Raw genomic sequence first — 60,948 nt, forward strand, 5'->3', positions numbered from 1 at the left:
ACATGTCACAGTGGTCTATTAATATCAGAAATCATCCAGTTTCTCTTGAACTTTTTGTCAATTGTACACTCCCTACACCATCCCCAACTCCTCCTAGGTCATTGTTGATATCAGTATATAGTTTTAGCCGGGTACATAGTAATCAGCATCATGTATCTGTCATACATAGTGCATTGCTAGTTCAGTTGGACACCTCAGTAAAGCTGACAGTCAGCTGTTCATAAAGCGTACCGGTCCAGTTCTGAAATGTCACAGCGGTCTATTACAATCATAAATCGTTCAGTCTCTCTTAAACGTTGCCTACTCGCCAACTCTACACTCAATCCCCAACTCCTCCTAGATCATTGTTGATATCAGTATATAGTTTTAGCTGGGTACATAGTAATCAGCTTCATGTCTGTCGGTTCTATAAATTCATAATCAATCGAAAATCTTTATGAACGCTTATGCGTTTTGTTCTGCAACTCCTATGGGGGAGGGGGGAACTGGGAAAGGGGTGGGGAGTGGCGGTTGATTGACTTTCTGCTGCTCTTCCCACTTTGTCCATCCAAGCCTGCATAGATGGGCGCATGTTGAGTTTCTGTCTTGAGATTTTTCTCTCAACTTGTTTGTTGTCATGGCAGAACAGACTGAAGTTATTAAAACTGTCAAGAGCTTCCTAAACAAATTTGTCTTAATGCCACCTAGCTTACATTTAAAAGATTCTTACTACTGTCACATTTGAGCAAGAACGCACAATAAATATGTACAACTGTGCCAGAAATGCACCGGCTAAGCATGAGATAAACTGATGAGAGATTTTAGTAGATGTAACAGAAACAAAATAGCTCTATTAGCTGCAATCTGACTTTGATTATGCCTTTTTGTAACCAACAGGCCGAAGGAGAGGACAGTCTGAAGAAGATGCAGCTGATGGAGCTGGCCATTCTCAACGGCACCTACAGAGACGCCAATATCAAATCACGTAAGCCGTTCCAAAGATGTTTTCAGCCCTTTCAAAGCACAGCTCTCAATAATCCTCCCTCAAGTAACCCTGATTCCTTGACAAATGCTCTGACGAGTGTCTCAGTATTGTGATCCAGAATTAGCGCATACATTCAGCAGCTAATGAACTGAAAGAATAGAGAACACGCTCTGCTATCTGTAAAAACAATGTTTCCTTAATTTAACAGATGTTGTGACACCCTCATCCTTAGCTTGCTGCTTCAGTAAATAGCACTGAAGAACTGCAGGAGTGTGATATTGTCACTAAGGCATACGGTTGAATGCATTGGCTCCTCCCCCTGCTCTCTTTACTAATTAATAAATAGTCTCTGGGAAAAACTTTGTACATTATCTACTCATAAATGCAGCATTTTAGTACATCGGTAGCATAAAAAAACAAATTTACACTACCTGACAAAAGTCTTGTCATAGATCCCAGTTGTAAGAGCAACAAATAATAGTTGATCATTTGGAAAAGTGGCAGAAGATTGAATTTTCCCATGAATCATCTGTTGATCTGCATCCCAATCATCACAAATACTGCAGAAGACCTACTGGAACCAGCATGGACCCAAGATTCTAAGAGAAATCTGTCAAGTTTGGTATAGGAAAAATCATGGTTTGGGGTTACATTCAGTGCCAGAGATCTGCAGAGTGGATGACAACATCAACAGCCGGAGTCAGAATTCATTTTAGAGCAGTGAGCCCAATACCGTAAAACCGTGACTGGTTATCACACCGTCAGAATCTTATACCGGCCCATGCCTACTGCAAACTCTCAGTCATGCAGCCTATATACTTATTAATAATGTTAAATTATACTTGATATATATACTTGATAAAAAATATACTTGAATTATTTTATGTGTAATTGTTTTATGTGTAATATTATTAGTTTTGGTTAATATTATTTTCATTACTTGATATATGACTTAATAGTATTAGTTACCACTGATTCTTTTAAGTGTAATATCTTATATAATAGTTTGTATACTTATGTATTGTGGCTGTTTCCTTTTATAGATTGGTTGGATTTATGTGACTTATTTCACTTACTTAATTTATTTATTTTGTCTTGTGGTTTTGTGTTTCTGTGTTTTGTGTGTTATGGCAGTCATTAAGTCTAAGTCTAAGTCTAAATAGGTTAATTATGTATTAATTAATTATAACCTTTTCCATTTTTTCAGAAGTGCAATGGCATGTATTTAAATGTTTTCAAAAATAAAATGTATTTAAGATATTTAAATAAAAATCAATAAATATGTTTTATTAAATTAATAAATAATAAATTAAATAAATGTGTTTAAAATATTTAAAATAATGCCATATATTTAAAATAACCTTTTCCATTTTGTCAGGAGTGCAATGGCATGTATTTCAATGTTTCTGTAATGTTGCATCTCGTTTTGTGCAGGCAGCTAAATTGTTTGTTGCTAGAATCTTGTTGAGTGCATCTAAACAGCACTACTCTGTGTTCACTGTTTGACAGTGCATGAAACTAACCGTTTTTGTCTTTTTTGTCCTGACCCACCTGTCTTCATCCACCCCTTCTCCCTCACATTACTCCGCTCACCGCAGCTGCCCTTGCATTCTCTCTTGCAGCGAGTGCCCAGGCGCCTCGGATCATCACCGGCCCTGCACCTGTCCTGCCACCCACAGCTCTGCGCACGCCTACGCCTGCGGGACCCACCATCATGCCTCTCATCCGCCAGATCCAGACCGTCATGCCCAACGGCACGGCCCACCCTGCCACCGCCACCCTAGTGCCGCCCGGTCCAGAGTCGGGCTTGATTTACGCCACGCCCTACGAGTACCCCTACACGCTGGCACCCGCCACCTCCATCCTGGAGTATCCCATCGACTCCAGCGGGGTGTTAGGTAAGCAGAGCTACACCTGCACAACTCTCCAATCAACCCCCTCAGCATGGCCCTGCGGAAAGACTGGGCGGTATGACGATCAACACATTTTGCTATAGACAGTATTCTGCAATGCCGAAGTGCGCTCGTTTTTTGAAATCTGCAACTACAGTGTGCAAAATTTCATCTTAGTAATAGTTTCTATTTCAGCGTCGTTGAGGCACAACATCCTAAATCAATACGCCAATGATCACCCTAGGTACTGATTATGTGCTTTATTCAGTGTTAAGTCCAACCAATTTGATTTTGAACCCCATTTTGCATGACATTTATTGCCTTTACTTTAAATACTTTAAATTTATTTGAGTAGTTGACTTTTAAAAACGAGTAACGCCATTGCATTTAAGGCGATAAGTTGACTTTACTTTTAAAAAGTGGGTAAATCCACTGCTTTTAAAGCGATTAGTTGACTTTTACAAAAATGAGTAAATCCATTGCTTTTGAAGAGATTAGTTAACTTTACGCTAAGAAGTGAGTAAATTCACTCCTTTTAAAAGCAATTAGTTGACTTTACTTCTACAACAATTAGTAAATCCATTGCATTTGAAGCGATTAGTTGACTTTACTCTAAAACTGTGGGTAAACCTGTTGCTTTTAAAAGCGATTAGTTGACTTTACTCTCAAAGGTGAGAGAAGTCATTGCTTTTAAAATGATTAGCTGAATTTACCTAAAAAGGTGAGGAAATCTATTGCTTTAAAAATGATTAATTGACTTTACTTTCAAAAGGGAGTAAAGCCATTGCATTTAAAGCAATTAGTTGACTTTACAAAGTGAGTAAATCTGATGCTTTTTAAAGCGATTAGTTGACTTTACCTAAAAAGTGAGTAAATCTGTTGCTTTTAAAGCGATTAGTTGACTTTCCTTAAAAATTTGAGTAATTCCATTACTTTTATAGTGATTAGTTTACTCTAAAAATCCGATAAATCCATTATTTTTAAGCGATTAGTTGACTTTACTTTAAAAAGTGAGTAAATCCATTGCTTTTAAAGTGATTAGTTGATTTCACTCTAAATATTGAGTAAATCCATTATTTTTAAGTGATTAGTTGACTTTACTCTAGAAAGTAAGTAAATCCACTGCTTTTAAAGGAGATAAGTTGACTTTACTTTATAAAAAGGAATACACTCTTCATAAATGCTTTACAAATTATTCTTTATAAATGCTTTACAATTTTCAAGAAAACAACATTTTTGCATAAATACAAAGATTAGGATAAGTCAACTTTTGACTATAACCCATTATAACTTATATTGTCAGTATAGTATATTACAAGTGACAATTGGGTTTACTCACTTGATTAAAATAAAGTCAGCTTGTTGCTATTAAGGCAATGTGTTTACTGACCTTTTAAAAGTAAAGTAACTATTTGCTTTTAACAGTGTAGGTAGAGATTAAGAGAAATGTTAAGTGTTTGTTTTTTTGTTTGTTTGTTTGTTTGTTTGTTTGTTTGTTTGTTTGTTTGTTTGTTTGTTTGTTTGTTTGTTTGTTTTAAAATATTTGCTTTACCTTATGAAGTAGGAATAAAAATGTAAAAATGCAGAACTTTCAAATGTTGTTGCAATAATTGATTTAAGGTTTATTATTTATTTATTTATTTATTTATACATTTTAGATAAAAGGTAACACATTTAAAGTTGATTTAATGGCAAGCATCAAAATTAAAATACTATAATAAATAGCATGGCGGTTCATTCCGACCCCAGATTATTAAAGGGACTAAGCCGAAAAGAAAATTAATAAATGAATGAATAAATAGCATCTGATATAATGAATATGTATATAAATATGTAATATGCCTCACCTGTAAAGTGCTGGAAAAAAATGGAGTGCACCTAGAAAGATATGACTTTGAAAAAGGTATAAGATTGCGATGAAAGATGTTAGTCATACCGCCCAGCCTTACCCAATGCCATGCCTTTGAAATCCCCCATCACATACACTAACCCAAATCTACCCTCCTACAACTCCCAAATCCCCCATTAAGGCCACGGCACCACCAGCCATAAGCAAAAATGTAAAAGAGCAAACAACAATACATCAAGGCTTCTCCAGTTAATCCATTTAGCGTCATAAAAAGTCCCCCTTTTAAGAAACGTTTGCATAAATGATTCGGCTTTTAAGTGCTCTAGTGGCTTTATATGACTAACGAGAGCGCTCTCTCTCGAAAAGCCCTGTCCTCGCCACTCCACACAAGCTGTATGGCTTCATTAAAGCACTTGAGAAAAGCCGATTATGAATATCATGTTAACAACAGTATTTCTGCCAGTTTAACACTGGCTTCTCCCAACGGCACGGTGTTAAGTTGAGCAGCGACAAATAGCCCGTCCCAGTGCCAAGAGCAGCGTGTCCAATTAGAGCGCACCAAGTAGGGTTTAGCTACTGTCCAAGACGTGTGTTTATTGAGCTGGTCTCTAGCGGGATCCTCATAGGTCTGAATCAGCTTTGCTCTGTCTGTGGGTGGAGGTTTGTGGGCACTGAAGGGCCGTTCACACATACAGAGGTTTACATCAGGTCAATCGCTTGCAGCGTGTTGGGAGATTTACAGTGACATGAGTGACAGCTGATGATGTGGGCGTGTCCAAGTGGATGAAAGCTCATTGTTATGCTAATGAGCAGTGCAGTGAGATTGATATGGTTTCAGTCGAGTATCGAATCTGTTAAATAACACAAATGGAATGACACGAGGATTGTGTGTCAGTTACTGTATATACTACTAGAGATTATTTTGTTTATTTAGATTTTATAAATCACACTTTACATTGTTATAGTAATTAAAATGACAAAAGTTTACGTTAATAAATGCATTAAGCACTGACCAAAAGAATAATATATGTGTTTCCCAGAGAGGGTTGTAAGTTGGCGGTTTATTCCGCTGTGGTGACCCCTGATAAATCAGAGTCTAAGCTGAAGTAAAATTAAATTTTAAAAAGAATATATATAAAACACACTCATTGGCCACTTTATTAGGTACACCTTACAATTACAGGGTTGGACCCCATTTTGCCTTCAGAACTGTCTTAATTTTTTCGTGGCATAGATTCAAGAGGGTACTAGAAATATTCCTCAGAGATTTTGCTCCATATTGACATGACAGCATCACGCAGTTGCTGCAGATTTGTCTGCTGCACATTTATGATGAGAATTTCCTGTTCCACCACGTCCTGAAGGTACTTTGAGTACAGTGAACTCATTTTCATGTTCAAGAAACCAGTCTGAGACAATTCACACTTTATGACATTGTGTGTTATCTTGCTGGAAGTAGCCATCAGAAGATGGGTCATCAGACCAGGCAACATTTTTCCAATCTTCCATTGTTCAATTTTGGTGAGCCTGTGTGAATTGTAGCCTCAGTTTCCTGTTCTTAGCTGACAGGAGCGGCACCCGGTGTGATCTTCTGCTGCTGTAGCTCATCTACCTCAAGGTTGGACATGTTGTGTTTTCAGAGATGCTCTTCTGCACACCTCGGTTGTATCGAGTTGTTATTCGAGTTACTGTTGCCTTTCCATCAGCTGAACCAGTCTGGCCATTCCCCTCTGACCTCTGGCATCCACAAGGCATTCGCACCCACAGAACTGCCGCTCACTGAATATTTTATCTTTTTCAGACTATTCTCTGTAAACCCTAGAGATGCTATGCCATGTTTAAAGTCACTTAAATCAGCTTTCTTCCCCATTCTGATGCTCGGTTTGATCTGCAGCAGATCATCTTGACCATGTCTGCATGCCTAAATGCACTGAGTTGCTGCCATGTGATTGGCTGATTAGAAATTTGCTTTAACAAGCAGTTGGACAGGTGTACCTAATAAAATGGCCAGTGAATATAAATAAATATAACCACACAATGACATTTTCAGTGTCAGGAAACAGAAATCTAGTCACTTTAGTATACCTAATAAAATGGCCGATGATTATATTTATACTTAATATAATATAATAATATTATATATATATAAACAGTACAGGAATTTTGTATGATACTTATATACTACAATAGGTTTTATTAATATTTTGCATAAGATTTAGAATTAATTAGATTTTACATTTTATAAATATATTTATATTTTTTATATATATATATATATTATATTTTTATATGCAATTTTTATATGCAATTTATATCTCTACAAAACTCTTTGCATTTCAGGATAAAGATTTAGATCGCTTCGTTAAAATATAAATTCTTACAAAGAATATATAATGTACATAAAAAGCTATATAGGGACAGTTCACCCAAAACGGAAAATCCTGTCTTCATTTACTCGACTTTACTAGCGTCTTCCTTCTGTTGAACACAACAGAAGATACTTTGAAGAAAAACCTGTAACCATTGACTTCCATAGTATTTGTTTTTCCTACTATGCAAGTCAGTGACTACAAGTTTTCAGCATTCTTCAAAATATCTTCTTTTGTGTTCAACAGAAGAAGGTAACTCATAAAAGTTTGGAGGGAGGATAAATAGTGAATAAATTCCCATTTTTGGGTGAACTATCCCATTAAATACTTAATACTGCCACACAACAGTCGTCCTCTCATATAATAACATCAGCTAACAGCATGACTAACACTAACAGGATGTTCTAAGAGGAGATTTTCACCCTTTCTTCTCTCTATACAGCGTCCTCAAAGGCCGAAGAGCTGCCCCTGTACCTGGGCTTTCAGACCTGTCACATTCCCATCACAGTCCAGCGCGGAGAGCCAACTGGTCGGCCTCCCTTTTAAAGTTTCTTTTCCCCACCCCCTTTCAACAAGCCCCTCCCCCTCACTGCAGACACGCCCCCTGCCCTGACTCCCACTTATCGGACTGGCTGGACTCCCCCGGCCTCCTTCATTCTGTCTGCTTTCATTCGGTTTTGTATTTTTGTTTTCTGTAATGTGATGGTTGTTTTTGTTTTATGTGTGTATAATGATGAGGGAGACAAAGCACTGAGCCCCAAACTGCTGCACAAGCCTTTCTGAATGAGCCCATGGAGGAGGGCAACATGAGGATGGTGAGGGGACGGTGGGGCTCCTTAAATTGGGATGACAGAAAACAGGAATCTGTTAAAAGCCAGAATGTTTACAGAGCAGTTTTAGGACAGTTTAATGTGTTATGGTGGGGGGGGGAAGATAGCATGGTCTCATTATATAATCGTTTAGAACAATAATCTCTTTCTGCAGGATTAATCAAGCTTAATAGTGAATGTCACAGTCATATAGTTTAACCCAAAATTGAAAGAAGATATTAAAAATATCCTAGCAGGCACAGCACGTCAACATGACATCAGATTCATGTTGTACCTCAACTTTGTGGGACTTCAGACGTCAGAACCCAACGTCAGTGTCCAATGTACAACCTAAAATCAACCAAATATCAATGTCTAATGATGTTATAGCTGGACGTTGTGTGGACGTTACTACTATGACGTCTATCAGATGTTGGATTTTGGTTGCTATACCTGACCAATGAATGTCAGTATTTGACATCAATATGTTGTTGGTTTAAGATGTTGGCTTGACGGTGGATTTGGTCACTTTCTAGCTCAACCTAAAATCAACCAAAAATCAACGTAATTTGACGTCATTATTGGACGTCAAAGTAACGTTTTCCTTAGAAGCTGACTAGACATTGAATTTTGGTCACCTGACGTCATGACTTTTTTCAAATATCAGCATCTTATGATGTTAGAGCTTGATGTTGTGTGGACGTTACCACTATGACCTCTATCAGATGTTGGATTTTGGTTGCCATACCTGACGAATGAATGTCAGTATTTGACATCAATATGTTGTTGGTTAAAGATGTTGGCTCGACATTGGATTTTGGCCACTTTCCAACACAACCTAAATTCAACCCAATATCAAAGTCATTTGACATCATTATTGGACGTCAAAGAAACGTTTTCCTTAGAAGCTGACTAGACATTGATATTTGGTCACCTGACGTCATGAGCTTAATCTAACCTGATATTAACATCTTATGATGTTACAGCTGGACGTTGTGTGTACGTTCCCACTGTGACGTCTATCAGATGTTGGATTTTGGTTGCCATGCCTGACCAATAAATGTCAGTATTTGACATCAATATGTTGTTGATTTAAGATGTTGGCTCGACGGTGGGTTTGGTCACTTTCTAACACAACCTAAAATCAACCAAAAATCAACGTGATTTGATGTCACTATTGAGCGTCAAAGTAACGTTTTCCTTAGAAGCTGACTAGACATTAAATTTTGGTCACCTGACATCACGACTTTATTCTAACCAAATTTCAACATCTTATGATGTTAGAGCTTGACGTTGTGTCAACGTTACCATTATGACATCTATCAGATGTTGGATTTTGGTTGCCATGCCTGACGAATAAATGTCAGTATTTGACATCAATATGATGTTGGTTCAAGATGTTGGCTCGACATTGGATTTTGGCCACTTTCCAACACAACCTAAATTCAACCAAATATCAACGTTATTTGACGTCATTATTGGGCATCAAAGTAACGATGCCCTTAGAAACTGACAAGACATTGAATTTTGGTCATCACAAGTCACGACCTTAATCTGACCTGATATTAACATCTTATGATGTTACAGCTTGCCGTTGTGTGGACGTTACCACTGTGACGTCTATCAATAAATGTCAGTATTTGACATCAATATGTTGTTGGTTTAAGATGTTGACTCGAGGTTGGATTTGGTCACTTTCTAACACAACCTAAAATCAACCAAAAATCAACATGATTTGACGTCATTATTGAGCGTCAAAGTAACGTTTTCCTTACAAGCTGACTAGACAATAAATGTTGGTCATCTGACATCACGACTTTATTCTAACCAAATTTCAACATCTTATGATGTTAGAGCTTGACGTTGTGTGGACGTTACCACTATGACGTCTATCAGATGTTGGATTTTGGTTTAAGATGTTGGCTCGACATTGGATTTTGGCCACTTTTCTACACAACCTAAATTCAACCAAATATCAACGTCATTTTACGTCATTATTGAGCGTCAAAGTAACATTGCCCTTAGACGCTGGTTAGACAATGAATTTTGGTCACCTGACATCACAACCTTAATCTAACCTGATATTAGTGATAATAACGTCCAAAAAAAAAACGCAACCTAAGTAAAGTGAACATACCAAATTGATACCATAGCCAAGCGCTTAGCAAGCGAGCATCATTAGCCAGAAATAAGTCAGGGGAGTTCATCAAGATTTACCTGATCTCAAACTTCCCTCTTGCCCTGCAAACGGGAGGGAGCCCAGGGCTCGAGGTTGTCATAAGCTCAGGGCTCTTTCCCGGGACAGCATACCAAACAAGCTTTATAATCAATCATCAGCTAAGTGTGAACTCTTGACATGGTTTTATGTTCAATCCACTTAAATTTGCAAAATCTGATAGTTAACTTAATTCCTTCACGTTTTCCCAACACAAATCAATTGTGTAGAACCCAGATTTTTGTACAGTACACACTCTTGAACAGAAGCAAATAGCTTGTTTTTACTTGCGTCTACTGAACTGTCCTAAAACCTGCTCTGTCTGACTGTCCTGTGTGTTTATTTCCACCTGAGGGCCACCAATCCTGCCACTAATTCCCCAATCGCCTTCTTTATTCCTCAGGTGTGGCTTTCCCCACGAAAGGCTAAATGCATTACCCAGGATCCTCACTGCGCCCCTCATCCTATCCGAGTGTTAACATTGACACGCTTTCCTTTCACAGCTGCCTTGTTGTTTTTTGAGCGATGTTTGTCCTGGCCTAGCAGTCAGTCACACTCGCTCCTGTTGGTTTACACTGGCTATTCCTCACACTCGCCTCGGTGCCACTGACTGCTACGCCCAAGGAGAAAAAGATCAAATTGTAATGCTTTACTAATCACTTAAAGGAACAGTTCACCCAAAAAACGGCAGGAAAGAGTTTTGTTCTTCTTTTAAACACAAAGGAATATATCTTGAAGAAAGCTGAAAGGTGGCACTTCACTTGAAGGGGTGTTCATGAAACCTTTCAAATCTTGACGCGTCACATGAATGTGATTTTATACATGCGTATAACAACTGTCATTAAGCATTAAATGCTCAGTGTTAAAGATGACATTGATTGTTGACATGAAAACTTCGATGATGATCTAAACAAATGCATCACAACCTGATCAAGACAACGTGACTAGTCATAAATCTGTCATAAACATGATTGCCATGAAATCATATTTGATTTATTTTTCACCTTAACTACAAGCTGAATTTGTCATTAAAATATAATTAAACATCAATGATGCTCTTATAAACTTATTTGACTCAGTAATGACGCTTTTCATGAGACACTTTAATGGCAAATGTAGTTTATTTCACTGAAAACTTGATCCGAAAAATATTTATGATACAATTATAATGGCTCATGACTATGGAGTCAGAATAGACTCAATAATAATTCACGCAAAAGACACGATGTACACATGCGTAGCCAAATTTAGACAGTAAATAAGAAGAGCGGAGCTGCGGCAAAATAATGGATAAAAAGAGTGACGATATGGTCAAATAAATAAATGTAAAAAAGTGTGACTGCTGCTTTCTCTGTTCGCCATGCTGGAGGGGAACAGTCTGCGCAAAAGAAGCGCATAGTTGGTTTCATTGAATACAGCTCTCATCTGATTGGCTAAAAGGTACGAGTAGCCCTGACTCTGCCAGGAAAGTCTCAAAAATACACACACACACGTATCCAGGGGGGAGTCGTACGTGAAAGAGGATTTGCACATTCTCATTCAGGATGAACTCGCAAGTTTTAAACATTCAAAACTTTTTGTACACTCTTATACATTGAAACGTATTTTAGGAAAATGTATTTTTATTTTGTGCACGTGAATTTTTTTTGTGAATATAAATAAATATTTTACGCACGCGAATTTGGTTTTATGCACGTGAATTTGGCTACGCATGTGTACATCGTGTCTTTTGCGTGAATTTTTTTTGAGACTTATCTGACTCCATACATGACAACCATGTTTATTTAAGTTATGTTGTTTTGGTCATGTCAAGTCGTCATGACAAAGATGAAGACCGGTTGTGAAGTATTTGTTTATGTCAAGTTGTCATAACAAACAATGTCATCTTTGCATTTAAATGCCATAACTATGACTATAAAGCATTTTATAGATGCACAAACTAGGGCCAAAGTTGGCCCATGGTAACCCTTGATTTGGCCCTCCGTCCCATCTGAGAAGAGGGGGAGAACCATGGAGATGGTTTAGGTATTATCATTTCAGATTTAATGTAACCTTTTATGCATTTGTTTTAATGATAAACAAAAAACAAAAGTGACTAAAAATTAAATGTTTCCATGTAAATGCTGTAGTTTACTTAAAAATGTACATACCATCACCTGACGGATAGAGGACAATGCAGAGACTTTAGTGAGCGAATCAAGGCAATGGCCGATTCAGCACTGAACCACACTGTTATAAATATGATTATATTTTTATTGCAATAAGATGTAATTAAAAAGTTATATGAGCAAGGTGTAGATGTATGCACAAGAGTAGCAGTGGGTTTGAGGCTGCAGGCAGAGTGGCTTAGTGTCCCACCAGTGACCAGTGGTGTAGCGCTAGATGCGGGGGATTATTGACGCCCAGTTAATTATTGAAATCACGCTCAGTGGGGTGGGGAGTTGGGTGTGACGGTCACAGAAGTGTGATATTGCGTTTATACAACAGTTTGACAGCATAATCATGTGTATAAATCTAACACAAAGAGTCTCAAGTATCCATATGTATGAGGAACTACTTTCTTTCGCCATTCATTCACATCTACAGCTGACCCTCAGAATAGCATAAACTGTTGCTACTTTACAAATTTCAATGATTCTCTTGTGTAATGTCAAAAATTATGACAAAACAGGTGATTTTGCTCACATTTTAAGATTATAAGGCTGAACAGCATGAAATGCCTTCAGTCTACTGAGATTTCCCAGTATTTCTCTATTATTTCTCGGAATTTCACAATAATTAACCCAGGAAAAGCTAAAGCAATGCAAACACTGGCAGATTACTATGGTATAAGTAAAGCACTACAAAGTACAAAAGAGAGAGATCAGCTTAGAAAGTCACTTACCTGATTTAGAATAATTTATTTAGCTGTAGTTTGAAACGTACACTGCGAAAATGCAGTTTTTCTCCCCTAAGGATTAATTATGTGGTCTCTGTCGCCATCTTGTGGCAGAACATCAACCGTCTTTGCTCTGCTTAGTATGACAGGTTGATGGCCGCCGACGCGCTGTATCTCCAAATTTATAAACATTTAAAATAGGCACTATCCATATAAATAAACTGCATAGTTGCAATCTAAACAGCTACAGTCTCACCTTAAAAGCCTCAAAAGTACATTATGTTGTCCAGCAGCTGCAATAACTGTCAAACTGTAGTCCTTTGCTTGCCACTCGTGTGGCGGAGGAATACACAAGGGTGAAGAGGCTGTACGAGTGCTGTTACTTTAATATTGCAAGGCTTTCAGCCAATCAGATTTGAGAGCCAGACCGAACTGTTATATAAACTGCATTAGTTAATACGATTTAAAGTAATACTTTCTTTTTACTTATAAATATTATTAAATAAATTCGAAAATTACTCAATGCAGCTTTAATGTGCAATAGTTTGGTATAGTTATCTTCAGCCCACGGCTCTCAATGGTATTTGGTTTCTGGCCCTTCAAACGAAAATGTTTGGGCGCCCCTGATATAAAGTCTTATGAACACCCCTTTAAGTCAAGCCAGCTGAAAACCTGTAACAACTGAACTATTAAAGTGGGAAAGGCAAATATAATAGAGGTCAATGGTTACAGGTTTTCAACATTCTTCAAAATATCTTCTTTTTGGAAGAAATGAACTCAAATAGGTGTTAGGCAAGTAACAGAATTGTCATTTTAAGGTGAACTATCCCTTTAATTCATCGGCGTACATTTCTCCTTATTATTATTGTTGTTTTTTATTGTACTCCAGCACACGTGCCTAAAGGTCTCTCCCTCAGAGTGACTGTATCAGTATTATATTTAAAGACGCCGTCTCTCCAGCTCAAGATGACGTGGCTATAAAGAGCGTCTGTCATAAAAGCTATGCGAAGAAAAAAAAAAAAACATGAATTTTGTAAAAACACATGTCAGCGGTATTTACATATGGGAGAAAGAAGAAGTATTATTTGTGCCTTATCTTGTATAATTTAAATGATTTTTGTTCTTCCATCTGTCTGATCTGATCTGTTTTCTGGTGATGTTATTGCAATCCAAGCAGGTGCTGTGGCAACTAAAGTTCGAAGGCACGAACTGCGCGTCCATCCTTACCAAAGGGTAGTGACCGCAGAAAGAGGTTAGTTTAGTTCATGTGATTGTGTTGCCATTGCTAGTAGCTACTCACTGTTGGTCCTGATCTGTTGTGAAGCATGTGAATACAGCACACTCTGGTTAATATGGTTTAAAACACACACACACACACATATATACGCAGTTGAAGTCAGAATTATCAGCCCTCCTGTGAATTTCGTTTTTAAATATTTCCCAAATGATGTTTAACAGAGCAAGGCATTTTTCACAGTATTTCCTATAATATTTTTTCTTCTGCAGTAAGTCTTATTTGTTTTATTTCGGCTATAATAAAAGCCGTTTTTAATTTTTTAAACCCCGTTTTAAGGGCAATATTAAGGGCCCCCTTAAGCAGTATTTGTTTTCAGTTGTCTACAGAAGAAACCATCATTAAACAATGACTTTCCTAATTACCCTAACTTTACCCTAATTAACCTAGTTTAGCCTTTAAATGTCACTTTAAGCTGAATACTAGTGTCTTGAAACGTATCTAGTCAAATTTAATATACTGTCATCATGGCAAAGATTAAAATAAATCAGTTATTAAAACAATTATGATTAGAAATGTGTTCAGAAATTGGGGAATTATATAAAGGAGGGCTGATAATTCTGTCTGCAACTGTACACAAACACACACAATCTCTCCTGCGCAGGTGGAGTGGTTGACTTCATTCCATTATTTTGATGACCTTATGATTTCAGCATGATGTTGATGACAAATAATGGAGCTATTCATGTGAACACGGGCTTTATTCACCCCATTACGCTTTCTAGTTTTCTCTTAGTTGCGCAAACGGTAAACAGGCTTTTCATATATTGAATAGGATTCATCAGGAATTAGTTTTTTCGTTTCCGAGCGAGCTGAAGTGATCATTGGTAATTGCATGTCATGCGGATGTGCAAATAGAACGCCGTCACCATAGCAATAATGCGCGTTAACATCTGTGCTCACTATCAGCAGGTTATAGGCTTTTCAAAACAAAGCAGAGACAATAATAGCAGGAAAACCTTAAAGATGACGTTCTGTGTTCAGTGTTAACATGCAACTGAAGTCTGAATTACTAGCCCTCTTGAATTATTGTGTATTTTTCCCCAATTTCTGTTAAGCAGAATGATTTTTTTTTAATAATAATAGTTTTAATAACTGATTTCTTTTATCTTTGGCATGATGACAGTTCATAATATTTGACTAGATATTTTTCAGCTTAAAGTGACATTTAAAGGTTTAACTAGGTTAATTAATGTATTTATTAAGTTAAGCTAATTAGGCAAATCAATGTATAATGATGGTTTGTTCTGTAGATAATTGAAAAACAATATTGCTTAAGATGGCTAATAATATTGACCTTAAAATGGTTTAAAAAACTGCTTTTATTCTAGCTGAGATAAAACTAATAAGTCTATCTCTAGAAGAAAAATATTATAGGAAATACTGTGAAAAAGTCCTTGCTCTGTTAAACATCATTTGGGAAACATCTGAAAATATGAATCTATTTTTTTTAAATATTTTTATCTAGTTTGTTTTGAGCTAAGGATTCTAAATATGTAATTATTTTGAGTCTACGACTAGCGGTTTAGGAGTTATTGGCACTAATGCATTGATGGGCTCCTTAGCGCCATCTACTGTCTGATTTGGACGATTCATGGCAACTGTGCAGTGGCGCACATTACTGACCAAGTGTCAAGTCTCTAGGTCTCAACCAAAACTACATTCATTTATTTTCCTTCGGCTTAATCCCTTAATTATTAGGGGTCGCCACTGCGGAATGAACCGCCAATTTATCCAGCATATGTTTTACAAAGCGGATGCTCTTCCGGCTGCAACCCAGTACTGGGAAACAGCCATACACTTTTGCATTCACAACCATACACTGCAGACAATTTAGCTTACCCAGTTCACCTATAGCGCATGTCTTTGGGCTTTTGGGGGAAATGGGCACCTGGAGGAAACCCACGCGAACACAGGGAGAACAAGCAAACTCCACACAGAAATGCCAACTGACTCAGCTGAGGCTCGAACCAGCGACATTCTTGCTGTGAGGCGACATCCCTATCCACTGCGCCAACGCGCCGCTTGTTCTGTACTTAATTGAAAACAAATAATGCTTAAGGGGGCTAATAATATTGATCTTAAAATGGTTAAAAAAATAAATAAAACTGCTTTTATTCTAGCCGGAATAATAAAGAAAAAATAAAAAATATTATAGGAAATACTGACGTAAAATTCCTTGCTCTGTTTAACATCATTTGGGAAAGATTTGAAAAAAATCATTCACAGGAGGGCGAATAATTTTGACTTCAACTGTATGTAATGGTGCAAACACTGACATGTCTCAAACAAAAATCCAAATTTGTAAGTTAAAATTAGACTTCATATTAAGGATGGGACAGTATATGGGGAGAGAAATGACAGATTTCAGCTTTTAAGGAATTTGATTTATTTGAAATATTTCAGATTAGTTTGAGTATTTCAGTATCTGTCAGCTGATTGGTCAAGATCTGCTTGAATATTCAAGTGGAAGGCAACTTCTGATTGACATTTGATTGACACACTGCAACACTGCTTTTCTGATGGTGCGTTCACACCAGGCACGGCTGTGAGTCAAGCGTGAGTTGATTTACATGTTGTCAATGCAAAGGCGTGAATAGACATCCTGCGGCGTGATTCATGCAAATAAAGTTGCCGTGAATTGAGCATTTTGTGCATTTGATGCACTTAACGCGCGATTTGCTCAAGTTGGAATATCTCAACTTTTGCTGAGATCCCCGCCACGTTAACCAATCAGGAGCTTGCTCCTGTATGGGGCGTGAGTATGACGTAGTGCCTGTTGTGTGTGTCCTGAGGGGAAATCTTCCTGTCGACACCAGACAACAGCTCATCAAACTGGACTGGGCTTAGTCTGAAGCACTGTTGAAAGCTTCCATCATCCAGGTACAGTCTCTGGAGGAGTTGATAAACTCACAGTGCTGTGTGGATCTATGCAAAAAAAAAAAAAAAATTAAACAGCTGAATGGAGCATACACTAACCTTTATCCCACTTATTACACAGCTACTTGACACAAAAAAAAAATTGTACTGTAATAGTGTATTATAATTTTTAATTAAAGGCAAAGCTGATAGATTCTGATAGAGCTGTGTGGCTGTAAAAAGATCTAATGGACTTAGACATGGCACCGAACAAATAGATGCTGTTTTTCAGCCTTCCTAAAGCATTTAAAGCACAGCTACACTCTGAATAAAATTCATGTTAGCAATGAAGTCAGTCAGAGGCCCCACCAATGATGCAAATCCACATCTAATATAAGCGAATTTGACGCGCAAATGAAGTGAGTAAACTCAACATGTTCACGCATCTATTTACAGGGATTTATTCACATGTGCCGCATCTGGTGTGAACACAGCATGACTTTTTCTTGTCCAAATATCTCCAATTTCTTAAATCAAGAGGTGTTTTCTAGACAAGCAAAGCATATTGTCTTGTTTTCAGAAATAATATGCCAAATTTAAGTGAGTTTGTCCTTGAAACAAGCTAGATAATCTGCCAATGGGGTAATTAAAATAATCTTGTTTTTGATTTTGGTATAAGAATATTTTGCGCACCCCATTGGCAGATTACTTTCCTTGTTTTTTTGTCTTAATTTTGACATATTATTTCTTAAAACAAGACAATATGTTTTGCTCGTCTAAAAATGCTTCTTTATGTAAGAATTGTTAGATAATTGTACTAGAAACAAGGCAAACAAATATAAGAAAAGGAAGCATTTTTTCCCATTGCAGTTATGAAAATTTAAATTGAATGGCATTTTAGCTCAAAAAAAGAAAAAAATTAAAATTAAAAAATGATTAATGGTTTATATATGTATATCTATATATATAAAGGAGTAACATCTGGCGTATAATCACCAATAATAATCAAGATAATGTTATAATATTTGCTCTATCAGCAACGCTCAAGTTGCAAGTTCTGCAAAATGATTAAAAAGTTTTTTTTTAAAAGCGTCTTAAATGTTTCATTAGTAATGTAGTTAAATAATTCATTCAATCGTCTACTTTTAAAACAGATATTCAGTTTGATTTTTATTGAATAATAAATGTTTGATCAGTCAATACACTACGTTGATATTTCCTTGTTCACATGAATTTAACTGCATATAAATTCAGTTTGTGCAGCCTATGTTCGTGTGTGTGTGTGTACACATGATTCAGATGTTTTATTTGCATAAACTGACAAAATGACTACAGATATCAAGCAGATCAGACAAGATTGCTTCCTCTCTTTCAGTGTTTTATTTTTCATACCATTTGTGTGTGTGCGTGTGTGTGTGTGTGTGTGTGTGTGTGTGTGTGTGTGTGCTATACATGTTTTTACATAACCCAGGGTTGCCCAAACTCAGTCCTGGAGGGCCGGTGTCCTGCAAAGTTTAGTTCCAACTCTAATCAGACACACCTGGGATACCTAATCAAGCTCTTATGCTGTGGTCACACTAGAGTGTCGGAGTCGTACGGCACTTCGAAAAGGGGCGGGATTAAACAAGACAACATTTAAAAAAAGCAAGCGATTGGTCAATATTTAAAATGTCTGCACAGAGAGGTCATGTTATGATCTTCGATTGGTCTCACGAAATCACATGATTCGATCTCGCAGGTCACTAAGCTTGAATTTTGCAACATAGCAGCCTGCGAAACTTGTTGCTTGCGTTTGCAGTGTGTTGCATTCGGTTGCGTATGAATGGAAGTCTATAGGGAGAAAAGTGCAGCGTGACCGCAGCTTTACAAGGCTTTCTAGGAACATCCTTGCAGGTGTGTTGAGTCAAGTTGAAGCAAAAGCCCTCAAGGATTGAATTTGGACACCCCTGACATAACAGAACTACTGCTTCGAAGAAAATCTACTATTGTAAATCCATTTTGCACAGAGCTTCCAGATTTCCAGTCTGTGCATTTGTACTGGACCACACGAATCACTTTTTGTTTTGATCTCAGCTGTTTACTTGTTTTATTATCATTATTTCCATCTGTCGATAACTGTGGCACAAGCCTTTTATTTTGCACTGAATATGAACGTCAGAATCATTCATCTCCTCTGCTTTTTGGTGAGCAGACATGTTGAGAAAAAGTGAAAACCTACATCAAACCTCAGACCATGAAACTGAAATGAGTCTTACGGTTGCCCACTGCCGAGTGGACGGATGTGAGATGCGACCGTGTCAAGAGTATAAAAGCATTTAAGAGAAGAAAAAAAAAACAAATCCACTTGATACATTTTTTATGTTTTACTGTAAGCTTCTTTTTATTTCTTGTTGTTGAAAAGAAAATAGTATTTACTTGTGGCTTTTTAAATAAATATATATATATCTAAAACAAATATATAAAGCAGGAATGTATATGAATTGTCAAATTCTACTTGTATTTTGGAAGAGATAGTTATGGTATTATAGAGGGCTATTTGTAGGAAAGAAAAAAGCATATGCATCATAGCAGCTTTATAGCACCATGTTAGAAAATTTCCTATATTTTTGGATATATGTTAGGGCTTTATATATGAATGACAGGACTTTTTCAATGTTTATATGCAAAAAAAGCATTTTATATTCTGTGTCCTGTGATTTGTCGGTAGTCTGCAACGCTGAGGGTAATGGCTAAAAATCCCACAGCTTGAATTTGCGATGCTATTATGCTAGAAAAAAAAAACAGTTGTAGTTTTGCTTTGTATCATTAAGGCCAAGATTTTTATGTTGTTGTAAATAGAATGAGAGAGAAAAAATGAATTTGAAAAGGCAATAAAAAATTTTATTGAGTAAAAACGCAGCAGTGGTTGTTTTGGCCCCTAAATCATTTCTGACTAGTGTTTTTTCAGTTCTTAACCAGCAATCATTGATCCTCCATCTCCATCATAAGCTGTGTCTTGTTCAGAACTCTAGTGTTTAATAGCAGTCGGCAATGAAAAAAACGAAAGGGATTCACACATATTCAATCACAGATCAGACTCTTACAGCATCATCTGAACTCTTCAACTGCATGAAAATTGAGTGTGCAAATATATATATATATATATATATATATATATATATATATATATATATATATATATATATATATATATATATATATATATATGTTAAATTCTAAATGTATAATAAGGCATAAAGTACATACAGGTGGTTGTAACCACAGAATAAAAGTCTGACAGGCTTATTGGAAGACTGCTGTGATAGTTTAAAGCTGACAGAAATGAAAACAGCTGAATGGAGTATACCCGGCTGGATGTACTTTATCCCGCTTATTCCATGGCTACTTGCCACAAAAGGTGAAAATTAAGCATAAAGGATTGTTTTGAGCTGTATTAGTTTATTATTCCTTTAATTAAAAGCAAATCTGATAGAAAGGAAAATGGCTAAATGAAGCATACACTAACCTACACATTATTCAGTTGCAAAATGGCGCCAAACGTGGAGTACTGTTGTACTGTAGGGCTTTTTTCTGTGAAAACAACTGTCTAGACGTACTTTATCCGACTTATTACTTGGCTACTTGCCACAAAAGGTAATACATTTTACACAAAACATTGCTCTGAGCCATAATAGTTAAATCTTTACTTTAGATATTAAATTTTGAATGTATTATGCAAGGGATAAAGTACATCCAGGCGGTTGTAATCGCAGAATAAAAGTCTGACAGGCTTATTGGAAGACTGTTGTGATAGTTCATTATTCTTTTAATTAAGCACAAAGCTGAAAACAGCTGAATGAGGCATACCCGGCTGGATGTACTTTATCCTGCTTATTGCATGGCTACTTGCCACAAAAGGTAAAACAAATTCAACGTAAAGTATTGTTTTGAGCTGTAATAGTTTATAATTGCTTTAATTATAGGCAAAGCTGACAGAAATGGAGCTGATGGAGTATACACTAACCTACACAGTATTCAGTCACAAGATGGCACCAAACACGGAGTACAGTTGTATAGACTTAAAGGGACTTTTTTTCTGTGAAAACAACCAGCTAGATGTACTTTATCCCACTTAATACATAACTATTTGCCATAAAAGATTGAAAAATAAAGAAAATTGACACAAAGCATTGTTCAGATCCACAATGGAGCATACACTAAACTTTTTGATTTATTTTGTCCCACTTATTACGCAGCTACTTGACACAAAAGATGAAAAAAATTTTAAAAAATTATACTGTAATAGTTATACTGTATTTGTTATTTAATTAAAGGCAGAGCTGATAGAAATGAAAATAGCTGAATGGAGCAGACACTAACCTTTATTCTGTAAAAACATCTGCTGGATGTACTTTATCCTGCTTATTACACAGCAACTTGACACAAAAAGGAAAAAATGACACAAAGCATTGTTCTGAGCTGTAAAAGTTTATTAATTAATGGCAAAGCTGATAGAAATGAAAACAGCTGAATGGAGCATACACTAACCTACATATAATTCAATTACAACATTGCGCTAATTGCTGTGCTGCTGTATAACCCTAAAGGGTTTTTTTTTTGTGAAAACTTTATATTGCTTATTACATGGCTACATGGCACAAAACCTTGTTCTGATAATATATAACGTATAATTCAGTCATAAGGTAAACGTAGGTAAACAGTTGGGAAAGAAATCATACATTTCATTAAGTTATATCTGCAAAATGGTGTCTTTTGTTCATGGCCACTAAAGAATGCTTCATTGTAAAATATATATATATTGTGCTACCTAAAAGTTTTTTAGTTGAATCAAATGAACTTTTCCAGTCATCCCAACTCACATCAGTCAGTGTTTTCTCTCTTGATTTCCTCCTTCTTAACATGCCTCCTCTGTCAGTATAGGCAGTTCCTCATGCTGTGTGTGAAATCATGCTTTTACCTCATGGTTTTACTAAATTGCAAAGATGAAGGCGTTCTTCAAGGCTCTCACATTCAGTCGGCCCACAGCAATGCTCCAGATACACTCCATGTAAAATACTTCAATCAATATTGTTCAACCAATAATACAAGCTTGATTTGAAATGCTATTTTGGCATTATCATCATTATTGAAAGTTTCAAGGTGACTTATTTTTATTTGTTACTGAGAAAGATGATAAGTTTAGATAAAGCTAAAGCTATTTTGTCGCAACTAACAGTGCAAAAAAAACGATATTACATTGGCGCGACATACAAAAGAGCACAACAGAAGCGATAAAACCTTCAAAAGATCAGTAATATGCATAAAAAAATTCTTTAGACCTGTGTGGAGTGCAAAATACAGTACACATAGTAAAAATAATCGATAATAACTAAACTATCTACACTTACTAGATGGTATTGGATATTTGACGACTGATTGGTTTCCTGCATACCTCCTCATTTTTAATTGGTCAGACAAACAGAAAGTCCGCCTATAAACACCATAATCAAAATGTATTTGTGTAGTGCTTTTCACTATAGACAATGTGAATAAACATGACGTTAATATTTATAACATACCAATAAGTTCAGAACTTAAAGTTGTTTTTAGCTGAATAGAACTAGACAACAATAGTTTTCACTTTGCGATTAAATAAATGAACAATTAAGTGTAATGGAGGCCCGCTAGCGAAGTACTATACAGGTAAACCTCACTTCTCTCACTTGTAACCCATCTGTCCTACTGCACCCAACCAACGCTGAGCTGGGATCAAAAGGGCAATTCTCTGAGTTGGTTGCTGTAACAAGCAGACTAAAGACCATGGCCTGTAACGTCTGTTGTTAGAGCACCTTTTATGGTCAGAGGAGAAAGGTTTACCTGCATAGCATTTCGCTAGCTGGTCTCCGTTACATTCACCGCTCTAAACCTCACTCCCATCCCGGACGAGCCCCCACGTTTAATCTACCGGTCCTACTGCACCCAACCTGCTCTAAGCTGGGATCGAACTGGCGATTCTTTGCATGGGAGTCAGTTGTTCTAACAAGTGAGCAAAGGACCATGGCCTCTAGTGTCTGTTGCTAGAGCACTTTTTGAGGTGAGAGTAATGAGATTTACTTGCACAGCTCTTTGCTAGCAGACTACCGTTACACTCACCCCCCTAAACCTCACTTTCATCCCAGACGTGTCCCTACGTGTAACCCACCGATCCTACTGCACCCAACCCTCGCAAAGCTGGGATTGAATCGGCGATTCTTTGCATGGGAGTCGGTCGCTCTAACAAGCAGGCTAAAGACCATGGGCTCTAGTGTCTGTCACTAGAGCAGGGATATCAAACTTAATTCCTGGAGGGCCGCAGCCCTGCACAGTTTAGTTCCAACCCTGCTCCAACATACTACCTGTAGGTTACAAACAATCCTGAAGAACTCAATTAGTTTGATCAGATGTGTTTATTTAGGTTTGGAACTACACTGTGCAGAGCGGCAGCCCTCCAGGAATTGAGTTTGACATCCCTGCACTAGAGCACCTTTGAGGTCAGAGAAGTGAGGTTTACCTGCACAGCACTTTGCTAGCTGGTTTCAGTTACATTCACCCCCCTAAACCTAACTGCCATCCTGGACGAGCCCCTCACATTTAACCCCACTGCACCCAACCCTCACTATGTGATCGAATCTGTGATTCTTTGCATGGGAGTTGGTTGTTCTAACAAGTAGACTAAAAACCATGGCCTCTTGTGTCTGCTGCTTGAGCACCTTTAGATGCCCGTGGAGTTAGATTTACCTACATTGCACTTTGCTAGCTGGCCACCGTTACACTCACTCCCCTAAACCTCACTTTCATCCAGGATGAGTCCCCATGTGTAATCCACCGCTTCTGCTGCACCCAATCCAAGCAAAGCTGGGATCGAATCGGCAATTCTTTGCATGGGAGTCGGTTGCTCTAACAAGTAGGCTAAAGACCATGGCTTCTAACGTCAGTCGCTAGAGCACCTTTTGGGGTCAGAAGAGGGAGTTTTACCTGCATAGCACTTCGCTAGCTGGCCTCCGTTACACTCCTCCCCTGAACCTCACTCCCATCCCGGACGAGCCCCCACCTTTAACCCACTGGTCCAACAGCACCCAACCTGCTCTGAGATGGGATTGAGGATTGAGGTTTACCTGCATAGCACTTCGCTAGCTGGCCTCTACTGCAGAAGTATTTTACATGAGTTTACATGAATGTGTGCTGTATGTACATAGAACTTTAGATGAAGTGCATGAGTGATAATAGTTACATTTTACAATAAAAAAATGTCCGTTTTTGCTAAATGTCGTTAAACTTCACATTTTGCAACTATTTCTAAAACCGTACAACAATACAGTCCACTTTTTGATGCTATTAGTACTGGACTGGACTAAGAATCTCCTGTATTATTATTATAATTATATGCATTATATTAGGGACCCCTCTAAAATACGATGGCTCATCCCAAGGGGCTATTTATCCCATTTAATAAATGTCAGATTCATCCATTTGACATCTAGCTGTGGGGCAACTGGACTGAATCAAGAGCCTACATGTGACCGTTTTATAAAAATAATACTTTTCATATTGTCATCCTGCTTTTCACTAGCTGAAACTAATCTCCTCTATCTTTTGTTTCCTTCCTCCTTTTTTCTTGTTTCCCTTCCCCCCCTTCTTTTCTGTTCGTTTGTCTCTCTAACCCACTCAGCCACCACTGGCAACTAACCCTGACCTTCTGACCTCCTCACCCAATGATGACCTGCCCATTACCTGCCTGCAGATATCACACCTCTGCCCTAAAAAAATCAATCAATCAAAGACAAAACGAGTATCTAAGAGCCGTCACAGCTTTTCCTACAGCTCAGCGGTTGGACACGGGAGTGGATCGGACGTTCCTGTCGCTGTAGATCTGCACTCTTTATAAGCAATAAGCAATAATGATTTGCCCCACACCCTCTTAAGTCAAAGCCAGAGCTTCACGAGACGGGAATGTTGAGGAATCGGAAGCGGATTGAACATCCAGCGTACCCCAAAACCAGAGGCGGAAGTGATCCTGCAGTTACGGTAATGACTCTGAATGTAATGCATGACGGTGAAGATGATGCATACACGTCTGTGCTGCATCGCTACGTCATACACGGTTTCAGTGACGTAAAAAAACAAGAGTATTTCCCTTTCTGGAACAATCTGACACTTTTCAGTGAGGATGTATAAGCCATGCTTGCCTATCTGCTGTACAAATGTATGAAGTTTGTAGATAAATGTTCAAAGAGTGGCGTTAACAACAAAAAACATGTACAGGAAGAACATTTTTATTATGCTCCAGAGAACGTATATTTTTACAATTCGTTATTTTATACTGTCAAACATTGTGAAGAGAACTTAAAAAAAAAAAGAACAATACCGAACCCTTTATGAAGTGAAAACAATCCAGTTTTCTGAGATTGGATGTAGACGTGGATGACCAAAACCGTGGCCCTCTCGATGTGCCGATGGGGTTGATGGGGAATTATCATTTAAGTGCCTTTAGCATTGTTCTCATGTGTTCAATACGAATGTCATCTTCAGAGGGCGAATGAGCAAACTTTGGCTACACTTCCCAAAAGCATCATAAGCATCACACCATGTGAAATATGCACAGTCGTGAAGAAGACTGTGACCAAAATGAATACAACATGTAGAAAAACATCTACAATTAATGGCAAATTTATCTACAAGGAATGACACGATGTTGTTATTCTGATATGGTTTAAGCAAGGGCTGTCTAAACTCGGTCCTGGAGGGCCAGTGTCCAGCTGCTTGCTTCAACAGACATGCCTGGAAGATTCTTGTATATCTAGAATAAGCTTGATTAGCTGCTTCAAGTGTGTTTAATTGTGGTTGAAATTAAAATATGCAGGACACCAGCCCTCCAGGATTGAGTTTGGACACCCCTGGATTAAGCAGTGTAATGGCACTAGCACTGATTTTGTTTACCTCATCTGTAGAAATCATATATATTCAATGATGAAGTGGGAAATAAAGTATAATCTTTACCTGATCTCACTGGGAATTCTAGGAAGTACATTTTGGTGTATTAGTGGCTATTTAACCATAGGCTCATTCTGAAAACTTCCCCCTATACAAGGGGTGTCCAAAGTCGGTCCTGGAGGTCCGGTGTCCTGCAGATTTTAGCTCCAACTTGCCTCAACGCACCTTCAAGGATGTTTCTAAATCCTAGAAAGTGCTTTATTAGCTAGCCCAGGTGTGTCTGATTGGGATTGGAACTAAACTTTGTTGGACACCGGCCCTCCCGGACCAAGTTTGGACATCCCTGCCTGCCCTATACACTTCTGGAGGTCGCGAATTATGTAGCCAGAGGAACACTTTGAGGCAGTATGTGGCCATTCCTTTTTGTGCTTACCAGCTGACCGCTTACCTCCGTATGGACTGCTTTCCCGTTGTTATAAGTTTGTCCTTTGGCTCCCCATGTTCGTCGAAGGATTCGAGAACCAGAGCGAAGTTGACCACAACAACAATGTTCGAGTCTGGCGAAGAACAGTTCCAGAAAGCGGTAAAGAAACAAAATCAGTGCTCGTGCCGTTACACTGCTTAAACCAGGGGTGTCCAAACTCGGTCCTGGAGGGCCAGTGTCCTGCATATTTTAGTTCCAACCACAATTAAACAAACCTGATCCAGCCAATCAAGCTTATTCTAGGTATACTAGAAACGTCCAGGCAGGCGTGTTGAAGAAAGTTGGAGCTATACTCAGCAGGACATCAGTCAGTCAGTCAGTCAGTCAACGTCTTCTGGTAGATTTACGAACAAGGGCAAATGGCACTCGCGAGAGAAATTTCAGATCTTTGAAAAATACAAGTCATTTAGGGTAGACCAGGCATGTCCAAACTCGGTCCTGGAGGGCCGGTGTCCTGCAAAGTTTAGTTCCAATCCCAATCAGACACACCTGGGCTAGCTAATCAAGCTCTCACTAGGCTTTCTAAAAACATCCTTGCAGGTGTGTTGAGGCAAGTTGGAGCTAAAATCTGCAGGACACCAGCCCTCCAGGACCAACTTTGTACACCCCTGGGGTAGACATACATGAAAAATGTGCCTCACAAATGCTGAAAAGTGAGACCGAAACATTTTGATCACCACATGGTGGTAAGAAGGCCCACCCGTACACATGCAAATAATAAAATTATCAATGAATATTAGAAAAACATAACCAATTGTAAAGAGATTGTGTTGATACCTCAGTGTATACATGGATGTACAGTGGTCTTCTGCTGATTCTGCAGTCTATAGACTTGTGATGCTTTTGGGAAACAGAGCGCAGGTCAGGACACACAGCATCAGCAGCCGAAACCTGCCTTCCTGCTCCGGCTGCACAGATCAGCACTCAACACTGTCACACACACACTCCATCGCCTTCAAAACTATGGGTTTCTGCTCACTGAACTTGACTTGATTGATGTTGAAGTTCAGTGAATTGTAATCTGAATTGTAATTGTAAGAGGCATTTTGACTTTAATACTTTGATCAGTATTTTTGTTTTTCTTTACAATAAAAAGTCTAAATATCTCTAATACAGTTATTTCTATTAATATTTTGCTACTCATCTCATAATGTTGCCAAGCCTTGCCCTAGCAACCATTTAGAGCACGTTAGCAACTGATGCCTTGCACTGCAGTTGCAAGGGAACGTTATTGTTAATTATTGCTACCAACATGCTAATTAAAATATTTCATAATAAAAACATAGCAACATGTAAATTATTGTTAGCAACATGTTAATTCTAGCTTACAGCATTTTAATTACAGTTAAAGCAACAAATTCATGTTAGAAAGATGCTAGTAATGTGAAAATTAAGGCCGGGAAACGTTCATTTTTGCAAAAAAAAATGTGCTAATTCATTTCAAAAACAGCCTTGCAACATTTTAATTCTTGCTAGCATGAAGTTAGCATCAAGTTATTACAAGCATGCTGCTAACATAAATTCAACCTTCACGATCAATGCATGCTAACAACATGCTAATTAAAAATATTTTATGCTAAAAACATTACAGCAGCATGTTAATTCTTGCTAACTCATTCTAATAGTTAAAAATGATTTCATGTTTGAAACATGCTAGTCACGTTCAATTTCATGCTGGGAAACATTAATTCTTGCTAAAAACATGCTAATTTGTTTTTTAAAAAAAGTCTCCAACATCTTCATTTTTGCTAAAATAAAGTTATCATCATTTTATCACAAATTAGCATGCTGCTTACAAATTAAACCTTCGTGATCATGTTTCTAGCATAAAATAATGCTAGAGACATGCTTATTAAAATATTATATGCTAAAAACATTACAGCAGCATGTTAATTATTTTTTAAAACATGCTAGTGACGTGCTAATTGATGCTGGGAAATGTTAATTCTTCCTAAAAACATGCTAATTCATTTTAACAACAAGCTTGCAAAATGTTAATTCTTGCTAGCATGAAGTTAGCATCAAGTTATCACAATTTAGCATGCTGCTAACATAAATTAAACCCCGTGATCATGTTTCTAGCATTAATTCATGCTAACAACATGCTAATTAAAAATATTTTATGTTAAAAATATTACAGTAGCACGTTAATTATTGTTAGCAACATGTTAATTTTTGCTAACAACATTCTAATAGTTAAAAACAAATTCATGCTAGAAACGTGCTATTGATGTGCAAATTCATGCTGAGAAACATTCTTTCTTGCTTAAAAAAAATGTTAATTTGTTTTAAAAACAGGCTTGCGACATGTAAATTCTTGCTAGCATGAAATGAGCATCAATTTACCATGAATTAGCATACTGCTAACATAGATTAAACCTCCACAATCATGTTTCTAGCATAAATTCATACTGATTAAAAATATTACATGCTAAGAAAATTACAGCAGCATGTTAATTATTGTTCGAAACATGCTAGTGACATGCAAATAATTGCTGGGAAACATTAATTCTTGCTAAAAACATGCTAATTCATTTTAAAAACAGACTAGTTAATTCTTGCTAACATGAAGTTATCAAAAATTAGCATGCTGTTAACATGAATTAAACCACGCGACTATGTTTCTAGCATAAATTCATGCTAACAAAATGCTAATTAAAAATATGTCATGCTAAAAACATTACAGCAGCATGGTGATTATTGTTAGCAACATGCTAATTCTTGCTAACAACATTCTAGTTAAAAACAAATTTATGTTAGAAAGATGCTAGTGACATGCACATTCATGCTGGGAAACATTCATTCTTGCTAAACCATGCTAATTTGATTTAAAACAGGCTTGCAACATGTCAATTCTTGCTAGCATGAAATGAGCTTCAACTTAAATTTACACTAGAAACATGACCGTGAAGATTTATTTTATGTTAGCAGCATGCTATTAATTTTACCACAAATTAGCATGCTGCTAACATATAATAGACCTTCGCGGTCATGTTTCTAGCATAAATTTATGATAATTTATGCTAGAAACATGAGCAAAAAGATTTAATTTATGTTAGTGCATGCTAATTCGTGCTAAAATTAGGCTAACTATGCTTATTCATGCTAGCTCATTTCATTAGTGATTTATACCATTTTATTTGTATATCTGATAGCAATGATTTGATGTAAATGTTTCAATAATTAAAATTTAACACATACTGATTAAACTGAGCTATTTAGAGGACATAAAAGATCATGTGTGAGGGGATAGGAAGAGTGTGTTTCAGTGTTAGCAGTGAATAAGCTGTGTGTTCTGCCTGCACCGTATCACCATAATATTTGTGCCCCCTCAAAAGCTCTTTCTTTACTATGCAACAGAATGGCTTCTGACGTCAAGAGGGGAGTCTCTGTGACATCAAACATGTCTTCCTGTTGTGTCTGCATTTCTCCTGACGTTCACTTATGATTCTGCAGTGCCATAACAGCATTCTTATTGAAGTACTGATGTGTTTTGAAAATGCTTTAACGTTTGAAATGCGAATGATCTATGTATTAAAAGCAGTTTTTTGGTTAAGAACAGATGTTGATTACCGAATTTAAAAAAAGATGAGAGGCAAGTTATTCAGTAAACGATAAAGCATGATGTCTCACACTCGATTAGCAATTAAAATATATATTACTCAGATTGCTTCTGGTTTTGAAAACGACCCTGCTAAAATATCCAGCTTAAACCAGCCTAGGCTGGTTGGCCGGTTTAAGCTGGTTGACCAGCCTGGTTTAAGAGGGGTTTTGGCCACTTCCAGGCTGGTTTCCAGCTATTTCCAGCCTGGTCTTACCTGGTCAGGCTGGAAAATGATCAGCTAAAATCAGCTTGACCAGCCTGGTATAAGCTGGACATAGCTGGTTTTGGCAAGGCTCCCAGCCTGGCTAGGCTGATCAAGCTGGTTTTAGCTGGTCATCACCCAACCTGACCAGGCTGGAAATGGCTGGTAACCAGCCTGGAAATGGCCAAAACCCCTCTAAAACCAGGCTGATCAACCAGCTAAAAGCAGCCAACCAGCCTATACTGGTTTTAAAAAAAAATTCGGTAGGGGAGTTTGAGTATGAAGTTGAAGTGTGTGATTTTGGCCACCAAAAGGAAAAAATAAATAATTTGGTTCATGCATATTTCACAAACTCCATCTGATAGGAGCCTAAACAAGTGTCTGTTTTTTGGTTTGTTTAATGATGTCGCCATCTACTGGTCTGGCATGAAGAATACACAATTGTGTTCTCATTTTTGCAAATGGCCTGGCCTTTGGGTCATGACCGAAAGGACAAGATCTCAGATACATGTGGCAGAATTGAGTTTCCTTCGCAGGGTGGCAGGGCGCACCCTTATAGATAGGGTGAGGAGCTCTGTCACCCGAGTAGACCTTTGAGTAGAGCCGCTACTCCTCCATGTTGAGAGAAGTCAGCTGAGGTGGCACAGGCATCTGTTTTGGATGCCTACCTAGGGAGTTGTTCCAGGCATATTCCAGGCCTCGGGGAAGACCCAGGACACGCTGGGGGTACAATGTCTCTCGGCTGCCCTGGGATCCCAGAAGAGCTGGAGGAAGTGTCTGGGCAGAGGGAAGTCTGGGGTTTTCTTCTGAGACTGCTGCCCCTGCAACCAGGCCCCGGAAAAGCAGATGAAAGTTAATTAATACATTCTTACCAATCCGTGTGAATGAGGGTCAGATTGACAACATTGTTGTCTCTTTGTGAGACTTTTCTAAAATGCAAAAGAAACTTTTTAACACATCGTAATTGGATGAAAATACTCAAAACAAAATTACACACTTCCTCTTTAAGAATTGAGAGTTGGGTGATGTGAATGTCTCTTATCATACATGTGTTTGTGTGTACAAGTCTTTCCGCCCCAAACGTGTGTGTTCCCTGCCCAAGTATTGCCTATGAGAAGACATGTCTGTTTTAACAGCCATTGTTACGAGTTTATAATGTATTTTTCTATCGTATTTTTTATGTATGTAATAAACAACATTAAATGCCTTGTCTCTGTATCCTGAGTCCATGGATAGATGTTGTTTTAATGTGAAGAACAGCTCATTAAAAGACGGCAGCACATCAGGGTGTTTTATCTTAAGAGAAGTAATATTGCATATCATTATCCAGCAGCGATTAATCATGCCGGTTATTTGCTGATTTGACTAACCGTGCTCCTTGGTGGAGTTTGTGTTTCTGGAGACTCGGTGCCATGCATCAGCTCCGGTCTGTGCCAACAAAGCACTTTCGCAATTGGTGGAGCTCTATTTCATCCTGGCCTTAATAAGTCATGCGCAAGCTGCCTTTGTCATTAGCTTCAATGTGACATAATGCAGGGGATATTTAACGCTCTTCCGTAATAGACAATCAATCAGTGAAGTGTACTCAGAAGAGGAGATGTTTCTCTTTGCTCGTGACCTTGACCAGAGAAATCAATACAGCATCAATAGCACCTCAACACAATACACTACAGCACGTTATTGGCTTTTGCCATGGTCAGTATCGCCAGATGAGCACTTTTACTGATTACTGCTACAGTAATAAAAGTACTGTAAGTGCAACTTTCTACTATAGTAATCACATTATGGAGATGTTTGTTCTTACTCTAAACTGTGATTGCAGGAGATGCAGTTAAAGTCATTACAGAGCGGCAAGCATAACAAGAAAATAGTCCACCAATTCATTGTCTAAAGTGTTCCAGAGAGCTGCATGCTTATGAATTTAGAGCTGTTTCTTGGGAATACTGCTGAAAATAAACATCGTTATTTCATGTTCAAGTGTGTCTTTTATTTTATCGTCTAATAAGGCAGTCATGCTGTCATCGTGCTGTCAAATGTGTGAAGACTCATATAAACCTCTGGGAAGGAATTACTGTATTAGTTGGGTTGGGTTTTGGGTTGGGGTAGGTGTAGATGTTAATAACTGTAAAGGTTGGGTTTGCACCCTATTCACACAGAGCATCAGCGTCAACGCTTCCCGTTCACTTTAAATGGGTGACGTCAGGCGTTGCCGAACTGCATTGTGGATTCATCTGCGCTGCTTCAGTGGTGCTGCTCACTGCAGAAGTTGGGACTTTCTCAACTTTTCAAACACAGATGGAAACGTCAGCCAATCAAATCACTATATGCAAATATACCAGCTCAAACAGTAGCCGATTGCTGACTAATTTCATTGGCTGATGCTGCTATGACGATCGCATCAGCCCCAAAATCCAGACACACCCTCTGTCAAGCGTTGACGCTGAAGCCCCATGCGAATGTACCATTAGGGTTGGGTTAAGTGTAGATGATAATAACTGTGAGGGTTGGGTTTAGGGTTGGGTTAAGTGTAGATGTTAATAACTGTGAGGGTTGGGTTTAGGGTTGGGTTAAGTGTAGATGTTAATAACTGTGAGGGTTGGGTTTAGGGTTGGGTTAAGTGTAGATGTTAATAACTGTGAGGGTTGGGTTTAGGGTTGGGTTAAGTGTAGATGTTAATAACTGTGAGGGTTGGGTTTAGGGTTGGGTTAAGTGTAGATGTTAATAACTGTGAGGGTTGGGTTTAGGGTTGGGTTAAGTGTAGATGTTCATAACTGTGAGGGTTGGGTTTAGGGTTGGGTTAAGTGTAGATGATTATAACTGTGAGGGTTGGGTTTAGGATTGGGTTAAGTGTAGATTTTCATAACTGTGAGGGTGGGGTTTATGGTTTAAGTAGATGTAGATGTTCATAACTGTGAGGGTGGGGTTTAGGGTTTAAGTAGATGTAGATGTTCATAACTGTGTGGGTGGGGTTTATGGTTGGGGTAGGTGTAGGCCTTAATAACTGTGAGGGTGGGGTTTATGGTTGGGGTAGGTGTAAACCTTAATAACTGTGAGGGTGGGGTTTATGGTTGGGGTAGGTGTAAGCCTTAATAACTGTGAGGGTGGGGTTTATGGTTGGGGTAGGTGTAGGCCTTAATAACTGTGAGGGTGGGGTTTGAGGTTGGGGTAGGTGTAGGCCTTAATAACTGTGAGGGTGGGGTTTATGGTTGGGGTAGGTGTAGGCCTTAATAACTGTGAGGGTGGGGTTTATGGTTGGGGTAGGTGTAAACCTTAATAACTGTGAGGGTGGGGTTTATGGTTGGGGTAGGTGTAGGCCCTAATAACTGTGAGGGTGGGGTTTATGGTTGGGGTAGGTGTAGGCCTTAATAACTGTGAGGGTGGGGTTTATGGTTGGGGTAGGTGTAGGTCTTAATAACTGTGAGGGTGGGGTTTATGGTTGGGGTAGGTGTAGGCCTTAATAACTGTGAGGGTGGGGTTTATGGTTGGGGTCGGTGTAGGCCTTAATAACTGTGAGGGTGGGGTTTATGGTTGGGGTAGGTGTAGGCCTTAATAACTGTGAGGGTGGGGTTTATGGTTGGGGTAGGTGTAGGCCTTAATAACTGTGAGGGTGGGGTTTATGGTTGGGGTCGGTGTAGGCCTTAATAACTGTGAGGGTGGGGTTTATGGTTGGGGTAGGTGTAGGCCTTAATAACTGTGAGGGTGGGGTTTATGGTTGGGGTAGGTGTAGGCCTTAATAACTGTGAGGGTGGGGTTTATGGTTGGGGTCGGTGTAGGCCTTAATAACTGTGAGGGTGGGGTTTATGGTTGGGGTCGGTGTAAGCCTTAATAACTGTGAGGGTGGGGTTTATGGTTGGGGTAGGTGTAAACCTTAATAACTGTGAGGGTGGGGTTTATGGTTGGGGTCGGTGTAGGCCTTAATAACTGTGAGGGTGGGGTTTGAGGTTGGGGTAGGTGTAAACCTTAATAACTGTGAGGGTTGGGGTTTATGGTTGGGGTAGGTGTAAACCTTAATAACTGTGAGGGTTGGGGTTTATGGTTGGGGTAGGTGTAGGCCTTAATAACTGTGAGGGTTGGGGAAGGTGTAGATGTTATTAACTGTGAGGGTTGTGTTTAGTGTTGGGGTAGATGTAGACCAGGGGTGACCAACTTTGTTTCTGGAGATCTACCTTTCTGCAGATTTTAGCTCCAACCTGATCAAACACACCTGAACTAGTTAGTTAGGACCTGAATAATTGATAATTACAGGCAGGTGCATTCATTATGGGTTGCAACTGAAAATGCAGGAAAGTAGATCTCCAAAAACAGGGTTGAGCAATAACTATGATGGTTGGGTTTAGGATTGGGGTAGGTGTAGACTTTAATAACTGAACGTTGGGTTTAGGGTTGGGTAGGTGTAGACGTTAATAACCGTGAAAGTTGGGTTTAGGGTTGGGGTTGGGGTAGACATTAATTACTGTGAGGGTTGGCTTTAGTGTTGGGGTAGGTGTAGACCAGGGGTCCGTTCTTCGTACGTGGATTACTCAGTTAGCTGGATTTGGATATTGACGATTTGACAAGATCCAGGATCGTTTCGTTCTTCAAAGCTGATCCGAGAGTTGTTGTCATAGCAACAGTTCTGCTAGGTCAAACCTGATCGGGAGCAGGTTCAATTCATATAAACAGGATTAGATCGGCTCAGTTCAAGCAAAGATAATACAGAAAGTATGTTCTGAATTCTGATATTTTCTTACAGTAGTAGTTATACACTTGGGAAAATGGTACATATTTTTTAACTATATATATATAAAGTTATAGTCATTAATAAAATAAATAAAGTTATACATATTAATAAAACTTATGCAATCTGTACCATCAAAATGAAAGTACAAAGACTGTCACCTTGTGGTGCAAAGAGAAAACTTATTGATATGAACTTTTTAGATCGCTTTAGTACAAATTGTGTATGATAGAAATGCAGAATATGTGACTTATTTTAAAGCAATAATACATTTATGCAGTCATGAACATGTTTTGATAGTTAATAGTGATTTGAAGCTTCACAAAAGTTGCAGACGCCTTTACCAATATCAAAATGCTTTTGTAAACAACCAGTTATTCTTTACGCCGATTAAAAAATGGCTACTATAATATAGACAATATTTTCTAAATTTAGAACTAAATACACTGATATGCACTAAAATACATGATGAATACTCTTGACACAAGAAAGTGTAAAGCCTGCAGCTCACAACAAATGTGGAAGGTTATTGCGTGTCATATTTAACAAACCGTTTCTGCTAATTTGATGTCATTTTGCTCACATGGATAATTGAATATTAATCAGATGAAGTCATTACGCTGCTGTGCCGTCAGCCAATCGCTGCATAGCTGATCATGATTTCGAGGATCGATAGATCTGTCCTTCACAACACACGCAGCGATCTCAGATCAGTTTATCCAGACATTCTAATCTGATTCGCGAACTTGTTTGAAGAACCAAATTAGCGAGAGATCAGTTATCAAGATTAAAAGATAGAGGATCTGTCAAATCATCTTAGATCATTTAAGCGAGGTACAAAGAACGGACCCCAGGGGTTTAAAATAATTAATTGATAATTCTCATTTTTAGTAACAACCGCTCACACATTCATGTCAACTGCATATTGGACCTGATCCAATAGATCATCGTGCTACAGGCTGCAGCGAAGACATGCTCAAACGTTCATCCAAAAATGAAAATATACTCACAATTTACTCTGCCTCAAGCAGTTCCAAACCTTTATGAGTTTCCTTCCTCTCTTGAACGCAAAATATAGTTTAAAGAAAGCTGAAAACCTGTAACCATTCATCCCCGTAGTATGTTTCTTTCCTACTATTATATTAGGTATATTCATCTGTAGTGTTCAACTTCAACAAGAAACCATTTTGAAAGCACTTGATGGAGAGTACATAGTGAGTCACTTCTAGGTCAACTATCCCTTTAACTTCCATTTATTTCCACCAAACAAATACACTCACACGTCATACATTTCTGTCATTGTTCAGGCGAGCAGATAAGCGCAGCTCGACTCTCGTTGTCTTTCCTCCGCCATTCTCTTCCTCCGTTGAGGGTTCAATCTGCAGCCCTCGGTCTGCTCGGAGCTGATAAGCATGCCAGGGACCCCGCCGGCTGTTTGCTCGCAGAAATCGCATCTCAAGTTTTCAGCCATGAAAGTGTTTGTTTGTGAGAGACTTGACTGGGCCGCGGGGCTCCAGCTCTCCCCATCCTGCGGTTCCTCTCTCAGTTTGAAGGCAGAGGGGGAGTCGATTATCCCACTGTTGGAGGAGAGAGAGGATATTCAGCACTGGTTCCCACAGAGCAGAGATCCGAGGATGAAGAGTCACACGAGCTGCTTCTGCTGGTAATTAAAGCAGCAGTGATGGAGCATTGAGGAGGCGACTTTTCATCGCCACACCGCGGTGAACAACATCTACCCACCGGCTGATCATTAAAGCACTGCTTGCTGTCATAAGTAACTCGAAAAACAAGCTGCTTTAAAGTTAAGAAATAGTTTCACAAGGCCTCAAATATGGTTGTCTACCAATGACTTATTGAAAGCGTTTTACATCTTAAGGAAGACTCCGAATTAGGAAGAGATTCATTTATTCATTTTCCTTTGGCTTAGTCTCTGATTATCAGCATTCGCCACAGTGGAATGAATCACCAACTGTTCCAGCCACAATCCTACTGGTAAAACATACACTACACTCATATACTACGGCCAATTTCAACCCAAGCTCATTTTGAAAACGTAGCCCCGCGGACATTTCTGGAGATCGCGATTTAAGTGGCCGGAGATACGCAAGGCTGCATTTCATTTTTTTAAGCGAACGATACGGGGCGGTGCGACACCACTGCTCTTTGCGCTTGCCGGCTGATGGCTCACCTCCGTGTGGAGGGCTTTCCCACTGCAACCAGTTTGTCAGGTTAGCTCGTCGTGAATGTCTGCAGAGTGGAGACCCGGAGGGGATGGCAGTGACCGGGTTCGAGTTGGGGGAAGAGCGGTTCCAGAAATCAGGTACGACAAAAACAGAATCCAAAAAACAAAGCGAACGAATTCATAACAGGGCGAGAATGTGGTGAAATCTGAAAACGTGGTCAAAATCAGACGAGGGCTTTTCTTTTTCTGGACGGCTTTTGTAAATCGTTGCTTGGGTTAAGGAGAGGAGGAGGAGCAGGAGGAGGAGGGTGGGTCGGCCGATTGGCCCAGTCAATCAGTCAGTCAGACAGACGGCCGCTCGACAGCGGCCTCCGGCGGCTTTACACGAGAACAGCATGGGTGCGAACGGGGCTCACAGGCGGCCTTCGACATGTGAAAAATCGCGCGTAGCAGCCTCTCGCGGATTCGCGAAAACAAAAACTGCACAAATACGTACCTCCCAGGACGTATTTCGTAGTCTTCAGAAACGTCCGCGGGGCTACGTTTCCAAAATGAGCCTGAGTTGGCCGATTTAGTTCATTTAGTTCACCTATAGCGCATGTGTTTGGACAATAGGGGAAACCGGAGCACCCGGAGGAAACTAAATTTATATACAGAATCAGTAAACGAAATATGCATTAATAGAAAATGAAAAGAGACAGTTGTGAATGGGATCATAACAGTGTTTTAAAGTCAACTTCAATAAAGTGAAGCTGTATCAAGCGGCAACCTCATGCTCAAGCAGCCAATACAGAAGTAACTAAAACTGCAATTCATCGACTCGCCTTTGGGAATTGGCTCCAGGAAATTCAGATGATTTCTGACTGCAATGGTAAATTGGCTAATTTTACAGCTGATAAAACATGTTTGCAGCCTGCCATGGAAGAACGAATGTAGCGGAAACCATGGAAATTTGGCAGAAGCACCGTGTCTGTTTGACGTTATCTGAGCAATACCACAACCGGGTTGACAAACTAGAGAAGTTGCTAAATCCCTTCAAAGATTCTCTTTATACATCTGAATTAACGTGAAACTGAGCGCAACATGCACGAGCGCAAAACCCCTCCCTGCCTCCTCCCCCGTATGAATATGCTAATGACTCTACCTTTGCAAATCCAAACGAGGAAGCAATGGCAAAAGCAAGCAAGAAGAGAAACTTTAAACAGAATGGTAATCTGGAAGAGGTAATCTGGAGGAAAATGGTGTTATTTGAAAGTTTTTCCTCCGGAATTAATAACAAAAAAAAATAAAATAGAGTGGGAGAGTTTAGCTGTCGCGGTTAACACAGTTGGGTCTGAACATCGCACTGTGAGTGAATTAAAAAAGAATTGGTCCGATGTAAAGGTGTAACATTTTGTAGCATAATATGTGTGTATTATGTTAAAAGCATTTGAGCATCATATTTTATTTGCACATTTATTGAATGGAAATGTTTCCGATTCATGCATATGCGTCTTCAAATGGCGCAATTTTAGCAATGTGTGTGCAGTCGATCGCTCCGATTACATTGGGAAAACTGGCGATTGCTGCAAATTGCGCTTTAATATTTGGCTGGTCAACTGTATGGTATGGAAACCTTATATATCTGCTAGACATGCGGATGATCCCATCCCACACAGCTGCCATTGCACGGCTCAGACACTTTGTAGAGTGCAATTTAACACAATTGCCTCTAGGAGTCGCCAATGGGAATAAAACAAACACACACAAGAAATGCACGTACACCAGACATGAAGTTGGCGTAAAACAACGCACATTCTCAAGTTCATTTCGTCGTTAGTAAATCCAAACGTGAGTGTGAAACCTGGCACATGTACAGCTTTGTCCGTATGCAATGTTTTAGTATTAATTCACACAAGACTTTGTACATAAGGCCCCAGGTGAGCAAAATAAGTACATATCTATTATCCCCACTAAAGGCTTCTTTCTCATTATGTAGCTCTTTCATTCATTCATTTTCTTGTCGGCTTAGTCCCTTTATTAATCCGGGGTCGCCACAGCGGAATGAACCACCAACTTATCCAGCAAATTTTTACACAGCGGATGCACTTCCAGCCGCAACCCATCTCTGGGAAACATCCACACACACACACTACAGACAATTAAGCCTATCCAATTTGCCTGTACCGCATGTCTTTGTACTGTGGGGAAAACCGGAGCACCCGGAGGAAACCCACGCGAACGCAGGGAGAACATGCAAACTCTACACAGAAACGCCAACTGAGCCGAGGCTCGAACCAGCGACCTTCTTTCTGTGTGGCGAACGTGCTACCCACTGCGCGTTTGGTTTTGAGACGTAGTTTGTGGACCAAGGCCAAAATGTCGGCAATTCTCCTATTATAAAGTCATGCGGTGTAAAACCCTGTCGCCGATCCATATTGCAGTGTAAACACAGCACTGACGAACCACTAGCCAAGATAGTCACGTGGTGTGAAAACATCTGTGACTACTTTTAAAATCGTGCAGTCTGAACTCGGCCTTTGGTTGTAATATCTCTTCTTTCCCATCTTTCTGACTGAAATCCCTTCTTCACTACATCCAATCAGCTCGCAGTAGAAAAAACAAGCCACGCCCACTGTTTTCTCATTAAATATTCCTTTTCTCTCTGAATGGCGTCACAATAGAAAAAAAAAGGCATTCATGTGGACTTTAAAGGGACTTTGGTGCAGTGTTATGAGCATGTGATGGGGGTGTCACATTCCTCCTGAATCGGCAGAGCTGCGTCTCTACTCTTAGGATCCAGGACGCCTCTAATGCGAGTGTAACTCAACGCAATGAGGAGGTGGAGGCTAATGAGAGGCTAATTGTGCTGCTAAGAGCTGAGCGAGGAAAGCCGAGCTGTCCTGGGTGAGAGAAGGAGCCCTGAGGGGCTGTTTAACAGAGCAGAGAGGATCGTCTGAGCACCGCTGACCTTCATGTCCGAGCAGGCGCTGAGGCTCAGTTTACTGGTGACAGAGAGCCGGATTCACCGCTCACAGGACACACTGACTCCAAAGTACTCACTTACAAGTGTCTAACAGTGAGGAGGAGAGTTAGAGCAGTTGTTAACCCTTGTGTACTGTTCAAATGTACAACACTATTGTTATGTTGGCGACTGTTCATACCTCACTGACTTCCATTGTAATGACATTTTTTGATTGCAAAGCCATGACAGCGTATACTGTACATTTGACGTCAATATTATGAGCCCTACTGAAAATTTACCCCAATTTGTTTTTATAAACACATTTTTAAACATACACCACCTGACAAAAGTCTTGTCGTCGATCCCTGTTGTAGGAGCAACTAATAATAACTTGACTTCGAGTTGATCATTTGGAAAATTCAGCTTTATTTGTATAGCGTTTTTACAATGTAGATTGTGTCAAAGCAGCTTGACATAAATGGTCATAGTAACTGGAACAGTGGCAGAAGATCGATTATTCTAATGAATCATCTGTTGATCTGCATCCCAATCATCACCAATACTGCAGAAGACCTACTGGAACCCACATGGACCCAAGAATCTCACAGAAATCAGTCAAGTTTGGTGAAGGAAAAATCATGGTTTGGGGTTACATTCAGTATGGGGGTGTGCGAGAGATCTGCAGAGTGGATGACAACATCAACAGCCTGAGGTATCAAGACATTTGTGCTGCCCATTACATTACAAACCACAGGAGAGAGCAAATTCTCCATCAGGATGGGGCTCCTTCTCATACTTCAGCCTCCACATCGAAGCTCCTGAAAGCAAAGAAGGTTGCTCCAGGATTGGCCAGCCCAGTCACCAGACATGAACATTATTGAGCATGTCTGGGGTAAGATGAAGGAGGAGGCATTGAAGATGAATCCAAAGACTCTTGATGATCTCTGGGAGTCCTGGAAGAAAGCTTTCTTTGCCATTACAGATGACTTTATTAATCAGTGATTTGAGTCATTGCAAAGATGTACACTGTAAAAAATAAATTCGTAAAATTTACGGTAATAAAACGGCAGCTGTGGTTGGCAGTACTTTACCGTAAAAAAAACACGGTACAAACCGTAAAAGTAATTTCTCATTTTTACTGTAAACTACCGTATTTTATTCATTTATAGAGGTAATATGTCTGTATTTTATATGACCAACATCTACACATCTTTCGTTACACAGTTAAACACGTTAGCACATCCATATGCAGGAGGTGATGAGGAAGTTACATAATGAGCCAATGCTCATAACAATCAACTTTTTCCACAAGCAGAAAAGAGTATCAGTATATAGAATGTGCTCAGTGTCATTTACACAGCTACTGAACACCAGTATGGTAACACGCATAAAATTAAAGTCATGAAATAAACATTCTTTATCAACATTAGATGTAACATAAATCTCTAATGTACATAACTTATGGGGAAACAACTAAAAATATCCATATTAAAGTCAACAAAATGCATAAAAAGCTATGTACCACGCAGGGAATACTGGAAAAATAAATTTACGGTTATTCACCGTACATATTAAGGAAATATACTGTTAACTAGGTTACGGATTTGTACTGTAGCATTTTTACAGTTTTTTACCGTTGAAATCACGGCCATTTTTTACAGTGTATGGATGCAGTCCTCCAAGCTCATGATGGAGTCAGACACAATATTCATACTTTTTTCACTGCAGCAGGACTTTATATCCTATACTGGACATTTTTTCTGTTCAATGACAAGACTTTTGTCTAAGCAAAGTCAGACCTTACTGTCCTCATTAAATAATTAAAAATTATTTTATCTTTGCCATGATGACAGTCAATATTATTTTGCTTGACATTTTTACAGAATACTACTATTCGGCTAACAGTGGCATTTAAAGGCTTACTTAGGATAATTAAGACAAGTTAGGGTAATTAAGCAAGTCATTGTATAATGGTTTGTTCTGTAGACAAATCAAATAAGTTGTAGTGGGTAATAATGTTGACCTTTAAATGTTTGTTTTTTAAACTGCTTTTATTCTAGCCAAAATAAAACAAATAAGAATTTCTCTAGAAGAAAAAAAATTATCGGAAATACTGTGAAAAAATTCCTTATCACTTGAGAGATAAAATAGAGATAAAATAAAATAGAGAGAAAAAAGAAATAAAAATTCAACTGTATGTATACTCTATAATGAGCAGTGTATTATCATGAACCGGTGTGGTAGTTCTGCAAGTGTTTTCTGTCACTTTGGCTGAGTTTGTCAGACTGCGGCGAGGTTTGTGCATTATAAACATCACCAAGTGAACAGCAGCCCAGCTCTATTGCAAGACTGGAGTAATTAGCTTCTGCTTATCTGCTTATTCTGCCCTTCGGCACTAGTTGAATTTCACCCCCATTAAACCACAGCTTTATCAGAAACGGACATATAGTGTAACGCCCCCTTCTGACCAGTTTTCAAACGTGCATCTGTGTTTTTGCACTTGGTAGCACTTTACAAGGTGGTATTAGTTCACTCATTCGTTTATTTTCCTTCGGCTTAGTCTCTATTTTCACAGCAGAATGAACCACCAACTATTACAGGATACCCTTCCAGCTGCAACCCAGTATTGGGAAACACTAGTGGTGTAAAGGATCACAAATCTCACGGTTTGGATCACATTATGGTTTTGAGTCATGGATCAGACCATTTTTCATATCAGCCAAAAAGGAGAGGAGACAAATATAATTTGCTTTCCATTTATTGCAATAACAGTACTGCAAGAAACTTTGGTTTTAACAAGCAGAACTTAGAACTTGTAATCTGAATTAAAAATAAAATAAAGAAATTATGAGCTGAATAAAAAGAAATAGTAAAATATTCAATATTGTGGAAAAATTCACCGTTACTGTTGCTGATGACTCTAAATGTAGAAATCTGACATTATCATTTGCACAACACATATTTATTTTTACTCTCCTTTTCGATAAATGACTCAGTCATTCACTGATAAAACTTCATGTTTCACTGCTAGATGATCATGTTTGAAGAATTATTCAGTGGCGTATTTTTGACGGCAGGTTGTCGCCACCTATTGGTTAAATAATGTAATTTCTGCCTACAGCTTTCATTTTTGAGCGTTGTTAAATGCAAATGACTGTAATTTGAATCTTTACCAAAAAACATCAGAGGTTTTATCTAAACTATAAACTGTTCTCCCAGTACTTCTGTGTTATTTGACTGTTTGTAACTTCATAACTAACTCAAAAGACTAAAGACTGAAGCTCTTTCTTGATTTTTGTGTTTTCAGATTTGAATGCAGCGATTGGAAGGATTAATAAACATATGCAAATCACCATCATGTATAATTTATATTGCGTGGGTGTTGAGATCCTGATCTTTTAATGATTATTCATGCAGCTTACACTGAATGCGTTAATGCAGGCTAAACAAGTAGTGACAGAAAACACCTTTAATAACCTAAGAAACCCACAACATCCCCAATAACCCACCACAACTTCTTCCATCATCATTATATTTTACAGAAAAACCTTAATGCTTTCATACATGACGTGAGAAGCGATCTCTCTGCGATCGTTACAAATTTAGAATTAATCTATTTGTAAAAAATGTATTAATCCATAGTTCACATGTGTTCAGAACTGTGGATTGTGATCTGTACGATTCACAGAACAACCGTGATCCTTTACACCACTAGGAAACATCCATACACACTCGTTTACACTCACACAACACGGACAGTTTAGTTTATTCAATTCACCTATACGGGCGAGGCAGTGGCGCAGTAGGTAGTGCTGTCGCCTCACAGCAAGAAGGTCGCTGGTTCGAACCTCGGCTCAGTTGGTGTTTCTGTGTGGAGTTTGCATGTTCTCCCTGCCTTCACGTGGGTTTCCCACCGGTTTCCCCCACAGTCCAAAGACATGCGGTACAGGGGAATTGGGTAGGCTAAATTGTCCGTAGTGTATGAGTAAGTGTGTGGATGTTTTCCAGAGATGGGTTGCGGCTGAAAGGGCATCCGCTGTGTAAAAACTTGCTGGATAAGTTGGCGGTTCATTCCGCTGTGGTGACCCCTGATTAATAAAGGGACCAAGCCAACAAGAAAATGAATGAATGAATAAGTTAAGAGCATTTGAGCATCATATTTTATTTGCATATTTATTGAATGGAAATGTTTCTGATTCACGTATGCATATTCATCTTTAGATGCCGTCTTTATAGTAATTTGCGTGCAGTCGATCGCTCCGATTAGGTTGGGAAAACCAGCGATCGCAGCAAGTTACGCTTTAATGTTTGGCTGGTCAACTGCATGGTATAGAATGGTATATGGTATAGGTTTAGGGGAAGGTGATGGGTGGGGATATCAGTCAGTTCTTTAGTCAATCAGTGAGTCAGTCGATAGCTGCCCCTGGTGGATTTACATGAGAACAGCAGGCATAAATGGCACTCGCGAGAGAAATTTAAGAGCTCAAAAAGCATACACAGCACCTCTGGCGGATTCACGAAGACAAAAACAGCAAAAAAAAGGACCCCATGAGCCATATTTGGCACTCTCCAGACATATATGCAGAGGTACATAATCAGAATGAGCCTGGGTTGCCTATATTGCATGTCTTTGGACTCCCACGCCAACACAGGGAGAACATGCAAACTTCACACAGAAATGAAAACTGGCCCAGCCGGTAGTCAAACCAGTGAGCCTCTTGCTGTGAGGCGACAGTGCTAACCACTGAGCCACCGTGCCACCAGTGGTATCAGTTAAGGTTAATGGGTAACACTTTAGAATAACTATCCGTTATAACTAGTTAATAGACCATTAATAAACTGTTAGTTAACAAGTTATAAATGACTTGTTAAACAAAAGTTAATAGTTTGTTAATTATTTACAACTGTGCCTTATAGATGGCTAATAGATCACTTACAAGCTGTTAGTTGACAAGTTGTAAATGACTTCTTAACTGTATTTTAATTATTTATAACTATACCTAATAAATTAGTAATAGATCATGAACAAGCTGTTAGTAAATAACTTAATAAAGGCTTGTTAAGTATCAGTTAATAGTGTATGTATGTTATTGGGACGTTATTCTAAAGTTGCAACTAGTCTTCATTTATTAACTGTTAGTAAATGAGGAATAGTTGCAACTTTAGAATAACGTCCCAATAACATGCTTAAGCTAATAACTAACACTTAACTATTATATTTACTCACACTTTACAGATCAGTTGTTCACCCTATAATAACACCAGTGAAACTTTTTTATTAGACCACTGGTGTAATTTTAAATTTTTATTTATTTTGTTTTCATGTTTAGCACTTCATGGGTTTGTATTCTTGCATACTGCTGTAATGCCATGTTATGGTTCAGTATGTGTGTTTCTATACATTAAAGACAACTTTTAACATTTCATCTGTGGAGTTTCTTTGGTAAAACACAGCACACAGAAAAGCCTATAAGTGGAACAAGGTTTAGAAACAAACATTTTATATTTTAAATATTACATCAAATTTCTGTAGCTTGAACTTTTTTCCATCCATTTGCTGTTCTACAAGGATTCTCTGGTATTAGTAGATGGTTAACAAACGATGAACAACTCTCGTCTGTAAAGTGTGAGTAAATATAATAGTTAAGTGTTAGTTATTAGCTTAAGCATGTTATTGGGACGTTATTCTAAAGTTGCAACTATTCCTCATTAACTAACAGTTAATAAATGAAAAATAGCTGCAACTTTAGAATAACGTCCCAATAACATATACACACCATAACTGATACTTAACAAGTCTTTATTAAGTAATTTACTAACAGCTTGTTCATGATCTCTTAAAAATTTATTAGGTATAGTTTTAAATCATTAAAATACAGTTAAGAAGTCATTTACAACTTGTCAACTAACGGCTTGTAAGTTATCCATTGCCCATCTATAAGGCACAGTTGTAAATAATGAACAAACTATTATCTTTTATTGAACAAGTCATTTATAACTTGTTAACTAACAGTTTATTAATCGTCTATTAACTAGTTATAACGGATAGTTATTCTAAAGTGTTACCGGTTAATGCATTTACTAATATGCGCAAACCTTGATGTTAATATAAATGTTGATTAATAAATGCTGTACAAGTATTGCTCATAGTTAGTTCATGTTAGTAAATAATGAAACTGTAGTGTAAAGTGTGACCCTGCACTTTCCCCATGGAAAAGACGTCATGATGTGAAGAGGCCAGAGGGAGGGATTAGAGGAGGAAATAAAAGAAAATAAAAAAGCAACGACAACAAATGAAAGCAGCTCTTTTTTCATGTACAAATCAAAGAGCTTCTGCCTCGGGAAGGCAAATCTGGCACTGAATGGCATGCTGTAGATTTCATTCTAGATGCGATAATAATTCTCCATTTGCCCGGAGTCATTGTCGAATAATAAAGAGAGACGTTTGAGTGGATGTCACACTGGCTTTTGCTTCTCGGATGATAACACAGGGGCTTTCCGATTCGAGTGTAATTGTGAGGAAATCGGGGATCGTGTGAAAGGAATTTCGAGTCGGAACGAGTCCTCATTCAGTCCCGATTTATGCAAATAGTTCCCTCCGCAAATCACTTCCACTGTTGAAACACTCCAGCGCTAAATCACTTGGTGGGTGTACTGCAGCCGGGGACCTGAAAATCAACACATTTAGGCTATTCCCTCGCTCCTTTTTTTATTTCCCAGTTTCCGAGTGTGTTTATTTCATATGCTAATTCTCCCCGTGAGAACACAAGTGAATGAGTCGATCGCTAAATGCTTATTTTCAGCGTTTAGCGTCCCAACAAAAAGCCCCATGGCGACGCGGAAAGTTAGCCTGAAGTGACCCAGGCAGGTAGCCAAACAAGTGGGAGTCTTTACAAAGCATCGTGAGAACTTCTCGGAGCCCTCAATAGAGCTTTAACCCCCTCAAAGATTTGAGCACGTTTCCACTCATCGGAGAGCGCTTTGTTCAAATAAGAGAGAGATTTTTTTTTTTTGCAAAACTGATTCACTCCAATCACTGCTAATGGGCAAATCTCACAAAAACATGCCATTTTAGTACGACTGAACTCATGCAAATGTGCACAAATGAGCCACTAAACTGTCAAAAACATACAATAGTTGTTTTAATAGTAGTTCTGAAAACAATTTCATTCATTTTCTTTTCGGCTTAGTCCCTTTATTAATCTGGGGTCGCCACAGCGGAATGAACCGACAACTTATCCAGCATATGTCGTGGCTCGACCTTTGCTAATTATTATTTTACTTCGGTTCGTTTTTCAGTGACTGCTATTAGTTTTGTCACCAGGTCGAGTAGCCTGGTGAAGGTGGCAGGCAAGATCATTGGTTTTAACCAAACTGGTCCAACGGTAATTTACAACCCAGGCTCATTCTGGAAACGTAGCCCCGCGGACATTTCTGGAGACCGTGAAATACGTCCCGAATCCATGAGAGGCCGCTGTGCGTTTTTTCGCGTCTCGAACGCCTCTCCCGAGCACCCGCGCTGTTTTCGCATAAAAAGCTGCCTGAGGCCGCTGTCAAGCGACCGTCTGTCTGACTGACTGAATGACTGAATGATTGACTGGGCGGCCAATCGGCCAACCCAGCCACCCTCATCCTCCTACTTCTTATCCAAAACCCAAGCAACGATTTACAAAAGCGGTCCAGAAAAAGAAAAGCCCTTGTCCAATTTTGACCGCCCTTTCGGACTTCACCACATTCTCGCCCCGTTACGATCTCATTCGCTTTATTTTTTGGATTCTGTTTTTTGTGTTACCTGATTTCTGGAACCGCTCTTCCCCTGGCTCAAACCCAGTCATCGCTGCAGCTGGCTCCTCCTCCTCCGGGCCTCAGCTCTGCCTACGTAACACGACGAGCTAACCGGACAAACTGGTTGTGGCGGAAAAGCCCTCCACACGGAGGTGAGCCGTCAGCCGGCGAGCGTGAAGAGGAACAGCGTCACACTGCCCCGTAGCGTTCGCTTGACAAAATGAAATGCAGCCATACGTACCTCTGGCCACGTAAAGGTGAACGTGCTACCCACTGCACCACTGTGCAGCCCTCTGAAAAAAATGTGTTTTGCTAATTATTACTTTACTTTAGTTTGTTTTTTAGTGACTGCTATTAGTTTTGTTTAGTTTTAGTCTTTATGTTATTGCAAATTTCTGTATTTTGTTTTAGTTTTGACCAACAGTTTTTTTGCTTGGTAAAATAAATTTGTCTGTACAATGCTATCTCACAACAATTCGTAACTTTTTGGTGTTGTGGCTAATTTGTATGAATTTGTGCGATCTCATTTGTGCGTTTTAGTACGATTTGCTCATCTCCCAGTGACGGTTGTTTATGGGTAGACCCACACGGAATCTGCGCGCGCAGAATTCCGCAGATTTCTGGAGATTTTTATCCCATTATTAATTCTATTTATTTACTTGAGTAAATGTGTAAATATGAATTTATTCAGTTTTTATTCAGTAATTTATTACTTTTTATTTAATATATTAAGGTTTCAGTTATGATACTCCGCTGGATACTCCCAAAATAATTCCGCAGAAATCCGCAGATTTTTACCAAAATTCTCCGCAGAAATAGCAAAAAACATCCGCAGATTCCGTCTGGCCTCGTTTATGGGTTGAGGTTTGGTGCCACGTTTCCTTTTAAAATCTTACATTTTTATATATTTCAAATTCATACAAATAAGCCACTAAACTGTAAAAAATAACTTAAAATAGTTACGTTTTAATAATAATTCTCAAAACAATTTATTTTTGCTAATTATCATCATACTTTAGTTCGTTTTTCAGTGACTGTTGTTAGTTTCGATTAGCTTTTAATTTAATCAGAATTTCTACATTTTATTTCAGTAAACAAAAATGAGTTTTAGTTTTGACCAAGAGTTTTAGCTTTAGTTTTGGTTTAGTAAAATAGCTGCATTTCTCTCACTAACACCAACAGATTTTCAACAGATCCTGCCATTTGCTATTCTGTTTCCACATTTCCACAGCAACCGAACTTCACTCGGTTTCACCCCCTTTTTTGTTTTGTTTTGCACGGAGAGGCATCTCATAATAGGGGTCTAAAGAGGACAGGAAGGGAACATTGGTGGAGAAGGGGAGGCCGAAGCTGTGAAAAAGCAACAAAAACAGTAAGAAATGCATTGATAATGACATCATCACCAGCATTTCCCACAGCGGCCTAGTGTCTTAATGGGAGCTGCAGCTTCCATTCATCGGCCCGGGGTTGGCTTTCCAAGAGCCCGGGGAGGCCAGAGCTCCCTTTATCTCAATGGGCTTTTTGTTGAAGAACAGAGGAGCTGTTTCTGGGCCTGTAGAAAAGCTCAGCTAATTCACTTTAGGGTTACCAGGAAGCTTGAGCCGGCAAGGTTGGCAACAATGGCAAACTTGATTGCTTCACTTCGATGGCCCGAGAACTCCCGGCTGGAGGATTCAGATGGGAACTTACTTTCTCTTTTTTTCTGGGTGTTTCTTTCTCTGGTAGCCACACGCATTCATTTCTGCATCTCTTCATGTGATGGGATCCCATAGCAGCCTTTCAGCTCTGTGTCTGATGTTAGAGCGCCCCCAGCAGGAGTTGAAGAGCAAGGTCATTTTTACAGCTTCAATGCAAAAACAAAAGCATCATTATTATTACCATCATTGTTAACAACTATTATTATTATTATTATTACGTTTAAATTTTTTATGACGTAAAGTTGAATGTGCAGGCTAGTTTGTAATTTTCCTAATACATGACAATAGGCTACTTAGTTTAAATAGGCAGTTTCTTCAACAGATTCATTTTTCCTAATGATATAGGATGTGATACATTTCTATTTTAAAAATAATATGTATAAATATATTTTTTTTTCATATTCCTTTATTCTAAATCTTTATAAAATATTTTTGGTACATCAAAAAGTGTGGCTATGATTACCACCTGACAAGCTAATCCAGAAAAAATAGTGCTGTCGCTAAAATGCAGAATTTAAATCTCATAGTTAAATAGACAATGAGGCGAATAACTGCAAAAAGATTCAGTTGAGAGATGAAAAGACCACCCCTTTCACCAGGCTGGCTAAGGACCTGCTATAGTAGTGGACTAATAGTGAATAAGGTTATTCATTTATTCATTCATTTTCTTGTCGGCTTAGTCAATTTATTAATCCGGGGTCGCCACAGCGGAATGAACCGCCAACTTATCCAGCAAGTTTTTACGCAGCAGATGCCCTTCCAGCCACAACCCATCTCTGGGAAATGAATGGGGGTATAGTGGGACGATTTCAGATGCGCCCTTCTGGTGAGTAAGCGCCCTCTAATGGCGAAATTTACATACTGTACTGTTAATAGTAACGTTGTAAAATTCTTTCATAATGTAACTTTAATATCACCTCTAACTCATTTTGCCTTTGCAAAATTATTTTCCATTTAAGGTCATGTTGTGGAAAAAGATAAACTCAAGCACAAAGACATGCAGTCCTTTAATTATATTATATCACAGGTTACATACTAATAATCTGAGCTAGAAATTACTGAATTGAGGTCTGTATAGACTATAAAGTTTTAAAAAGTTATATATTTTACACAAAAACAAACACACACACATACATACATATATATATATATATATATATATATATATATATATATATATATATATATATATATATATATATATATATATATATATATATATGTGTGTGTGTGTGTGTGTGTGTGTGTGTGTGTGTGTGTGTAAACCTTAAAGAATGAGAATGGCCAGACTGGTTTGAGCTAATAGAAAGGCAATAGTAACATAAATAACCCCTCATTACAACAGAGGTATGCAAAAGAGCGTCTTTGAACGCACAACACGCCCAACCTTGAGGCAGATGGGCTACAGCAGCAAAAGACCACATCAAGTGCCACTCCAGTCTGCTAAGAACAGGAAACTGAGGCTACAATTCGCACAGACTCACCAAAACTGAAATCAAAAGTGTTGATTTCTGTTTCCACATTCGGATGGTTGGGTCAGAATTTGGCATCAACACCATGAAAGCATAGATCCATCCTGCCTTGTATCAACGGTTCAGGCTGGTGGTGGTGTAATGGTGTGGGGGATTTTCTTGGCACACTTTGGGCTTATTAGTACCAACTGAGCATTGTGTCAACACCACAGCTGAGTATGGTTGCTGATCATGTCCATCCCTTTATGACCTCAGTGTACCCATCTTCTGATGGCAGAAGGATAACGCACAATGTCAACGCATTAATCATCTTAGACTGTTTTCTTGAACATAACAATGAGTTCACTGTACTCAAATGGCCTCAAATGAAGATTCCCATCATGGATGTGCAGCTGACAAATCTGTAGCAACTTAGTGATGCTATCATGTCAATACGGACCAAAATCTCTGAGGAATATGCCCAGTCCCTTCTTGAATCTATGCCATGAAGGATCAAGCCAGTTCTGAAGGCAAGAGGGTCCAAACCGGTGCTAATACAGTGTACCTAATAAAGTGGCCGGTAAGTGTATGTGTGCGTAAGCCTTGCCTTATGGTGCCACCTTTAGGCTGCTGACAGAACTACAAACGGCATTCAATTGGCATTACAGGGGGCAAACATTTTGTGGGGTTATTAAACAAGACATTAGGAGTTAAAGTGCAGTATGAAACTGAACACTGAAGTAAATCAGACTGGTTATCCAGTCAAACTGAGATAGTTTCTTGTACGCACATGCTTAAGTAGGCTAAAATAACGACCGAATCCAATAATTAAGCAATGCTTTCACTGAACAACATAAACCGCCAGACAGAAATACACAAAAATTGATTCATGAACCAATTTATTACAAAAAAAAAACTCCAGGACAGAACTCTTAAACTGTAATCTAATGGCAAACACAATACAAAACCCAGCTTTATATAAGATGTAGGTCTGCTGCATTCAGAGATGAAACACCCGCGGCAATTAAAAACAAAAGATGACAAATATAAATCAAATGATGAAAAGTGTGGACAGGAAAGGGAATAAACCTTGCATTCATGGAAAAACGATGGCGATAAAATATCAGGAGGATATGAATTATGCTTTAACACGAAAATATAACCCAAAGAAAACAATACCAAGAGCTTTTAGACAACCTCCTTCTGCATGTAACATCATCATCTGTGCTTCATACGTGAATCTCAACTCTCAAAACACCATTAATCAGCATACAATTCCAACTCATACAGTAAATGGTGAACGGAAAACCCCAGACACACATGAACATCTAACAAGAGTTTGATTAAACACATTTGATAAGCTGAACTGCAGGTCTTCAATGCTGCGCTGAAGAGCTTTGGTCTTGCACAAAGTATAGCTGAGGGCACTTGATCCATTTTTCCAGAACGTGTGGAAGATATTTCCGTGCCTCCATCATTTTAGAGGTTTTAACCAGGAGATCCAAAAAAAAAAAGCTGTTCCAATTTCCTAAAGACGTAGTGCTTCTGTCTGTCTATATAAATACAATAGTGCAATGCTTGTTAAAATATGAAATCCCTTGGCTATTCCATAACTTATGAAGATACAGAAAAATAAATCAGATAGAACTTCTTTTTGCAATGCAACTTTTTACACATATACAGCAGAAGTAAAAAGCATTTTTTTTTTAATTTGCGAGTATATCCTTTTCTCATATTCATCAAATCCACACACACACACACACACACACAGAGAGAGATCTATAAGAACAATATTTGAAGTGCATCTGTACATGTCGGATAAGCATCCAATTTATAATAATGGACATACTGGATTTCATATTTTGACAACGAAACAATAAGAAATAAGTACCAACGTGTTAAAGTCAAACCCAGAACACTCAAAATCACCCCAAAACACTTTGTTAGTTCAGAGTACTGCGTTCTCCATTTGCACTCATCCCGCAGATTATATTGAAGTCATCACAAACCACACTGCAAAAACCCGCTCTGTCTGTCTTCTGAATGAGTTGGTCAATGAAATTAATATTACAGGGAAAACTACTGATCCAAACCGCACACTTACTGGAACAACCTTCAAGTAAATTGCATATAAAATGTACTTTTTGCGTACAAAACTCCTACCAGCACACTTTTGAATTCAATCCCACCTCAGAAAGTACACTATTTAGGGTTCACAGATTCAGTGCAAGCGTGGGAAATAAATAAGACCTGCACTGGCAGTGTCGCCTCTTGTGTAGATATCTACAAATTACTTTAATTGTATAAATGGACTTGCAAATAATTACCCTGAATAAGCAAAAGGGAATGTCAAGAAACAAACTAAATATATATAATTTTTTTTTGTAATATATATTAATAAAAGTGGCCAAACGGGGCTTTTAATAATTACAAGAATATTAGATAGAAGCTTCATAGTAAGGGAAACCACACCCAAATTATCATTGCGCAAAACATGAACGAGGGGCACGGACGTCAAAAGTAACGTCTTTGGTTCCAATCACTACTGAAATTTTAGAAATCTTCATATCAGGTTTTTAAACACCACTGATTGGCCATCGTGCTCAAGAGATGTGACTGTGATTGGCTTAAATTAACGCTTTTCACTGAGCGATTGCACAGATACACTGGAGAGTTTGGAAGTTACGTCTATCAGGTGATCCGTCATATATCCATTCATATGTCTGCTACAGTGTCCCGAGCATCACCGTCATACATGTTAAGAGTGTCAACACAATTGCCAATTAGTAGTGTTTAAAGGGAAAGTTCACCCACAAAATTAACATTTACTTACCATTCACTGAATCGCAATTCACCTGAACGCAAAGCAAGATGCTTTTGAAACATGTTGGAATCCTAAAATCTACCGACTTCCATAGCAGGAAAAACAAACATCAAGGAAGTCAATAGTTGCAACATTTTTCCTACCAAGTTTTTCTGTGTTCCGAAGAAGAAACAGACTCAAACATGGTTTGTGACAAGTTAAGAGTGAGTAAACGAAGACTAAATTTTCAGTTTTACACTGCAAAAAATGCTTTTCTTGCTTATATTTTTTGTCTTGTTTATAGTCTAAATATCAAAAAATTCCTAAATCAAGAAGAGTTTTCTAGACAAGCAAAACATGTTGTCTTGTTTTGAGAAATAACATGCCAATATTAAGTGAGTTTTTCCATAAAACAAGCAAAATAATCTGCCAATGGGGTAAGCAAATTAATCTTGTTTTTTCTTTTGACGTAAGATTATTTTGTTTACCCCATTGGCAAATTATTTTGCTTGTTTTAAGGAAAAACTCACTTAATATTGGCATGTTATTTCTCAAAACAAGACAATATGTTTTGCTTGTCTAAAAAATTCTTCTTGATTTAGGAATTTTTAGATATTTGGACTAGAAACAAAACAAAAAAATCTAAGAAAAGCATTTTTTTGCAGTGTAGGTAGTGTTGTCATGATTCGGAACCAATCAGAACAGAAATTTTAAACTAGTCCATTTCCCGTTAACATTTAAGCACGTTCTTAAACAGCGCTGATTTGCTACAGATATGACTGGCTGTGAAGGTTATCAGTTCACCAAACTTCATTGATGTTTACCAAGTGAAAACGCAGATATAGGGACACTGGACTGTTTTAATGCCGCGAATATCAGTTGATCCATCAGCGGCTTGCTCATATGTCAGCTTATTTTTGAGGTTTTGAAATGCTCCGGTGTCCTTATATCCGTGTAAACTGTAAACAATCATTTCTGTTGAGCACGCAAACATAATGGCAAATCAGGGGTGTTTATAAACACGCTCAAATGTTAGCATGAAATGAACATTTTTAAAATTTCAGTACCAATTTGTCACTGAAATTTCAGTATCATAACAACACTAGTTGTGGGTGAACTGCCCCTTTAAGAACCTGTCCTGCACTCAAATGTTTTCGTTTCTTTAAATTTCAGCACCGATTTCTACCGAAGTCGGTACCCTTGACATCCCTAATGAGTGATTTAAAAAGGAACATCCATCAGAACATTTGTGTTGGGAAAAGTCTCTCACTCGGATTCATATTCAAGCGGAGCGGCCTCGTCGATCACCAGCTCCTCTTCACACGTAATGTCCTCCTCCATTGGGGAAAACCTCATGGCCGCGTGCACCTTCTTATGGCGCGAGAAGCTGGAGGAGTGAACGAAAGTCTTCCCGCACTGTTGGCAATGATAGAGCTTGCCGGAAGCGTGCGTCTGCTGGTGCTGCTTGAGGTTGGACTGCCGGACGAAGGTCTTCTTGCAGACGTCGCAGGCGTATCGCTTATCGCTAGCATGCATGTGCTCGTGCCGAGACAGGCTGGTGGTGTGGCTGAAGCGCTTGTCGCACATGCGACAGGGGTACGGCCTCTCCTCATTGGGTAAGTACAGCCTCTTCTTGCCCCGTTTGCTGTGCTTGTTCTTCTTGCACAGGGTGTAGTAGTTGGGCTTGTCGCGGGAGCACAGCTTCAGACGGATCTTCAGATCCGAGGACTTGTCTTTTCCATGCGTGTAGGAGTTCAGCAGCTGACGCACATGCGCGACTTGGTGCTTGGAGAGGCTGGCGGAGTGGCTGAAGACCCTGTCGCACTGCGCACACTGGTATTGCTTCTCTCGTTCAGCCATTCGTTTATTTGCGGCCGATGGGAAACTGTGCTGGGTCATGATGGGAGCTGGGGTGGGGGTGGGGTATAATGGCCTAGCGATTTTATCCAAACCTTTTTTATGGATTAGTCGATGCCGCGACAAACTGGAGCTGTGATTGAAGGTTTTGCCGCACGTGTTGCACGTGTGCAGTCTTTTGGTTTTGTGGCATTTCTTGTGTATCGCCAGAAGCCGCTTGCCGTTGCATCTGACCCCGCAGAGGTTGCACTGTAGAGCTTTCTTGCCGTCGCATAACTTGCTGACATCTTTCGAGGAAGCGAGCGACGGTCTGTCCGTGTGTGTGTGCAGATGGCGGGCGAGACTGGAGGAATGGCTGTAGCTCTTCCCACAAAAGTGGCAGTTGTAGGTTCTAGGGTGAGACACCTCCTTCTCCCAAGAGATGTCGGAAATATCCTCTTCTTCGCAGAGCTGGCTGTTCACAGTTTCTGTGCTGTTGTCGAAGTCTAACTCGCTTCCTACTTCCTCCTCGTGAGTGGCGATCAGTTCCGTATCGACATCGTCACACTCGGGATACACCGATTCGTACGGGACAAAGAAGGTCTCATCTGGATCCACCTTCACCATCTGATCGGAGGTGAAGCAGCCAGCCTCTTCCAAATCCTTCTTCACGCAGGCGATGGTGAATTTGGAGCCCGCCTCGGCCCATTTGACCACATATTCGATGGGTTGTGTGTCCAGCTCCACTGTGATGAAGTCTGCTCCTAAAGCTTCCTGCTCGGAGCAGGTCAGCTCTGTTTCGATCTCTTCCATTAGGGCTGATCTTCACGCCCCTTCTGTTGTTTTCTCGCTAGGGTGCAGGGGCGTATACCAGACTTAATTTACACCTCGGCAAATCCTGGCAGGAAACAAAAAACAAACCCTTGAGTTTGACTAAACAGTACCAGCAGCAATAACACACGTGCATCAGACAACATGCATGTCTGGCCTGATGTGACGTCATTTCAAACTAAATCTCTCCAAATGGCAGTATAAAATGTATTTTCTTGTTGCAATTTATTGTTGAAGCTTTTATCATGTTATTATCACGATATTGACCTAAGCTGCAAAACAATTCATACAGAAATGCTTTAACAGGAATAACAAAATAGATTTAGTGTATTGCTTTATTGTATACGTTCAGATCAAGCAAATGTTACAATCAAATTAAACTGGTAAAGGATTACAAAGTACAATAGATAGCAGTTCACAATGAAGTCTCATTAGTAAATGTTAGTTAATGCATTAAAATTAGGGCTGCACAATATATCGTCTCAGCATCAACACAGCAATGTGCCCGTCGGCAATAGTCACATTGCAGGATCTCCAATGTCGAGTTAGGATTTTCACAATTGAAAACATACGTGATTTGTGGATTCCCGGCAAAATTGTTATTATTTGCGTTTGTTTTTAAGCTCTGTGAGCATTTTAAACCAGTTTAAAATATTCAGCCAAGAAATTATAATGCTTAGTCGGCCGACCCATGTTCAATTCCTGCTTCGCGGTCCTATGCCGATCCTTCCCCTCTATCTGCTCCCCATGCTTTCCAGTCAATACTCTCTACTTTCCTATACAATAATAAAGGTAAAAACTCCTAAAAAATAATTATGAAAAAATTATAATGCTTTTAACTTAAAAAAAAATATTAATTGTATTTATACGATGTAGACTATACAGTGATACTTTACATTTGTTTATTGTTATTTTGCCTGCTACACTCCCAGAAAACCATAAAATTCTGTGCATTTCATTGCATCTTTTTTTTATTTCATGCAGATGCACTAAACTACATCCCAACTGATCTAAAATTATGAATTATTTCCAAATAGAGCCGTTCATTTCATCTGGTAAAAGTATACTCAATATTGCAATATATATGGCAGAAAAATAAAATATGGCAATGTCAGTTTTCCAAAATCGTGCAGCCCTAATTAAAATCAACAGAAAATGGCAGATTTCTTACAGCTTAATTACGATTACGACTACAATTATGACGCATTATTAGGCATTATGTATGCAAAAAAAAATTTATTAAATAAAATATTTTTTTAATAAAAAAAATAGAAATTATAAAAAATAAAAATAAATAAAATAAATAAATAAAAAATAAAAATAAATCACCAAACATTAATAAAAAGCTTCTGTGAGATCTTTTGTGTGAGTGTGTAATGTCTTTGATATAATATTACTTCATCAGTAGCAGGTTATTGGGAAAAAAAAAAAAAACATGCAAGCTGATTTCTATGAGAAAATATAATCCTGGGGTCACCAACATTAAATCACACTTGCACTGGTGCAAATTTGAAAATTACTTTAAGTTATATATTTAAAAAAAATATCTTTGAGAAATCATTAACATGATCAATGTCTTCACATAGATGAATATTATTAATTATTAATTAATTATTAGTAATAACATAATAACATATAACTAAAAGTAAATTAAGAAAAATGTGTTATTTAATACCTGGTAGCCCTTCAGACTAATCGGTACCCAAGAAGTAGCTCTCAGTTTCCAAAAGGTTGGTGACCCCTGATATAATCTAATCTTATAATAAAATGTAATTTAATCTTATATAATATAATATAATATAATATAATATATACTTCGTCTTACATGGACATTTGTTTCTTTCTCCATGACTAGAGTCTAATGAACCCTGAATATATCTACATCATTAATAGTTGAGCAAAATGTTCCACAACTCACTCATACTCTCACTGGCCACTTTATTAGGTACACCTGTCGAACTGCTCATTGACGCAAAAGACAACGGTAACTCTGCCGAAGAGCGTCTCTGAACGCACAACACATCCAACCTTGAGGCGGATGGACTACAGCAGGAGAAGACCACACCGGGTGCCACTCCTGTCAGCTAAGAACAGGAAACTGTGGCTACAATTCACACAGGCTCACCAAAATTGGACAATAGAAGATTGTAAAACCTTTCCTGGTCTGATGAGTCTATTTCTGCAGCGACATTCGAATGGTAGGGTCAGAATTTGGCATCAACAACATGACAGCATGGATCCATCCTGCCTTGAATCAACAGTTCAGGCTGCTGGTGATGGTGTTGAGCATGGTGTCAGAGCCACAGCCTACCTGAGTATTGCTGCTGACCATGTCCCTCTCTTTATGACCACAGTGTGTACCCATCTTCTGATGGATACTTCCAGCAGGATAATGCACTGTGTCATAAAGTGCGAATCCTTTCAGACTGGTTTCTTGAACATGAAAATGAGTTCACTGTACTAAAATGGCCTCCACAGTCACCAGAACTCAATCCAATAGAGCAGCTTCGGAATGTGGTAGAACGGGAGATTGGCATCATGGATGTGCACCCGACAAATCTGCAGCAACTGTGTGATGCTACCATGTCAATGTGGAGCAAAATCTCTGAGGAATATTTCCAGCACCTTATTAAATTGGATTAAGGCGGTTCTGAAGGCAAAAGGGGGGTCCAACACATTACAGGTAAGGTGTACCTAATAAAGTGCCGGTGAGTGTATTTAGAGAAGGGTTTACACTGACATTTCTGACATTTACCGTTGTGTAGAGGCATTTACAGAACACGTTAAATAAGGAATAACTCTGACATTCAGCAAACATTTATGACATTTAAAGGTACATCCTGATTGTAAAACAGGGAGAACGCCCGAACGCCCTGACATTAAGTGAACCTCCTAAACAAATCATTCTGACATTTAAACCATCAAAATGAATCACTTCGATTTTAAGAAGCGGCTCTTTCGAATCGTTTAGCAGTTCGAGCAAACCCTGTCAACCCCGCGACATGTCGAAGAAGAGTAAAATGAAAGCGGACATTCGCGGCAGGGCATTTCCTCATCAGCAAAGTCTCGCCATGTTCGATTGTTTACGGTCGCCTTACTTAAAAACTCACCGACTTTGTTAGATTGTGATAAAGTAAATCCCAAACAATTCGCTTAAACATCTACAATAAAGGGAAATATGCGAAACAAAAGCGTTGCAACGGTAAACAGGAAACTGTGCATTGACACGGTGCATTGTGGGAAAGGATTAAACAGGGCTGCAAACCCTACTGTATTTTTGCTTTTAAGAACATTTAACGTCGCTCGTGTGGAAAGTGTCCGACCTCAAGAACGTTTGGGGGATAAAATGAAGGCAGAAAACACTCTGACCTTCGGGGCGGTACAGTCTGAATGTACACACATTATAATGGCCAGGACTCGGTCGGTCGGCCCGCCATAAAACTGCACATACATCCAACATCACAGGCAGACGATCTAAGCGTGTATATCACACCGAGGCCCACACACACACACACACACACACACACACACACACACACACACACACACACACACAAATGAAACTGAATACGGTGTGTACAAGATGTACTTTCTGTAACGCGGCCAGTTTTACTGAACCAACTCGTACTTACAGTCGCTCAAACATGTAAATGATAAGCACTGACCATTTCATGTATGCATGGCAGATGATCGACAATACCTGAGCCCATTCAGTGTTAAAATCCCCGTTGACCGGTTAACATTAACGTGCTGGTAATCAACGATGCCTCTCTTGGAGCAATAACAGCACAAATTAAGGTCAGAAAGAGCGTAGTCTAATCTTCCGGTTTTATTAGTGAGCGAGGCTCAGAGAGTGACATATGGCCGGTGTGGCTGCATGATCTCAGATGCATTTAAATTCCTCAATACAGACACTGTAAGAGCTGTACAATATCACAGCGCGTCTTCCTGTCCCTGTGACTCACTTCATTTGTTGACTAACCGAACGCGTGCGCTCCTCGCTCATGTTACACTGCGCTAAGTCGGTGATATTGTATTGTTAAGTATTTACCGGGTATTAAATGTGCTGTTTGGTCGTTGGAAATCGGTTCGGTTCTGCCGCACCTCTGTCAGATCATCGCAGATGTCGTCACGGATGTCACTTTTTTTCCCTGCCTGGCGCGTCACCGCTGATGTTGATAACATGTGGATCGACTTCCGCATTCCCTTGTGTTAAAACACTTGTTTGATAAAACATTATTAGTAATAGATATTTTTATCAATTTCTCAGTTAATATAGACCATGTATTTTGGTGTATTTAAACAAAACAAAATTATTATATAGATATATTTAT

The 60,948-nt window shown here is 38.9% G+C and overlaps 2 protein-coding genes and 2 long non-coding RNA genes across 18 annotated transcripts in view; 2 read left to right on the forward strand and 2 right to left on the reverse strand.

Moving 5' to 3' along the window:
- The window catches only part of qkib (QKI, KH domain containing, RNA binding b), a 179,827-nt gene extending 154,315 nt beyond the window's left edge, over positions 1-25,512 (forward strand). Inside the window, exons 5-9 of one of the 10 annotated variants that reach the window (XM_073920532.1) lie at positions 877-964; positions 2,563-2,862; positions 7,517-7,603; positions 14,151-14,228; positions 24,817-25,512. In XM_073920532.1, coding sequence (XP_073776633.1) covers positions 877-964; positions 2,563-2,862; positions 7,517-7,603; positions 14,151-14,228; positions 24,817-24,833 — 570 coding nt within the window. In that variant the 3' untranslated portion in view covers positions 24,834-25,512. Of the gene's footprint in view, positions 1-876; positions 965-2,562; positions 2,907-4,786; positions 5,814-7,516; positions 14,042-14,150; positions 14,229-24,816 lie in introns of those variants that run through there. The other 9 variants (XM_073920533.1, XM_073920534.1, XM_073920535.1 and 6 more) reach the window with 9 other exon arrangements.
- Positions 11,866-14,102, forward strand: LOC141377096 (uncharacterized). The gene is made up of 2 exons (XR_012389088.1): positions 11,866-12,410; positions 12,481-14,102. It is a non-coding gene; the product is annotated as an uncharacterized lncRNA (long non-coding RNA).
- On the reverse strand, positions 16,974-19,898 carry LOC141377098 (uncharacterized). The gene is made up of 2 exons (XR_012389090.1): positions 17,839-19,898; positions 16,974-17,760 (listed from the first exon to the last, which is right to left on the reverse strand). It is a non-coding gene; the product is annotated as an uncharacterized lncRNA (long non-coding RNA).
- Positions 25,513-52,026: 26,514 nt separating the features above from the next.
- On the reverse strand, positions 52,027-60,733 carry LOC561377 (uncharacterized). 6 transcript variants are annotated; one of them, XM_684788.9, is made up of 2 exons: positions 60,666-60,733; positions 52,027-56,681 (listed from the first exon to the last, which is right to left on the reverse strand). In XM_684788.9, exon 2 carries the CDS (start codon positions 56,594-56,596, stop codon positions 55,214-55,216), a length of 1,383 nt encoding a protein of 460 aa, XP_689880.2. In that variant the 5' UTR covers positions 56,597-56,681; positions 60,666-60,733; the 3' UTR covers positions 52,027-55,213. The 6 variants fall into 6 exon arrangements, with proteins under 6 accessions (XP_689880.2, XP_068069092.1, XP_005156559.1 ...); XM_068212991.1 differs by having other exon boundaries at positions 60,580-60,733; XM_005156502.5 differs by having other exon boundaries at positions 60,315-60,733.
- Positions 60,734-60,948: the final 215 nt, after the last annotated feature.

This window comes from Danio rerio, chromosome 13 (genome assembly GCF_049306965.1).
Source record: "Danio rerio strain Tuebingen ecotype United States chromosome 13, GRCz12tu, whole genome shotgun sequence".
Lineage (NCBI taxonomy): Eukaryota > Metazoa > Chordata > Actinopteri > Cypriniformes > Danionidae > Danio > Danio rerio.

What these genes read in the sequence shown, in the direction of transcription:
- LOC561377 (XM_684788.9), bottom strand. Translation starts at nt 56,596, where the DNA reads ATGGAAGAGATCGAAACAGAGCTGACCTGCTCCGAGCAGGAAGCTTTA.